Below are 72,089 nucleotides of genomic sequence, written 5' to 3'. Positions count from 1 at the left end.
AAGCGCAAATAAAGGGTTCCATGTTTTAGAAAATTTGTCAAGGGAGACTTTAACAGTAAAGCAAATCTTCTCTACTTTAACAAAATACAGGACATCCCGTAGCCAATGAATATAAGATGGTGTTGGGCATTTCCAATTTGTTAGTATAGCCCGACGTACCAGAAGAGTCATGAAAGCCAGTGATGATTTCAGAAGAGCTGAGAGAGATATTTGAGAAGGTGTAATACCGAATAGAGCAGCAGTAAGTGGATATAGATGAACTGTTTTACCAACTACAACTGACAAGATTTCAAAAACTTTAGTCCAGTAATTTGACAGTTGTGGACAAAGCCAAAAAGTATGTATTTTGCAGTTGGATGTTAGTATCTGTCACATGAAGGTAAAATGTTTGTGTACATTTTAGCCAAACGTGATTTGATGTAATATATTCGATACAGAAATTTGCACTAGATAAGACTGTTTAGTGCAAATCAAAGATTTATGTAACATTTGTGACTAAAGCTCCTCCGATATGACCTCCCCCAAATCTTCTTCCCAGCGGACTCAAAGTGTGTCAGTGGCCTGCGGACGAACTGAGTTCATGTGATTATACGTAATAGAGATGGTGTCTTTGAGAGTAGATACAGTAGGTTGCAGAAATGTATCAAGAGACGAAAGCATTTGGGAAAGTTGGAAACATACTATGAACAAAACGTACCTGTAAGTATTGGAAAAAATGGCTGCAAGGTACATCAAACTTATCAACTAGATGTTGAGAAGCAAAGATGTTATTAATAAACATTGTCCCTGAAAGATTTAACACCCATCCTTGGCCATAAAATAAATGCTGTGTCTAAAAATGAGGGGAGAAAATATGATTGGATGCAAGTAGAAGGATTGCAAGCCAAGGCATCGTCTGAACTGAAGCCAAATCTTCAATGATGATTTTACTATCTTATATCTTGTATAAACAAACACTGGATATTGAATAAGAGAGTGATGCAAGGTCAACAGTGAAGTTGGTTTGCCTCCATAATAAACCAGGCGGCAGAATTTGAAACATCAAACTGAAGTCAGTATCGGAATATTCTAATATTACAAGACAAGTAATAATATTTAAAGTTAGGAAGGGCCATGCCCCCAAGTTGTTTAGATTTTTGCAAATACTGTAAGCGCAAGCGAGGCACTTTCTTGTCCCATAGAAATTCATGAATGAGAGTGCCAAGTTTAAGATTGAGCACAAAATAAAAGAGCCCTGATATGGCAGTTTGTGCGGATTGTGTTGTGAAGTGAGGATTACTTGCTAAAGCACGATCACAACCAAAACCTACTGTGTATAGAAATAGCTGTGCCGGCAGAACACAATCTGAATCCAACTGAAGAAGTGTCAGAAGATAGCGCTTGAAGTTCTACAAAGCCACAGAGCCACGAGTGTGATAGTCGTATCCCTACTCAAAACTATAATTCTAGTTCCTGTTAAGGTGGGCAGACACGTTTTCAATCGTTGTATTCAGCTCCAGCTCAAACTGTGCGCTTGCAGAGTCTGAATGTTCCAGCTCATGATTCATGTTCTCACACTATACGGACCGACACTCTGACACGGTCCGACTGCTCAAACTGTACGTCATACATGACGCGTCGGGGTGTTGTTTCTGGAAATGCAATGTACAAATTAGAAGAGGAAAAAGAACTCTGAAGCATCGCCATTAAAACAGAAGAAGAAGAAGAACCCGGAAGTGGAGAGACACTCTCAAATCTCAGTAAATAAAGCTTTGAAAAATATTAGGCGGCAATGTGGGTAGTACGGTCTGTCAATTCTACAGCGGTCCTACAGTGTTGGCGCATGCGCAGTGTGAAAGTTGGGGTAAGCCGGTCCATAGCACTGCTTCAACTGTGAGATACCCTCAAGAGGAGCGACTGCATTTCAAACATGTTGGATTTTCTTACGACCATACGATTGCTGATCGGGAGCTGGTCGTGAAGTGTTAATCGCTTCTCGTGACACCATGTGTACTAGTACACGATATACGATTTATCCAAGACTCGGCCTGATCCTAAAAAGAGACGCACAAATCAAGAATCGGCTCAAAATGGGCCAAAAATTGCAGTGTATGCCTGCCTTAAGAGGTGCACAGTTGTCAGCTATTCTTGGTACTGCCAAGACATCTTACAAAATGGGTTATTTCTTGCTGAGACATGAGAGAAAAGGAGGTAAAATAAGTCAGACAACCTGGAGAGAATCACATGACATTAATGACTTTGAATAACATACTGTAGAAATATAAAAGTGAAGTGCGTGCTTACAATCATGTGGAACCAAGATTTTCCCAAGTGTGCAGAACTCCAACAGGCGTTAAGAGGATGGCGAGAAAACATAAAGAACAAAACATTCCAGTTTACCCCTCGAGTGAGGAAAAGCTTCCTTATTTGGGCACCGTAGTGGAACAAGCATTTCTCTGAATATTTATAACTGTTTTGACCTCAGTCAGTGTGAGACTTCAGCGTGTTGAGAGTCCCTTAAGAGTGGCTAGCCAGCATCAGTGGAGCGTGCAGTCACAAGGACTGATGAAAATCACTTGGTCAGTCAGCGCAGACGTTTAGAAATCATCACATTCGCAGTGCCGAGAGGGGAAAAAAAAATGCTGACAGCAGCTTACAATGCAAAAGAAACATTGGAATCATCTCTCACTGACAAAAGCGCTTACATCACATCAACGCCATGAATTACTTTTTTTTAAAACAAGGAAAAGTTCCTTGTTTTTTTCTTTTTGAAAGAGTGAAAACGCAGCAAAAAGACTGTCAGCTCTATTTTATTAGTATCAAGCTAAACATTCTGTTTCAGCAGTTGTTGAAGTAACTAAGTTGTGAGTGAGTTTTTGCATTTGAGTGAACTTGCATTAATAAGGTTCCTTGCGATGCTAAGTCCAACGTCTTCATGACGTGTCAGCCTTATCTAGTTTTCCTCAAAAAAAAAAAAAAAATAATAATCAGATTTTAATTTAGTTCTATATTTAAATTTGTAATTTTAGTTTAAATTACAATTTTATATTAGGGCAACAGAATTTGTGTAGAAGTGGGGTGGTGGCCTAATGGATATGGAAGCAGAGTTGTAATCAGAGGGTTGCTAGTTCAAACCCCACTGTCATTGCTCTGGGCCCTTGACCTAACTGCTAATTAGTACTGTAGGTGGCAGAAGAACAGTAAAGAAGGTTAAAATGAAGCAGTATTAAAATATTTGTGTTACAAAAATTATTGAGTTAGACAAACTGAAAAATGTAAGTTGACTTGCCTTCATTTTATGTTTAACTAAAACAAAACACTGATTTGACAACAAATCAATAATTAAGTCCATGACAATTAAAACCATTGTGTTTATGTAATTTATTAACTACATTTTAAAGAACTTAACTGATTTAGGTGATACCAATTGAAACAATTCAGTTAAAGTTTTTTTTTTTTTTAGTGATGGGGTTAACATAACGTTAGAGATGTGTGTTGGCTTCTTTAGACAAATTAAAACCAATGGGTTTAATGTGGTGTTGCGTGTGTGGCTCCTGTACACATGAATGTTATTTAAAATTAAAAATATTTTTTATGCATGTTTAAAACTTAAAATAATTCTTATAGATAAGACAAGCCTCTGATTTACAGTACATTGTCCTATTTGATATGGTCATAAGAACACCAATTATTTTCTTTTATTTTCTAGAAATAACACAATCACTGATTACTGTGTGAAACGGACACTTCTGGACACACAAATCCTTGTTCATGCTCATTAGAAAAGTATATGCGATTAAGAAATGGTTTGATAGTTTCAGTACTAAATGACAGGGCGTATGAATCAGCTATTATAGCTATTTTCCCATCATTGCAGACTGTTGTGTAATGGAGTGTGTAATAGCTATTATTTCCTTCAGTATCCGCGCTCGTCTCCAAAGTATGTTTCTGTCAATTTGCAAAGGAGAGCCTGTCAAAAATCAGATAGGGTGAGTGTCCATTAATATAACACAAGTGTGCGGTCTGCAACTTCCCCGTGAGTAATCTTAAATGAGGTGTTTTAATCAGAGTCAGGCTTTGTACTCTTGACTAAAAAGAAGGAATGAGGTCTCTGAAGATTGCGTTAATTCCCTACCCTTCAGTTCACAGCTGAGACATCAGCTATCAGCAGCCGCTCATAATGGAACTCTCACTGCACTATCTGCAGGCAAACACATGCTGGAATATTAATGCTGTGATCAAACCCACTGAATAACAATGACCAAGGGAAACACTCCTTCACAATTTATTAGAATCTTGGATAAGACATCGGCAACAGGCGACCCGGGAGTCACATGCGGTTTTCGCTTTTATATTTGTGCGGCCCCCAAAGACAAAATTGACCTCATTTATCAACCTTGCTTGAAAACGGCTGCAAATTTGAGTACGCATTTGACGACAGGATTCGTATCTGACCTTTCCCAGCTTTCAAATAATCAGGTGTTGATAAATCTATTAGACTAACTCATTTTGCAATTATATATTACTGGTTCGAGGCCTCGCCCACTTGAGGTCAAACAAGAAAGTAAACTTTTCCAAGGTGAACATCAGCATCCTCACAGCTGAGGTGGAGCAAAACAAGTTGTGCTTTTTGAAAGTGTGAAAACAGAATTTAAAGGAGCTCAGTTAAACTCTCCGTGGAAGAGGATCAGCTACCGAGCAGGTGATGTCTGCCCCCCTGTGTGCGCCGAGAAGAACTTCACAGCGGAGATCCTGGAGTGACACATGGAAATATACCATTCATAAAAGGGTTTTGTTAAAACAAATTAATGAAACCCTAAATGTTTTGCCTTCTTTGTTTATTATGTCTTCAGCCAATTTCACAGAAAATTCATCACATTACTGACTAAATACTGCACCGCATTTTTGAAATTTTAAGGTACAATTTACATTCTAAAGCGATGAATAAGTCCCATTTCCTAGAGCTGTGTGCGTTTTACATACCGTTGAATCCAACCCAGTCTCACTCCCAACTCGTCACATATCGACGTTCTGGAAGGACCATTTAGCGTCAATAATCGACGTACGGGCGTACCCCCTTAGCATTCATTTTCAACGCTGAGGGTCCGTACGCTGCTTTTCACCACAACTTTTCAAAATAAGACTTCTAATCCTAACCCAAACATAAGTTATGGGTAAATTTCTCACAAGAAATAAATAAAAACAATTGTAAAGCCACAATCTATCCTGAAATAAGGCAATTTGTCAAGGGCAAACGGAACGTCCCGAACGTCGATATGTGACGAGTTGGGAGTGAGAATGTGTTGCTGAATCAAAATGCTCCTGCTCGGATGGTAGCTGGGTTTGTCAGTGGGTTTTAAAGTGATCCGTGGAAGGAAAACCAAGAATAATGGTATCACTATTAGCGTGGGCCTTAATAATCTGTTCTGAATATGTGTCTGCTTATGATTAAATGACAGTTTAAGTTTGTTAAATAATTATTTTCAGACTCACATTTGGCTATGCTGTACCACAAATCCACACACCCAGATTAGCGTACATTAGCTCAGATCTGACGTGAGATCTGATTAGCGTCCGCTCAAGTCAAAATCGATAAATGCCAAAGCTTGCGTGAAAATGGTTGTACTGCCGTTGTATCTCAGATCTGAAGGTACAAACGGCTGATTAATGAAGGTGTCACGGTTGAGTGTAGGTGTTGACCCAAATGCAAGGAGAGAGGAGGCAGAATGCAGCATAGCGCTCACGGAACCAATCCATGTTTATTTCTCAAAATTGAATCCAAAATCCAAAAAGGCAGAAAAGAAAGAAATGGTAAATGGACTTGATTTTATATAGCACTTTATCACCACACTGAAGCAGTCTCAAAGCACTTTACATATCAGCTCATTCACCCAATCACTCTCACATTCACACACCAGTGGGACAGGACTGCCATGCAAGGCGCTAGTCGACCACTGGGAGCAACTTAGGGTTCAGTGTCTTGCCCAGGACACTTCGACACATAGTCAGGTACTGGGATCGAACCCCCAACCTCTCGATCAGAAGACGACCCACTACCATGGTCGCCTAAAGAAATCAGGGAACAGGGAACAAAACTCAGCAGGACATGAGGAGGCAATGACAACAATGACCTAGCAGCAGTCATACTGTGTCCAAGCGCTAAATAGTGAGGGAAGCTTGATTGGGAATGGGCCACACCTGGGTGGAAACATGAGGGAGCTAATCAGTCACAAACCAAGCACACAGACATCAGTGGATGTGGAGCCACAAGCAGGAATCCCTTGAACACAGAGACAAGAGTTACACTAGAATACAGAATAAACAAAGACTCAGGAAAAAGTGCTAAACCCAAACCAAACAGAACCTGACAGAAGGAATTGTTGACTTTGAAAACACATAAATTACAAAAAGGTACACAAAAAGAGCAAAAATACACAAGACTCTTAAAAACATACAAAATTACAGATAAATACGGAAAAAGGACCAAATTCATCCAAAAAAAAAAAAAAATGCCAAGATGACTACAAATTTTCTTCATTTTTTGTTTTGTTTTGTGCACCATCTACCAAGACAAATTCCTTGTACTGTCCTTAAAACTGTACTTGGCCATTAAACATTTCTGATTCTGAAATAAATAAAATTACACACACAAACATAAATATGCAAAACTGACTCCAAAAACACTCAAATGGCTCATAACACACAAAAAATATATATACAGAATGACAGAAAAATATGCAAAGTGACTCTACAAACACACAAAACAACAAAAACACCAAACCTTTTCTTCTTTCCGTCATTAATGCTCAGATGGGTAATTATTCTAAATAATGGCACAAATATTGATAATGTGGCCCTTGGATCAATCACATTTTTTGTGGCCCCCGCGTGATAAAATCAATGAATAATGTTTAGATAATCTGTCTATCTATTCCATTTAAAAGCTAAACTGCAGCTGATCAGCAGTGATAATGGCGGATGACTACAAATGTGATGCTGCTTTTTATTGTTCATCTTTCATTAGCAATGAAATAAAAATGAGAAGGAAGATGAGTCTGAAGGTAGTAACAGTGCCTGGCTTGGTTTACGTGTCTACGGTTACTACTGTTTATTCTGTGTTGTAGTGATTGCTCAGTGCAGAAGATAAACAGAGGAGTATTGTTTCCTTTATCTCCATTGGAAATAATAGAAATGCTGCCAAGTTAAATGGGGATTATTCTTGGACAAAATATAACAACCATCTCTTTAATACCTATATATATAATATATTTTTTTTTTGGAGGCTTAGGGTTGTTATTTACTGCAAAGGAAGAATTCATGTCATAGGACAGGGAGTTTGCAGCTTTATCTAATAAACAACAAAATGTACTAGTTTTTATTTGACTTTTTTTCTCCAGTCTTAATGCATGGTTTGTTATTATATATCACAGTGTGTTTCAGTGTGTGGCTTTGTAAATTGTAGAAAATGAGAGGATATGTTGATGTGTAGCTGATATGATGTATTATTATTATTATTATTAGTGCTTTTACAACTACCAGGCCTGCACAGCAGAAGGACATAAAGGAGAGATCACATATGAGCAAGTCAATAAAAAGAAGATTTTTATTATTTTGCATTTGAGTGTCATGTGTCTCTGGGTAACTTCAGCACCATCTTTGAAGGTGTGGGTGTTTCCTTCTCCAAAACCTGTTTTCTTAGAGGCAGGTGATTTTTATTTTACCTGAACCTACGCCCAATAAACCATGCAAACAAATCGCCTTCTGTGGCACCCTCAGAAGATCCATCTTCTACCCCTTATCCGTAGGTGGGTCGCGGGGGCAGCATCTTTAAAAAGGAAGCCCAGACTTCCACGTCCCTCAAGCCAGCTTGTGTAGCCAGGGAATGGATCACCCAGGCTCCCGCCTTGGACTGATGCGGACGGGCCCACTTCATCTTTATGGGGCTGTGCCCGGCCGGGGCCCATGGGAAGAGACCCGGCCATGAGGCACTTGCCTTTGAGTCCCAACCCCAGGTACTCAGAAGTAACAGCTAAATTTGATGGTGTTACTAATTTTAGTTCTGGGTCCCTTTGTACCTTCAGCATCGTCTTTGATGTTTGCTCTCTATCACTATTGAAATTTAGAAGATAACAGATACATTTCAATAATGAAAAAGAGCAAACATCAAAGATGATGCTGAAGGCACACAAGGACCCAGAACTAAAATCAGTAAGACCATCACTAATGCCGGGTGATTTTTACCCGATATAATATATCCAAGTACTGGTCATCATTTTTGTATTGGGTACTGCTGTAATTTGTTATCCATCCATTTTCAGAACCGCTTTTGTCCTATTCAGGGGCGCGGGGTCTGCTGGTGCCTATCTCTGGCTCATACTGGGTGCTAGGCGGGGGTACACCTTGGACAAGGCGCCAGTCCATCACAGGGCAGCACACAGACAGACAACCACTCAACACTCACATTTACTCCTACGGGCAATGTAGAGACTCCAATCAACCTAATGCTGCGTTCACACCGAATGCGTCACAAAATGTTAGTGCGACCAGATTACATACAAAGTCAATGGATAGATGCGTAATCTTTCCTGTGCGGCGGTGCCATCCTATCCACGCATCAAGAGCGTTGGCCATGCGTGCGTGCTCTCGCTTTTTCTCCTGCTTGCTCTCGCTTTTTCGTCATATTCGCAAGAGTTGAAAATATTGAACTCCTGCGACTGTTTCGCATGACGAAAGCCAATCAGAGTCTTTGTTGACGATGACATCAGGCCGTCAACACAGACACCGGTCTGTTCACCCATTTAACCAAGGAGTAGAAGCTGTGTGTGACCACCTGGAGCTGTATGTCACGGCCTTTATAACCGGGACCGGACTAGGAATGATTTAGCGTGGAGGAGAATCAGTGAGGAGGTGGTAGTAGCAGGTAAAAGTTCTCTCTGTAGCACTGAGCTAGGATAGCATTAGCCGCTAATCACACCGGCTTTTTTCCCTGGTGGTTTAGATTTATGAGAGGAGAAAAATGAGCACAGCTCCTCGCTTCAGCAGGCAGTGAAACTCACCGACATATGAAACGAATGGGGAAATTTTTTTGATCCTGCGAAACCTTTCGTGCGACAGACGCATCCGGTGTGAACGTAGCATAACAGTCATGTTTCTGGATTGCGGGAGGAGTACCTGGAGGAAACCCACGTAGCACAGGGAGAACATGCAAACTCCACACATAATGGACCCAAGTGTCCACCCCAGGACTTGAACCCGGGACCTTCTTGCTGTGAGGTAGCTGTGCTTACCACCTGTAATTTGTCACTCACGGTTATGTTTTGGTATTTTTGTTGAGAAGCTCTTTTTATTGTGTATACTTTATCAAGTATAAGACACTTGGCATTAGTGATAGTGTTACTAATTCTAAGGATAGTGTAAGAACTAAAAGTGTATGTGCAATGTGGAAAAAGTAGGATACGTGATACAAATCAAAAATACAAAAAAAGGGGCGACAGGAGAGCGTAAACGTCTGTCTGCATGAGCAGGTCAGCTTTTATGCCCAAAAAAGGCCAATTAGGGCAACCAGCAACACCTGTGTGCAGTTAACAGGCAGGGTTGTAGCAGTGCCGTGAGGTGGTTGGAGGTAACAAAGATGTCTTGGGGGCCACTGGCAGCACTGCTCTCTCCCTAACCTCAGAAAGCACAAAGGGTTTACAGCCATCCTTTTAATTCCACTAATTAATGCCACTTTCCTCACAAATAGAAATTGTTTTAATAATAATAAAAAAAATAATCACTTCATAAATGTAGAAGTCCACCATTGTAAACGCCAGGTTGAGCCTGAAAATGGCTGCGAGGGGAACGCCACAAATTCAGCAAAATGAGTGCTTCCTGTCACCTGATGACATGAATGTCTTAATTACAACATTCTCTAAACGCTGAAGGCCCTGATGGCATTATTACGCCAAATATCCTACACTGCACACCTGCTAATCTCAATTTAAAATGGCTTCTTTATTCGAGACTGCACAAGGAGTAAGAAGCTCAATCTATGATACTGAAAAAACAATAAAAAAAACAACAGTTTTCTGTAATACAATTCTATCTTTATTTCTTTAAAAAATAAACCAGCTTTGTGGATTTCCAGTCATTCCTCGGACGTACAGTATCCCAGCCCAGTGCAGAAATTCAAGTGTAACAGTTGTTCCAGCATTTGATTAACAGCATTCAATAAATCCCCCCAACAATTACAGAATATTAACAGAACAAAAAAAAAAACAGTTTTAGTCCCAAATCATGCAAAAAAAGTAAAAAAAAAAAAATGAATTTGACAGATAGCAGATGAGTTTAAACAGAGACAGGTTTCAAACATGGACAGGTACCATTGGACAAAAAACAGTTCTTAGATACATAATAAAACAACAAATATAAAACATGAAATTAGCTGCTTTTAGAGTATATATACTTTAGATTTCTTAGAAATTAGTATCCATAATCTGTCTAAATATTTAAGGTTTCTGAGTGATCACCTGGTAGCCTAATGCCAAATGTGAAGTAATACTGAACGATTAACCTTAATCGCATCGATAATGAGGTTTTTATTACTGTGATAACCTAACCTCAGATAGATAGTGATAGTGATTTTTTCTTTCATCTCATTTGAGTGACACAGATGTTCGCCAATCAGAAATGCCGAGAACCACCTTCCTAGGCTGCTGGCCAATCAGAGGTGGTTACAGGACACGCTTGTAAGCGCAGCAGCGAGTCTCTGAGTGCGTAGCAATTACACTAGGGCCCTATAAAATCCACGTTAATGGAATCAACCAATGAAAACGGAATCTACTGTTGAACACGGAAATGGACAGAATCGGGTTGAAAAGCCGTCACCGTAAGGAAAAGGACGTTTTTTTATGCGGAAATGTCCTCCCCACTCTCATCCCATCCACTTCAAACACCATCTAAACCAACCAAAACACCTTCCAAACTGGCAAAAACAACACAAATCATCACTGACTCCTAAATCAGAGCCGACCAGTGCCCGCTTAACTTTAACGTGTCTGTAAAGCTCCGTCTGTTCCTCGTGTAGCGCTGCTGCGCTCCGTAAAAACATGAGCAGCTTTAATCAGTTTTACCTGACTAGAGTGTTTGAACAACATCTCATCAGAGCTACAGAAGATATGTGGGAACAGTTGTTCTGTTGTTGTGGAGAACATTGATGCTAAGATTGCAGAGTCTGAAACATTGTAGATCAATGATAACTTCTAATAACTGTAAAATATTCTGACCCCTAGTGGTGAAATAACTGATGCATCCTTGCTATCATTACGGCCTGGAAGATGTCATCAGGATCATTTAAATTAGGCTAATTTAAATTAAGTTGATCAAAACTTAATCAATAACCCTGATCAATTCAGGACCATTGATCCTTGAGGGGAAATTAGGTGACATTGCTGCTCTCATACATCTTTATCTGACATGAATAATTAAAAAGGAGCAGTCAGAATAATCCATGTCAGTAGAACTTATATTTACCTTTTAATTGTATATTACTCATTATTTTAAATTACATTTTATTTTTGACATACATTTTTGATTAATAGTTTTTTTTTTAATTAGCATTTTTTTTGTCTCCCCCCAGTACAACTTATATCTTCATTTTAATTGTATCTTACATACATTTTTTCTTTAAAAAAATGTATTAATATTTATTTTGTTTCCTCACAGGAGTTAAAAAACTAACATTTTCTGAAAAAAATTACTAATATTTCTAAAAAAAAAAAAAAATGATGTGGAAAAGATGGAATTTGGAAAAAAAATAATAAAACGCATATACATTTTAAATGTATAAATAATATTAAAAATCATAAATCGAATTGCAATATCTGAGATTAATTGCAGTTAGATTTTTTGTCAAAATTATGCAGCCCTGATGTGAAGTTTAGCTAATTAGCTAGCTTCTGCTACATGCAGATGACAGCAGTGATTTAAAATGTAATTTTAATATCACATCACTATGATAAAGTGATATCCAAACGTTTAACTCTTTGTAGCATTATTGTGGTGTAGCAGAAGTAGCCTTTAAAGCTAATCAATAGCATTGTTCTTTTGACAATTACTCTGCTAGTATTTAAAACAATGATTATATTGTTTTATTTGTGATGTGGAAATATGATTGTATTTATTTCTTTTGGCGGATTCATATAAAAAGATGATTAGCATTGGTTGTTAGCATTATTATCCACATGTTGTGCCGTTTGTTTCGCTGCAGGCCAGCAAACATTAAGCTGCTCCTGTTGTGATGTAAGACCAGTTCTGGAAGTGTTCCAGGGTTCAATAGGACACCTTTGTGGTCGTTTCTGTTCATAAACTTTGTTAGAAACTTAAAAGTGAGTGTCTTGAAGCTAAGGCCCAAAAGTACAGCTCATTCTGGTCCCAAACGGTTCGTCTGAATCTCATTGATTCAGCTTTATATACAGAAAAAGAACCTCATGTTCTTTAGTGAAAATAGGGTTGTTTTAACATTTCCATGTCCCTGCGAGGCAGGATGTCTTTAAAATGCTTTTGTCTTGTTTACCTGCCACTCACTTGCTAGTGGAGTGGTGTAGAGAAAAACACAGGTATTCCCATGGAGAAGATGTGAAAGCTAAACCTGTTGCTGTTATCGATCCATGCTCTGACTGAGCTGGACCAAAACATGAAAATAAATTCCACCTAAAGGCTTCCATGTCCTACAAAATAAGTGCAAAATCCCTTTTGAAATGTTGACTTCAATCGAGCAACGACTGAATGCTCATAAATACCAATGTAACACAAAGAAATGTCCCTGAATGTGTGAAAATCCACAAACCATAATCCCTATACACCTATCATGTTAATTGTTATTTGTTTTTCATTAATACTTTACAGTATATTTTAGTGTAACGCTGCTTTCTGGACCTTGAATAAAAGTGGAGCAGCTTCAGAAAACATTAGTGTTTATTTTTCTTAGTGGTTTCTCACCATTAAAATCCTAAACTGTTCATTATTTCATTTGCTGTCATTACAGGCAGCATTTACAGCTACTTAAAAGGCTAATTGAACGTTTGACCTTTTGAAAGAACAAGTTTAGATCAACAGGCATAATGAAAAAGCAACTGTAGTGGTTAGAGATGAATACCTAAGCTGTGGCTGGAGCCTCATGTCAGCCACACATTTCGTCTGCTCCTTTACAGGCCAGAGGAGGAGAAAGTGTTCCACACATCAGGTTCTGAAACTCCAGCTTCTCTGGAAAGGCTGGGAGGGTTTCCTCAGGTTGTAGGAACATGAGATGAGGTTTGAGGCGAACGTTTTTCCCCATCTTTACGGCGGCTTTGCTTTCTTCTGTGGGAAAGCGGCTGTGGTAGACGTCAGGGTAAGACTTCTGGAACTGAATAGAAAGACGGCTCTCTTACCACATTGTACAGAGCTTATAATATTTCAAGTTAGGGTGATACACAGTATCAGAATAAATATGAGATATTCTCTTCTTCTTTTTTATGTGTGGCTATTTTACGATGGCTGAGAAGTACTTAACACTTACAAATGCCACAACAAATGTACAATTTTGAAAACAAATTTACATAATTAGCTAAAAAAAATTACAAATAGCAAAACACTTTTACAAATGTTGAAACAAATTTACAATGGCGCATTGTGTAAAGTGTTTACTTATTTGTAAATTTGTTTTGACCTTTAGTAAAAGTGTTGGTTTTGTTCCCCTGAGTCCGAATATGTGTTGGGTTTTCTGACAGAGTCTGAAAGGGGCCCGCTGGAGGCCCCGGGACGTTGGTGTTTTCCTCTGCTAGGGTCAATGGATGGAATTATGACACGCCTTGAACATAGGAGTATTTTATTTTGAAAAAATTACCTCCCCCGTTTCCTTATGATTTCACACAACACATTAACAAATGACCGCAACACTTTTACAAAAGGTCAAAACAAATGAACAAATATGGAAACACTTTACACTTACAATGCACCATTGTGTGCTTTGCTATTTTGTAAAGGTGTTTTGCACTTCTCAGCCACCGTACTATTTTGAGATTCACTAAATGTATTTTTACCTATTTTTTTTCTAACTTTCTAACTAAATCATTGTGAACTTCCTGAAACATGTGACCCACAATAGTAACTTTTGCCCTGATTTTACATTTCTGACACAGGTATAGCTATCAGTGATTTAGCCATTTTTCTCACCCGCTCAAAATGCCTAAATCAGTGCTTCTCAACGTGTGGGGCGCACTCCCGTGGTGGGGGAAGAAGGTATGACAGGTGGGGTGTGACAAACAGGAGGACATTTTCAACTTCAGGCCAATTTTCTTAAATGCCTTTCTTCATTGACAATAAAGATCATTAACACTATACAAAACACAAAGAAAGCAAACAGCCTAAAAATTAAAAGAGCATTAAATTATTAGACTGCATTAGTTATGCGACAAGGAACAAAATGTAACGTGGAACTGAAGTGCAAGAAAAATGATTTACGTCGGCATGTGAAGTGGAGAAGAACAATAAACAAACTTACTGACTTAAAAAATGATTTTCTTCTTAGTTTTCTTGAGCTTTTGTCACAGATGGCAAACAATGTTTCTTTATTTTCTGTATTTTTGACGACTGCACATTTACATTTGTTATTAATGCAGGTGCTTAGTTTAATTTCGTTTTTGATTTATTATAAAACCCCCAAAGCTGGGGCGTCAGTATAATTTGTTCCTCCTTCGGCTCATTCCGCCTAGAATAGATTTTACATAACATAAATTTATTGGATGCTCTGACACATTGGATGGAATGACACAAGCATTTACCTCATCCAATTGACATCCTTGACATTTATTTTATTTTATTTATCCAGGTTAGCCACACCATGTCTTGTTGTCATGCATGTTATTTTGAAATTATGTTCTCTAATAAATTATAATAATAAAAAAGAACCTAGTTTGATCTGTATACATGTCTTTTTATTTTTTTATTGCATGGGAGAGATGCCCCGCCCCCCCAAAAAAGGAAAAAAAGTAACTAAGTAACGTTTACTCTGAGTACATTTGAAGTGAGCTACTTTTTACATTTACTGGAGTAGATTTTTACACCAGTAACTTTACTTTTACTTTAAGGAGATTTTTTCTGTACTCTTTCCACCCCTGGCCTATATGTACCATAAATGTAACAATTTCATAAAATCATACTTTTTTTCTTTGGTGTACATTCAAACTGTGTGATCTTTGAGATTATATCAGCGGATAGAGGCCCAGGGGAAAGTGTTATAAATGTGCTTTTAGGAGCCCATTTTTGAAAATGTGTAGTTTTTTCAGCACGGCAGACGTCATTAACCTTTGCCACCATTGGATTATTACGTCACCTGATTGTCAAAAACAACGTGATCGGCTTTCATAACTCATTTAGGAAGTCTCCTAACAATTTTCTTAAAGAAAAGTGGAAAGGAAAGGAGATAAGAGGGACTATTCGGACGCAGCCTTGGATTGAAAGGATAGAGGGGTATAGTGAGTATTTAGCAATTATTAATTAGTATATCATAGATGCTCTTTGGAGATTTAATAGTATAGATTGGGTGTGTCTTAACTGCTCCAGGAGCCACACCCATAATCAAAGCACTTTTAGAATTTCCACCTAGTGGCAGGTCAACAACAACTAGGGGGTTTAGTTACTCTTTAAGGACTTTAGTTAATGAGGGTGACAATATGGATTATTGTTGATATATCTTTATTTAAAAGCCTATTTTGCATTAAAATAGTAGTTTTATTAGAAACTACTTTCCCTATCTTTCTGCCTCTTGCACAGACTGCACTGGCTCTTTCACGCACACGTTTTGCGAGGACAGCATCCATCGAACGTGCAGCAGAAAAATGCAATCTGCTCAGAATGCCAAAAATACAAGTTCTTACTGAAGGCTGTTGCACGACTAATCTCTTCCAACATGCTCTATAGCAGCTGCAGAAGGTGTAGTGCTGCAACTAAGAGTATAAGGTCAGTCCAGGACACGCTACAGAACTCACACGTCCTGTCCTTCGAGAGGTGTAACATGTTGATGTAATGCAGCTGGACTTTGATCACGAATCGTGTTTCTGGTAAATATTTGTGAAAAAAATCATTTCTTTTAGACAAAATATAAACATAATTAAATTAAATAAGGATACGATTATTGGTTAATATCGTCTTGCCATAATTCAAATGTTAAGAGACTCAACCCTTTGTTGGTAATTTAAATAAACTTGCTACTACAAAACTGCACCATAAAATCTTCTTGACTAAGTTCACCCTCTGTGTTCTTACCTGCTTGAGTCTTTTCCTTTTGTCCTTGATGGGAAGTTCTTTGTCTGCAATCAAACCATCCAGCAGCTCCTCTAAGGGCGTCTGAGTGCCAATAACTTTCTGCTCCTCACACTCCACTCTGCTAATCTGCTTACAGAACGCCGGAGAGGCACTGAAATCTGTATCTGATCCGGCATATTTGATCTGGTGGTGAGAGAGAGAAATACATATATATATATATAAAGTTATACTCATTTACAATTGAGTTATCACTCCTGTAGGAGCAGAATGAATGTAAATGGACTTGGTAAATGGACTTGATTTTATATAACGCTTTATCACCACACTGAAACAGTCTCAAAGCGCTTTACATATCAGCTCATTCACCCATTCGCTCTCACATTCACACACCAGTGGGACAGGACTGCCATGCAAGGTGCTAGTTGACCACTGGGAGCAACTTAGGGTTCAGTGTCTTGCCCAAGGACACTTCGACACATAGTCAGGTACTGGGATCGATCCCCCAACCTCTCGATCAGAAGACGACCCACTACCACCTGAGCCACGGTCGCCCTGAATGTAACTGTATTATTGTTGTGCACGTGCATCTAGTTGTACAAAGTGTAAGGGTCAAACAGTTTTTGACCGCTGAAGTCAACACTGAAAGCTAAACATTGTACATGTAGTACAGAAAGGCTGAACTTAAATGTGTGTACCTGAGTGGACTACTGTCGAGGTGAACTAAACGTGTTGTCACGTGCAAATAAGGCAAACGCTTGGACATCACTGATTTCTACCGACACAACAGACTGCATCAGTTGTTTACAGCGTGTCAAACCAACACACAAAGGAGGCTAACAAACACAAAGTAGCAGTTTTAGATTAGCTACAATAACTCCATTGTAACCAGTGTTCATTTTGACAACAAATTTAGATTTAGTTATAATCTTTTGACTAAAATGCAACTCAGTTTTAGTCAAAATTTAGCCTCTTTGGTTGGGTTTAACTTTGATTCCAGTAGCCATGTGTTTGATTAAGATATTGGCCCTTTAATTGTCCTGTTTCGTTTGTTTATAGTCCCACTCTGTGATGGATGGTTCTTTTATACTGTATGTCTCCAACTCCCCCAGTCTAGGCATTGTGAGTGTTGGGGAGGTAGGTTTCTCCTCCTGTTTCCACCCAGAGGAAGCCCATCCTTCCTGATTAGCCTCCTTATGCACTTAAACTAAATGAAGTTACTGTGTGCCTGTCGCATCATTTGTTTTCAGTCAGTAACTTATTTAGCCTGTTGAGTGAGTTTTGTTTTTTTTTTTTTTCTTCCTTGCTTTGTGCTCGCACATATTTTTTTTTAGAAACGTGTATAAAAATATAACAACATGGTATATTATGCCTGTTTGTTGGGTTCCTTTCTTTTCTTCTTCTATTTTTTTGTCATTTTCATCATCAGTGCTTTTTATACCTTTGCCGTAGTTGGATGAACTATCGGAGTAACCTTACCTATGAGTTTAAGTCAAGACAAAGTTTCATCCAAGTGGTAGAAATTTAGCTTCCATGGAGATTAATTCTATGATCCTGACCATGTAAACAGACAGGCTTAGTTCATCCTTTTCAATATTGATATATGCTGGAGATGTCTTCCTTTTAAAAGGGAGTTCTTAAGAATTTTATATTTTGACAGCGCTTCGAAATGACTATTGTTTTAATTTGCGCTATATAAACAAAGTTGAATTGAATATCACAGAGTTCCTGACGTCAAAAGCACTAAGAACACTTAATGTGGCAACAGTGTTTCTGTAATTAGTAGTTTGGCATTTTGTGGTTTCTGAGTCTTTTTGTGGTCTCTAAGTAACAAAACCTCGGCCTCAGCCAACTAATGGTGGACTCATGAATGTTAGATGTCTCGCAACGTTTGTTTCAGAGTTGTCTAAGCATACCAATTGTCTAAGCATACCAATGTGCCATTGGTATGCTTAGAGTGATTTTGAGTGAGGCGTGTAAAAATGCCGTAAATATCAAATGTTACCATTTGCTTCCATAGACCCCATATGTGCAAACAAACTCCCAATTTCTGATGCCACCACGATATTACTTAACACCTGCTACACCTATGTTAACTTGCACACCTGCTTGCCATCGCACAACCTCGTGTTTTTCAGCAAACAGCTCCATTGGTTAGAAATTACCAATTTAATTATGTGCCTCAGAGAAAAACTCAGCAGGACAATTACCCCCTTGTATAAACCACAAAGAAAAACCTGTGTTTGATTTGCTGTTTAGTGCATTTTTAGAAACTTGATGATTATCAAAGGCACAGCCAAACTAAAATCCAAGCAGAGGTTTGTTTGAATGATTACAGCTCAACTTCAATGTTGAAAAAAAAAAAAAACCCAAACAAGAAAAAAGCCTCCACAAAATGATTGCCTGATTATAGTGTGTAGGAAAAAAAAATCAACAGACACATCTTTCCTTACTTCTTCTCCTGTTTCTGCTGCTTATGTATCCCCCCCATAATCTTTGATCTAACACATTGTCTTTTGAAGAAAACATGCATTTATCCTAAACAGTAACACTTGGCTTGACTAAGCTGCTCCTTCAAGCTTCAATTCAGAGTGTTTTCCTGGATGTCTTAATTCCCATTTTATGAAACACATCCTCACCTCACAATAACCAACCAAAGTAGATTTTAACCTTTGTGCATCAAAACACCTCACATCACAACATGAGCATCTCATCCGGACACAGAAAAACACTTGAATTATCTACAGCTCATCAGAGACACTCACATGAAACAGTATGTCACATACTTGTTCACGCTCTTGTGCGCTCACACCACATAATAGCCCTTATTGTAGACAGTAAACCAATAAAAAGGGAAAACCAAGAATCATGTCAAGTGTCACGGTGACATCATTCAGACTTATGAACACAGCTGAGCCATTTCTATCTAACACCACCTCCTCAGAATTATCCATATTCTTAGCATATTCCATTGTTTTTGTAAGGATCATCAGATACTTATGTCATCATTTTTATTCACCCGCTCTTTTATCTACTATCTATAGTACATCGGACATGTTTTGTGGATGATAAATTATCTACGTAGCTTCATTTCCATGTTGCTGGGCACGTGAATAAGCCTTTTTACAATCTCAGAAATCTCGCTCTTGTTTATTTCTCGCACATGAGGTCAAAGGTCGAGAGGGATAAACTCGCCATGGCTGACGGTGTAGGCAGTGAGTCTGACAGAGATTTAGATTATTTTACCCGTTGAAGCGTCGATTCCTTTTTTGTGGAAACGTGGTATTGATCACCAAGGCAGAAAGACAGAGTTAGCTGCTAAAGCTAATGCTGCACACGAGCTGAAAATTCAGTGCTATTTCACTTATCGACCGGTTTAGTGTCCACAATTTGTAAAATAAATAAAAACAATAGCTTAATCAAAATAATTATGGACCGGGTTAGTGAATGGTATACCTCATAAATTTACCTTTTCAAAGCGAGAACTCTAAAATACTGTCCTTTTTACTCTCGAAATTGTTGCTTGTCCCATCAATAACAATAATAACTATAACTGCAAGCAGTTATGAAAGGGGGCCAAACCTTTCCATGCAACTCGGCCCCCAGGTTTGGCGGAGCCCATGGAAGTGAGTCACGAAGGATGATGGGTTTGGGGCGAGTGTCAGGACACAGGCCAACGTGTCATTTGCAGTGTTGTAATAGTAATGGGCGTGGCCCAGCCCAGGCGATTCAGGAGTGGGCATGGCCAAGGTCAGAAGATGCGACTCTATTTAGGGAACACGTGGATATAAAGTTTATGAAGGTGTGATTTAAAATGTGAAAGTTTGTACCCATTATATTTTTGGTATGGGTGGTCTGTGTACTTTTCTATGTATTGCCTGTAATTTTCACAGCCCTCAACATAATACTTCAGCTGAAATAAATGTTTGTTGTTTATGTTGTAATAAGCCACGTCTGCTTTGACCGATCATGATTAACTCAGAGATATGGCCTGAGGAGCGACCCGAGGTCATACCCACCAAATTTGGTAAAAATTGGTCTTGCCATTTAAGAGATATACATTTCTCATAATTGCAGCGCCCCCTAGTGGCCAAAATAATTAAAATTTTGCTCATACCCTCACAGTCACATGACAACCAAGGATCTCAGATTTGGTGTTGTTAGCATTTATTTTGACCGAGATATGGAACAGTTTGCGTTTTTTATAGCTAAAAATGTACTTAATAATTTACACATATTTTGACTGAACAAAAACATTTACTCAACTTTAGATCAAGTCCAACTCCTCCCCAAGAAGCAGTTTGAAAAAGTAGGTTTTTGATGTGTAGGGACTTATAAAGAGCAACATGCTGGGCGTGGCCTATGTCAGAAGATGCGACTCTATTTAGGGAACACGTGGATATAAAGTTTATGAAGATGTGGTGAAATAACTGATGCCTCTTTGCGTCCATTTGTTTTTGTTTCATCATTATGGTCTAATTTAAATTAAGTTGATCAAAACTTAATCAATAAACCTGCTCTATAAGACATATAAATATTTAAAAATTAGCAGTCAGAATAATCCATGTCAGTACAACTTATACTGTATATACCTTTTAATTGTATCATACTCATTATTTGAAATTGAATTTTTTTTGTTTAATTAATTTATTAAAAATAAAACACAATTAGGAAAAAAAAGTACCTCCTTTGTGTGGGGGGGGATCATTTCTAAAGCATTTTATCGGCTTGATCTAGGTGCATTCAGAGCCAATAAGCAACAGAGGATGTAAAAAGATCAATAACGACTGGTGTAACAGTCAGTTTTCCAAGTTCTAATTAAACGATACAAATGTTAACACCTACACATTCCTCGCTTTGCGACCAGCCCCTCATACTGAGGAGGATATATAGTTCTCTACAGCTGGAAACTCACATCAATAAACACCTCAACTAACCACTGACAAGAGAAAACTCAATCCTCTCAATTGTTGTAAGTCTTACAGCAATAAACATCCACACAGTGCATGTTTGTATAGTGGAACTCCACATGAGCATTCATCTATACTTCACTGACTGTGCATGTAGAGTAGACAGAGGGGAAAACAAGCAGTCGAAGGCAGACTCTTCTTATCATTTCCTGTTGTTAATCTAGAGCAAGAACATAATCAGAGCAGCTTCCTAAGGGTCTGTCTTTGCTCACAGATTCCCACCCACAGTTAATGTATGCCTTTCTAATGCCTGCAGCTGGAGTCTCATGATCTCATGCATTAAAACCATATTTATGTTACAAGTGGGAACAATGATTTAGGAAACAAGACGGTTAAAATAAAAACAAACACACATAAAATAATTCTTGTTGAGAAGAAGAGGCTATAAATGTTTTTTCAAGCAGGCAGAAAAGTTTCTCGTAGCAAAAGTTGCAAGGACATTATCTTTCACAGCAGATTTACACTTGGATTCTGCTTTTTATTAAACAGACACAATGAATGCACATCAGTTGGAATTGTATTGCTTTTCTGTCAATTATACTGACATCTTTTCATCTCGTTATGCCGCTTTATTACAGCTCACGTTGTGAGTTACTATTTATAGTCTAAGTTAAATAAACCATCCAACGTGATCCAGAACTTACAAAGATGACATTAAATAGAAATATAAACATAAATGAGCGAGTATAGCTGGATGTGGACTTTCTCTGTCATCCCATAAACTGTAAAAAGAATGGACAGGACAAGCTCCCCAGTGGATGAAAATGAGTTGTTCTGCAGTACACTGTTATAAGCCGTAGAACTTCCAGTGGGAAAGATACTGTGTAAGTCATCAGGGCAGTACGTTAAATGGGCGGGGAGTGTTACCAGGGCTCCTCCCGCCGGACCCTACTGCACAGACTCTGGTTTAAAATTATGTCAATTTTGCAAGATGGCAACGCCCCTAAGTGCCGTATTTTGGCTTCGAGAACGTTGAATGGGAGCAGCTACGGTGCATGCCCACTGGTCCATCCAAGAACTATTTGATCACATCATCAGCCTTTTCCAGTCAACACCGCCATGTTTCAACTTTTTGTGGAGCAAGACGAGAGTTCACAGATTAAGTCGAAGAGAGAGCTAAGACGGACAGAAAGTCCTTGAGTTTTATTAATTCCTTTCATGGCTGTAGCATGCGTGAAGCACCGCCAAACAAAGTCAATCACAGACAAAAGGTGTGTGTTACTGTTATTGTCACTACTCTGCCTCGTCTCTGTACCTACAGTTACAGCGTTTGTGTGTGTGTTTCATTAACACCAAACAATAAGCGACATGCTGTGAAGGTTGACAGATGAGCAGACATGGCGTTATGTTTAAGGTCTACAGCTCCATACACTTTTATACTTTGTTTGCATGTTAAATGCTTATATTAAAGAATACACACAATTTGAAACTATTGTTTTCATGTGTGTGTCCAACAATACACACATGGTTAGGTAGGTGAGTAATCATCCTGAAAATAATAGCATTTTGAAATGCTCAAAAAAAATAAAACTGTGTTTACTGTTACCGAAAGATAAACAAGGGCTTTTTAATGCTCCTCTGAAACGCCCACGGCATAGGTCCTGACGTAGTAGCATATATCAGGCTTCAGGATAAACAAATAATCAGGGGGCCAAGCCCGCAGGGGCCTTGTATGTGCGATACGCGGTTCCCAGAACCAGTGGTGCTGGGAAACCTATTGTTTTTGTTCTGACTTTAATTATAGTTTGGCCTATTTTTTATTTTTCTCTCTGTAAAAGTGGTGCTGCAGGGGGGTGGTGCAATGTGAACCGCAAAAGCTGCAATTTGAAAGGTCACGTTATCTGGTCAGATTACCTGAAAGAGAAAGGACGGAGACAAGTCAACGCTCTTTAACCTGTTACGCAGTTACACAGCGGATCAGTAAAAAATCTACTAAAAATGGAATAGGGTAGCACCGGATCCTCAGACGCCAAGAAGCGTGTCTCGTAAGGCAGCCCATGTAATAATTTCTTTTGCACTCTAAACTGTTCACATATTGTTTGTTAAAAAGTCGTCAAAAAAAGATACTGATGTTTTCTCTAATAGGATGAATAATCGTGATATCATGCAACTCTAGTGACTCATGCCCGAGGTAGAGTCAGAATTGGAGCTGCTGGAAGTGGCGCTGATGTCCGAACTAATGGGTGGAGTAAGGGACTGTCCCCTGCTTCTGTGTCCGCAGATAGAGACACGGATTCGCAGCACAGGATACAACTATTAGGATACGCTGCAACAGGGACACTCACCCTGCTGAAGATCTTTGCCTGAACCAATGGCCTTTTTAAACAGGCTTGGGCGCTACGTGGTAAATGAACGGTGAGTTGATGCACTTCAATTAGCGCGAGAAGCCTGAGCAGAATGCCTGGTCAATGGAAAAACTACCTGCTGTCTGTCATTTTTATCATTTTCATTGCTTTCCTCATGTCAACAGATAGGAAGATTGCACCCCCAACCCTGCCTCACATTGCTGTATTTCTAGCCTGCAGTGTATACTACTGCTGTCTTTCAGTGAGTGAATCTTCCCTCCAAAGAGACACATTGAACCCCTTTGTTTACTAGGGATGTCCCGATACAACTTTTTCAATTCCGATACGATACCAATATTGCAGCCTTGAGTATTGGCCGATACCTGTATTGATTCGATACGCTATTAGCTAAAATCATATATACTTTTATTACTTATTTTGTAGTGTGGAATGTTAGAAAAGGCTTGATCAAGTGATGTTACTCAAACAGAGAACAATAGTCAGCAACATGAGAAAAACTAACCCATTTATTATTAACCAATTGGATAGATAAGTTTTAACCTTCAACAAAAAGTAAAGTTACTGTTAATGATTGGACTCTCCAAAGAAAACAACCACCATTTATGTCCTTGCAAACAATTAAATGGGTTTTACAACCATGCGGTCAATTAATTATGCACTTTACAAATTTCAGGTGATAAATTACATCTAAATTGGATTATTCATTCACCCCAAGGTGTCACGGTGCCAGCCTCCATCATTGTTTTTCCTGTCGGTTTTCCTCAAGTTTAGGTGTCTGACCGACAGTTGATCTTGTGTGGATGAGAGCCTGATCACTGAGCTGTATGTATGTACATCCTAGTCTTCTCTGTGTGCTTCCCCCATCTGTAGACACCTGTCTCCCTGTTGATTTATTTCTCCTTGTGCATGTCTTCACGTCTGTTTTTCTCAGCTGAAAGTCCATCTGCCTGTACTTCTCCTGCTTTATTTTGATATTAAAGTGTAACTGTAGTGAAAAAGTATATAACAGGAAATTTGATTAATGTATTACCAATAAACAAATGAGTGCACCTTTTTTTTTTTAAAAAAAAAAAAAAAAAGCTCATTAAAATTACTTTTTAGAACAATTTTATACTTGCGGTCATAAACTATGGACAGCCGCCATTTTGGACAGGATATGACACACTTTCGTTGATCAGCATGACCTGTTGCTTTATAGAAACAGTGCATTGTGGAAGGTAGAGGCATAACAGGCCTGTTTACATGTACAAACATGTAGTTCTTCTGTTGGGTCTCAGCATGTGTAACCTCACCCTCAGTGATAGTGCAGCAACCAGGTTGTATGTTAGGAGAGGATTAAATATTGCCTTTCTCAGCAACGGACAGAGCTGTTGTTACCAGCAGAAACGAGACACAGCTGAGCAGTTAGGTGTTGGAAGTGCAAAAATAAGGCAACCAACTGCGATGAAAGCTGAGTGTAAGGATATCTGTTCATTGACAGGATGATGCTCAACGACGCCCTAACAAACAGGCACGTTTTTCTGACAGAATTCATGGTTTAGCCTCAAAGAAATGACAGGAAACAATTTGGTGGGGATGAAGTTAGTGCCATAACAGCCGCCCATAATATCCCCTATAAGCAGAAAAGTAGTAGTGCTCTGAACAAGTAAGTTTACAAGCAGCATTGAGACTTTCTGTGAAGACATTAAGTCGGAGCCACGTCTGATTTCAGAGGTAATTTTGGCTTTGTGCCCATTAGTTTAGCTGCAGATCCCTCTGAAGTGGTTCTCATGGAAACGTTTTAAGTGTGTATCCCGTACCAATATTATGGCTTACTCTGACTTAGTGTAGTTATTTGGCTTAGGGACGCAAAATAAATGTTCCTGCTGTGTTTTTCTCTCATTGTTATAGCAACTATTAGCTTTACACTCCGCCATTGTTCAAAAACTATAGACCAATGGAACACTGTTGCCGAGCAACAGCTAACAGCAATCAACAAAATTGCATCATATCTTGACCAAAATGGCGAATCTCCATAGTTTATGCCCCAAGGTAAAAAATCTTCCTAAAAGTCCTTTTAATGTGTTTTTTTTTAATAAAACATTTAGTTCATTAGTAATACATTAAACACATTTTTTGTTATATACATAAATTTCACTACATGTACCACTTAAAGCACACATAGGCACCTGGCAGCCTGGGGGCCACATGCGGCCCTCGGTCTAATTTTGTGCGGCCCCTGAAACAAAATTGTAATTCATGAAGTTGGAAATTATATGAAGAACAACCTCATACACAAAACAACAAAAACACAAAACGTAAAAAAAACAAAAAAACAATACATACAAATATTTATAACACACACAAAATGACAGACTCACTAAACAACCACGTGAACACACAAAATGACTACAAAAACAACAACATACACAGAGGACTTCAAAGACACAAAATTACAGACAAATGCACAAAATGACAACAAAAACTGAAAATACATAGCAAAAACAAACACGATGACTTGGAAAAACACATAAAAAGACAACAAAAATTTGCCATATTGACGAGAAAATTCCCAAAATAAACTTAAATTCGCACGAAATGTGTGTTTTCAAGCTCCTATTAATGCTCATCTTGTTCATTCTTCTAAAAACTGACATGAATGTTGATAATGTGGCCCTCGAATCAGAGGATCACATTTTTGTGACGCCCGCTGTAATCGAATTTGCCCATCTCTGATTTAAAGTCTGCTCCACTTCAAACACTGTCTTATCTGTTGTGACCCGTCGTGACACACAATTCTAACACTAACTAACTGACGGACTGATTGAAGATCGCCATGAACTGTTAACTAATTTGAGACAAATTCGGCTTTAAACCTAAATAAAAAGACTGATGAACAATTTAACAGTGATAAGCATGTTCTATCAATTAATCCACTTTATCCCATTTGGGAAGTGTATTAAGTGGCTTTCTCCACTATAAAGCTACAATAAAGCTTAGTGAGGATGAAGTGTGGAAGGCAGCAGATGTGGCAGGAAATTGGCATGACGTAAAATGAAGTAATGGCGCCCTCAAAGCATTTACTGCAGACTGTGGCTGCCAAATAAAGTGTTGAATATTACTCTATTAGCCATGATGAGTGTGCAGACCTGCGCACGCTTCAGGTGGGACATGTGCTCTTCAACCTGGCGCCTCAGCTTGTTTGGTACTTGAAAGATTGTGCTGTGGTGCTCCATCATGAAAGTCACCAGTTTGGTGGCAAGCAGCTCATCCAGATCCATCTCATCTGGAGATCCGAGGACGCAGTGCGAGAACATTTGCACCATCTGTAGTGAGAGAGAGAGAAGGACAGAGGGAGGACGACAGTGTTATTACACTTCAGGAAACAGATAAATGGCTGAAGGTGCACAGAGAACAAAACACTCCTATAAACCTTTCAAAGTAAGAGTTCCTTTGTGATCCCTGCTTGATAGCTTTAGAAAGTTATGATGGCCGTAATATTATAACAGCCTCTCATAAGAGAAGGACAGAGCAGCTGGACTGTCATATTCAATCAGCGTCTTCATTGAGGCTTTAAGTAATGCTGAAGTTTCAGGAACCTTATTACAAAAGAGCTTAGGTAACTTCAAGGTTAAATATTACTTTTTTGTTTTGTTCCTTCTATGATTTTTCTGGCAGCTTGTGATCTACAACTAGAAGTATTTGTTTAAAAAGAAGTCATTTAAAGACAATGAATACCCTCTGATTGATGCTGACAGTGCAATGAAGCATTAATACCGACAGCAGATGGTCTTTGTATTGCAGTGATTGTTTACAATCCCATTTAGATTTGTTAAACACTCTACGAATAGAGCACAGCCACTGTGTACCACGTACTGATCATTGATTTAGAGCAGGGATTGGACACCTATCGATTGCTCCTCCCTTGTGGCTCAGTGACCAATCTGACTGTCAAGTCATTTAATGCTATTGGAGACAAAATATGCACATTTACTGTGAAATCTCAGCACCAAAAGCACTCAATATAAGATCTTTGTAAGCAGAGTTCCTACAGCTTTGGTCAAATTTAATTCAAGGATTGTTAAGACTTTTTATTGCCATTTGAAATTACATTTAAGACCAACCTCACAGTTAACATAATTAAAGAGAGTTAGGGTTTTTTTTTTCTTTTCTAGTGTCTAGTGCAGACATGTAACTGGCGGCTTCCAAAGTAAACACACAAAATGACACAAAATACTGGTCATTTCAAGAGAGCAAAATGAAAAAATGTGAATAAAAGCAGGAGAAACAATAACGGAGGCTGTCTGTGTGAAAGCTGAAAAAACTGCATATGAATTCACAAAAAGATGGCACAATATAAAAAAGAGTTCATAAGAAATGCTTCAATACTTTTTAATGAATTCATTAAAAAATGTTGACTCGAGCAAAAGAGATTACTCCTCTCATTGCCTGCAGCCATAGTCACAATCACATTGTGTTTGCTAAATTGATGTTTTTTGTATTTCATCCTCCATTATATAGCACCATATGTGATCTGCTAGGTTCACATTTTCATCTGAGGCAAACTGAATGGATTCAGGGTTCTTGCCAGCGCTGTTGGGGTCCCCTGAGCTATGATTTTGATACCTGTTCTTTTTTCCTTTTTTAATCGGTACCGTCATAATAATTGTTGCACACTTGTACACAAAAGGGACTTTCAGGCTTGCACGGGTTGTTTTAACTCTCTTTTTAATCTTTCACAGTCCCGTACCCCTTCAGACATTTAACCTGAAGCCATGTAACCCCTACTCCTGCACACTTAAACATAATGTAATGTTATATACATTTGTTTGAATTTTACCTATCATGTTGAGGAAAAATATATGATAACAAGAAGACATAGTCATCAACATCGACCGGCAGAATGCTTGTCATTATAACTCACAACCTTTTCCTAAATGTCCTAAATCTAAGAACTTAGATGTATACACAAGTAAATATTATCACATCAGAATATCAAATGATTAACTAGCTTAAGCGGACGAACGGAGCTCAAACCTTTATCCCCCTTTCCACTTTATAGCGGGGGATAACAATAATAACTAGAACTGCAAGCAGTTATGAAAGGGGGCCAAGCCTTCCCACACGACTCAGCCCCAGGTTTTGCGGAGCCCATGGAATTACGTCACAAAGGATGATGGACTTGGGGCATTTGCTATGAACACGTGGATATAAAATTTATGAAGGTGTGATTTAAAATGTGAAAGTAACAGGCCAAAATGCGTTTGCATCCATTATAGCGCCACCTAGTGAAGCACTTTTGGTATGGGTGGTCTGTGTGCTCTTATATATGTATATTTCACAGCCCTCAACATAATACTTCAGCTGAAATAAATGTTTGTTGTTTATGTTGTAATAAGCCACACCCGCTATGGCCAATCGTGATTAACTTCAAGATATGGCCACAGGAGCGACCCAGGGTCATACCCACCAAATTTGGTAAAAATTGGTCTTGACATTTAAGAGATATAAATGTCCCATATTTGCAGTGCCCCCTAATGGCCTACATTATTCAAATTTGGCTTATACCCCCACAGTCACATGCCAACCAAGGATCTCAGATTTGGTGCTGTTAGCATGCAAACAGTTTGCGTTTTTCATAGCTAGCAAGAAAACTTTATTCGTTAATAATTTGCGCATATTTTATCGAAACAAAATTCTTTTATCAACTTCAGATCAGGTCCAACAGAAGACTATGTACCAAGTGTCACGCTGATTGGACAAAACCCCAAGGAGGAGATAGAAAAAGTAGGTTTTTGATGTGTAATGACTTACAAAGAGCAATATGCCCTGGGAGTGGGCGTGGCCTATGTCAGATAATGCGACTCTATTTAGGCAACATGTGGATATAAAGTTCATGAAGATGTGATTCAAAATGCAAAAGTTACAGGCCAAAATGTGTTTGGACCCATTATAGCGCCACCTCGTGGCGCACTTATTGGTATGGGTGGTCTGTGTGCTCTTCTATATCTACCCTGTAAATTTCACAGCCCTCAACATAATAATTCAGCTGAAATAAATGTTTGTTTATTTATATTTTATTTTGTAATAAGCCACGCCTACTTTGACCAATCGCAATTAACTCAAATATATGACCTCAGGAGCAAAATAAGGTCGTACCCACCAAATTTGGTAAAAGTCAGTAATGCCATTTAAGAGATATACATTTCCCATATTTGCAGCGCCCCCTAGTGGCCTAACTTATTTAAATTTGGCGCATACCCCCACAGTCACATGCCAATCAAGGATCTCAGATTTGGTGTTGTTAATATTTATGTTGACTGAGATATGCAACAGTTGGCGTTTTTATAGCTGACTAGAAAACTTTGCACCTTAATAATTTGCGCAAATTTTGACCGAACAAAATTCTTTCCTCAACTTCAGATCAGGTCCAACTGAAGACTCTACGTGACAAGTTTCACGCTGATTGGACAAAACCCCAAGGAGGAGTTAGAAAAGTAGGTTTTGCAGTTTTTGCAATTTTACACCACAAAACTCTCAGCGGAAATGGGCGTGGCTTAGCTCAGCTGATTTAGTGCTATTCAGGGAATCTGTGGATATGAGATTTTTGAATGTGCGACATACGGTGTGGGAGTTATACGCCAAAACACCTTCACCTTTGTTATAACGCCACCTGCTGGCGGACATATGTGAGTTTTGAACTCCATCAAGCCACACATCGGATTTGGTAATTCTATCTTAAACAGTTTCTGAGAAAAGCTGTCCCCTTTAACTTAGATGGAAGGATGCACAGACAGAGCACAAACCTATCTCTCCCTTTCACTTTGTGGCTGAGGGATATTAATCAGTGAGGACAGAATAAAACATCTTATTTAGAATGATCACTCGATTTATTTAATTAGCCCACTGGCCTTTTCAGTGGTAAAAAAATCTCTTTTTTTTTTATCACCCTGAAAGTGTGAAATACATCTCACTTCAACTTTAAAGAGAAGTGTGAGGTTCTGAATTTGAGAGTCTGAGACTTTCTCCATGCAGACTTTTTCCCTTTTTGTTTTCATGTTTGTCAAAGCTGACGATCCACTTTCACACCAGAACGTGGTGGCAGATTTTGCGCTTTTGTAACCAGATTGTTTCTGTCACCACTAAAGTGTAGTCTTACAGAGACCAATGTGTAATTTATGGCGATGCATGAAGGCTCCTGACTGCTGCTCTATTTACAGTATATTCTTGTTTCCAATTTCTTATTTTTATTGAAGTACCCCCTATGTCATTTTGCATACCCCTGGGGGTATCATTACCCCACTTTGAGAACCTAGAGTCTAAACAAATACATTTCATTTGTTATATAAATCAAACACCTTTTGTTTAACATGTCAGCATTTCTTGGCAATGACAATTGACAGGAAGTTGGTGAGGAAACTATGTCACAATAAATGAATCTTCTTCCAACCCAAGCCAAAGCTACTAATAATGATTTAATTCTCCAAAATAGTTGAAAGGTTAGATAAATCCGTAAAATTAGGACAGGTGCTCAGTCGTCTGAAATTATGACCAAGCAGATGATACAGAACTTAATAGAGCCTAAATTTATGGGACACTGTTCATTTTGTTTTTCTTATGTATCAATCTCATGAAAAAACATCCATCAATCACTGGAAATCAAAGGCCACCTGAGCATCAGTTTTAGTGACTAGAGTGTAGGTATAGTCACCAGCGTGCGGGTAGCAATGGTGTCGTTCAGAGGGGGCAAATGGACGTTTTGGCAGACGCGAGCCATTAGGCGCAGCAGCAGCTGGAGGCGTCTTCTGTTGGGTGGGGGCAGCAGCAGACAGCTGACTTGGAGAGCCTCTGTGGCCATGTCCTGCACCTGCAGCAAACCTGAGATACAGAAGGAAGCAGCTCATCGAAGATGGAAGTAAAACATATGAGTTCACCAGCTGTAACACAGCAGGTATAAAAGGGCGGGTCAACATTAGCGTTGCACTCACTGAGAATGTTTACAAACACGTCATACAGGTGGAAAGTGAGCAGCGGTTCTTTCAGTCTCTGGAAATAGTCAGCAACTGTTTTCAAAACATCTCTCTCAAAGCCTGGGTACGCGGGCTGTTTGCTGTCATTCCCGTTTGGCCCTGAGGAATAAACATACACATGGTGGCTCTTTGGACTCTTTGGATGCAAATGCTAAAACAACTGGATTAATGCAGTTACACAAATATGTTTTCCCAGTGGTTTACAAAATTTTCAGTCCCGTACCCCTTCATACATTTAACCTGAAGCCATGTACTCTTTACTCCTGCATAGGGCTGGGCGATATATCAAGATTCAAGGTATATCAAGTTTTCTATTTTGGGACTACAGAAAAATATAATATTGCCTATATGGATATACATATATTTTCTATAGCTTATTTTGTATTCAAATACTTGTTTTAGGAGTAGCTGCTTTTGCTACTTCTCAGAACTGCATTAAAAGCACAGTTAGATGGATTTGTGTCCTCACCCAGATCTGGAGTTGTCACGATATGAAAATGAGTAACCACAACACTATACCAGACAAAGTATCACGGTTAATATCGCGATACTGAAGCCTTTTTTTTTTATTATCAATATCCTTATGAACAACAATGTATTTGTACAAGTTAGAAATACTTAATAACTTATCGTGTTGTTTGGTGCATGATAATAGCACATGAACAAAAGCATACAAGCAATGAAAAAAATGAATAAATGAAGAAAATAATCAATTTATGTTTAACTAATGTAAATAATCAACTTAGGATAATAAATCCATTGTCTTTAAAAATATATCTATTTGACAGTAATGCTTCTTCTCTAACATAATAAAGGATAAAACACAATAAACAGGAAGTGATTCCCTATGAAAACTATATTTCTTGCACAGTGGATCTCCTATTTACCGTCTCTGCCTCGCTTAAAGCCAAAATAGTTCCAAATGCGACTCTTGGAGTTTGTTTTTTTGAGCAAAATTAGTGATGCCACTGACGACGACGCTCGGGCTCAGTGTTTCTACCATGTCTTGTCTCGTGTTTGTGACTGTAAGCCGTGCACGTGTCCAGGTGAGACAAAACTTTAACTTGTTGTTTGTTTTCCAGCGAGTTTCTGTCGAAGCGGAGCTGTCTTCATGGAGTTCGTTCTTGCCGGCAGAAACACACAAACAGCCAATCGGCTCACAGATGGGCGGACCCAGCGTGCAGAAACAGGCTATCGTACCTTTGGAGGTCACCAGTTCTCCAGCAGCTGTGGAGTTCGGTTGCAGTAGTTGCCATGTTGGTTCGTTTTCAAGAGAGTAGCAGCATGGAGTGAGCTTAGACTGTGCAGTGAGGAGCAGGGAGGAGAGTAGAGGCAGCCACTATGGAGCAGAAACTGGCTCCGGTAGTATCGTAATCCACGGTAGTAACGTTGTGTAAAAATTCTAGTATAGTAGGAACCGTTACAATTTGGCACCTTGGGGTACTGTGGGTATCGTGCAACTACACCCAGATCTACCACTAAACAAGCCACACAACAGAACTCACTCACACGTGCTGTCCCTTATAGGAGAAAAAGTCAAAAGTGACATATATTCTGCAACTGTTGGTTAATAAATGTGCCTCTGTGGCATTTTTCATCAGCAAATTTAACCCTTGAATTGTAGTGATGTGTCGTCTCGAACGAAACGGCTCTACGAGCCGGCTCTTTGACGTGAACTACGGGAGCTTTTTTTTTATTTCGTTCTCTTCAAGCCGCATTTGATTGGTCAGTATGTGTGTGACGTCTCTGTCTGCGGCGCTCCGTGTGCTGAGCAGAGAGGGGGGAGGGGCAGAGATACACACACTACACACCACAAGAGAGAAAGAAACAGAGCAAGGACCGAAACGCAAACAGAAGGAAAGATAAAAAAGTTGAGAAAATGAGTACAAACAGGATACGCAGCGACACCTTGACACAATTCAATTACTTTGACCAAACTAAGGCAGAACGTCGAGTCTGCAAGATGAAAATCTCATATAGAGCAGGCACTACAAACAACTTGCACAGGCACATGAGAACTGTTCATCCATTGCGATAGGAAGAAAAAAGACAAGCAAGTGAACTTGATATTAATGAAGGTGCCAGTGTGCCTACTGCCACTGTTGCTGCTACTGCAGTATTTACAGCATCGTTACAGATAGAAGAAATAGGATCAACCCCTCAAAGCTGAGGCCCTAGGTTTTCCTGAATGCCAATCTTAACTAAAGAAGGATGCTCGATGCTTGGTTTTTTTCTATTACCGGTAGTTTTATACATATTTTGTTGTGTGATTCTGTAAGTTCCTGCATGTTTAAATTAGTTTATACTAAAAAAAGCTAATAGTTTAAAGTAGTTAAGTTATTTGTAAATAGTTAAATGTTTGTTTTTGCTATCATTGTTGAGTATATGAATAAAGGTGGATTTATATAATAAACATTTGATATAGTGCTTGTTTTTTTACATTAGTAATTCATATTGCGCATAATTTTAGAATATTTTTGGTGACAAATTAATTTAAGCACCATAAAATCTGAAGGGCCACTTGGGAAAGAGCCGACTTCATTTGAATAAAAATGATTTATATCGTATATCGCCAATTTGAGAAAAAATATCAAGATATTTTGGTCTTTATTGCCCAGCCCTACTTCTGCACACTTAAAAAACATAATAATGTAATGTCGGTGACACTTTACTTGACGTTTTCTACATAAGGCTGACATAACGCTGTCATTATCTTTCTTTCATTTTGGAAAAATAAATCTACCAAACATTTGTTGATTGAACATATATCAGTAATACAACATATTCAACACCCTGAAACTGTGAAATACAACGAGCAACAACTTTAATGAGAAGAGTGAAGTTGTGAGGATGAACAAAACACTTTAATGTTTGGCTGAAGAGACTTTCTTTCTCTGCGCAAAGTCTTGTTCTATAATGTGTTTTTCAAAGCTGAAAATCCAATTTCACACAAGTACGTGGTACCAAAGGGCATCAGCCACATTTGTCTAGCGCAAAACAATGTAGCTCTCACCATATTTGTGGTTTTTTGATGAGATTATTTTTATTTTAGAGGGTATTCTTATAGAGGCCAATATGTAATTTGTGGTCATGCATGGAGGCTCCTGACTACTAGCCTATTTCTTTATCATGGTTTCCAATGTTGTCACACTGTTTTTAATTTTTATTCACGTACCACTATGGCAATTTTCCTTCCCCTTCATTCCCCAAATCAAAAATAACAAATAAATCGTGAGGATATTTTGTTTTTACTGATTTAAAACCAAAACGTAAATACATAAAAATCAAAAACCAAACAAGCAGCGTTTTTCTGTTCTAAAATAAATATTTGCTCTGTTTGCGTGATATTTGGATAGTACTGGCTTCATGTTTTAAGCTCACCACACAGAGTGGACCCACAGACGGGGGCGAACTTTTACTCCTGGACAAAAAAGGAGCAAAGCATAACAAGTCACTTGGTTGATGAACTGGTGAATTGAAACATTATTAATACATACATAAATCAAAACAAAAATAGATTTTACAAAAAGCATACACATGGTATGTGATTAAAGGAACCAGAGGAGGTGTAATGAGTCAATTGGTGCTCCTCGTTTCTTGTGATCAACATCCATCTGCCGTTGGTGGCTAGCGGTATTATAACGTGCAAAATAATTATTTTCACTCCCGTCAAAAAAGCTGTAATTGTTTTTGCAAAAGTGGAAAATCGTAGAAGTTCCAACATTTATTGTTCCTCACACCAGCTTCACACTCAATAGTCAGTCACTCGTTTATTTGTCCTGTTCGCTCTGACAGAATGTGACATGCTAAAGCTAATTTCCTTATAAATATTTAAATATCTCACAAACACAATAAGATTTCACCATTATTATTAACAGAAAAACACTGCTCTTCTGGTTTTTGTGGTTTCTGTATATCTGTTTTGGTTAAGTCAGTAAAACAAAATAACCACACCGTTTATTTGTTATTTTGATTTGGTTTTCAAACAGAATAACCAAAGAATGAAGGGTACAAGGATTGTGGGGGTACCCGTACCCCACTTTGGAAACTTAGGTGTTATTCAATCGTTTGATCACACAGAGGCTATTCCAAAACACATGCTGTTATTTCACTTATATTAAATGCACACTCACAATTGGCCAGGCATTTCATTGCTGATACCACCCAATAGGGCATGTCCTCTGAAAGCACACAGAACAAGGTGGTACATTTCATTACGTGGCACAGAGATGCATCGAGTTTGGCTCTGAATGAGAAAAAATGCTAATTACCTGCTTTGTTTTCCAGTACAACAATGCCTGTTTTATTAACAATGAACACATTGTGCACAATGTGCTTGCCGTTCACGTGCACAGGGTTTAAAACCCCTTCCAGTGTCTCCAGGCCCAGTGCACTCTGCAAACTAAAACCAAAAGGAATTGAATGACAAAATGTTATAAACAAAGCTTTAAATAGATGTTGATGTAAAAAAAGAAGAAAGAAACTTACTGCGCGATGGTCATTGATTTCCAGACTTGATCCACTTGTTTTGATGTCACCTCCTTCCTGCGTATCAGCTTGCATTCGTGCACATCACCGATTGCTACACTGTGCCTTTTGTTCCATAAATCAGAAGTCTGATCGATTAAAAAGAGAATATGTATAAAAATTACAAATACAAAGAACACAAACAGGCCGAACCATGTCTCTTACAATTACGTTTTCAATTACTCATGTTCAATTCCAATTCAGTTACGATTACTGTGATCAAGATTTTTTACAAATAAAAATTATTTTTTATCCTCTGAAAGCCAATTACAATTATGTTCTCAATTACTATTACAAATAATCACATTTACTGAACCTAAAGTAAATAGAAGTTGTGTTATCATCTCTTATGATAACAGGTCCTAAATCAGCTGTAAAATACATTAAAAACACATATCTATCAATGAAGATATAGGTTTTTAATATTTTAGGTATCTTTTTTGTGTCACCCTTGATTGAATTTTTTTTAAATGTTAAAATGTGGGAAATTTTAATAATGGCTATGGTAACTGCTGTATGTGTAGAACTGTACATAAAACTGTTACATGGTTCCCCAGTTTTGTGTTAAATTATAATTGACAATTGTTGTAGATTTGTAGAGAAGCGTAAGCGGCGGGCGAAATCGCCTACTACTCTTAAACATGTTCATAAATGATTCCTTACCCCTTTAGCACCAAAATAATATCTGTAATATTACGTGAATATCTGTAAAAGTTACGTTTTTCAATTAGCTCTGCCTGCTAGCGCATAGCATCTCTTCTTCGCTACTAGAATAGCTGCATACCAACCGACCACTGGGTTACCAGCGCCCTATGCTGGTCGAAACAAATATCGGATGTAAATACAGTACACTGACTGTTTTTTTTTTTTTTTTTAAGTCCAATTGTTTACTGTAGAGCCAGAATTTAAATTAATAGGCTTCTTCCTTTGTATTATTCCTTTATTTATTTCATTCAGGATTTATTTTTAGTTAAATTGCATTGTTTTGAATAGTTTATCAAGGGACTATTTTGACAATGAAAGATAAAGGAAAATAGTACTGTACTTTCTAGTTTTTTTCTGAAAAAAATACAGGAATATTTTTCAGTCATCATTTGTCTACAGTCTCATTTTGTACAATAAATCGTGAGAGAATTGTATCGTGAATCAAATTGTATCGGGAGTTGAGTGAATCATTACATCCCAAGCTTTGAGTGACCAAAATAAGGTGCTATATAAATCCAATGCATTACTATTATTATTAATATTCACCCTTGGATTCAAATGGAGAAACATGAATACTCCTTGAAGAGCCATGTTTCATTCTTATAAGTTGTAGTGTTTTATACAATGCTCTGCCAATACAAAATGAACACTGACAGGTGTACTGAATAGCAGATTATATTGTAGAAGAAAGCATGAAGGTTTTGAAGCAAGAAAAAGGGCCTGGCATAAGATTAGAGCAGGAGTGACAAGGAGAAACAGAAGATGGATTGAAAGCAAGGTGAGAACAGACAGGTTAAAGAAGAATGCCTTTAAAATTGACGCTCTTGTTTGTTTTCATACGGCAGTGGTCAATATCAAATGTCAACACTCAGTGATGAATATTGCGAGGGTAGGCTTACCCATTCCCAGAAGGCAACATAATACATTTATGGGAAAAAACACAAAAACCGACTTGACCTCTACAAGTCATGGAAGTCTTCTGCAAATTATATGATAATGTATAATTTCCTGGAAGTAAAGGAGAGACGTGCAGTGTTGCCATATTTAGCTACTTGTCATACTCCTCTAGCCATTCTCTATCACACATAGCAACTAGCGAAAGATGTAGCAACTTTTTCTGGTGTTATTGGAGACTTTTGCGGATGAAACCAAGGTTGGGGTCATGTACATTTTTCAATTACAATTACATCTTCAATTATTCATGTTCAATTACAACTCAATTATGATTACGATGACTTTATCCAATTACAATTAAAATTACAATTATTATTTTTCCCATGAAATTCAATTACGATTATGTTCTCAATAACTAAAGTTCAAATCACAATTACTGAGCCTGAAATAAAAACCCCATAAAACATTTTTATGCCTTATGGTAGCCTGATCTGAAAAAAAAAAATATTTCCAACATTATTCCATTTGTATGCCTTACTATAGCCTCATCTAAAAAAAAAAATCCAAAATGTTTCTATTTTCATGCCTTGGCACTACAGTTTTTTATAGAATTTTCATGGCAATTACAAACATGAAGTAAATTATCTGAACACAATTACAAATTAACTATTACAACAGCAACAGATTTTTTAAAATAAAATAACAATTATATATAAAGCTGCAAGCAGCGATGAACGGCCCTCGCAACCACACGCATAACAATCTGACATTCTTTTTATCCCAACATCACACATTTAAATGCTATGTTTCACCGCAAAACGTTTGATTACATGAGTTAAATGTAAATATCCCGTTCACGTAAATTCCCTGAAGCATATATAAAGTAAAATAATAACAGTAGTTGACTTTATTAACCATATTTAGCATGTTTGGTACAATGTTGGATATGTTTAGTAGCCAGTAATGTCATCGAAAGAGGGTAAGATGATGAAATGGAAAGGAAACAGAAAAGTGTGACCCTGAAACTGAATTTGTGAAATTTTGAAGTGGGAAATCAGAGGCTTTACCTTCCTTAATCTAACCTGTGCTAGACTGCATAGTTAGATTTTTTTCCCCATTATTTAATGTACAGTAAAATTTTTGAAAACTAGCATGATTTTGAATTAGGGCTAGGCAAAAAAAAACTATTTACTCAACTTATCAAATTTGTAGATAATTCAATAAATTATATGACAATATATCTGATCTCTGCAGTCATTTTTGGGTGCATTGAAAAAAAATCGTGCAGCTCTAGTTTGAATATAGCAACATCCAAGTGCTACACTTGTACCCGCCCCCTCCCTTCTGTGCTCCCTCTAAAACCACGCCCCTCACTCACATGCACAAGCGCCGGTGCTCCAGAAGCAGACCTCAGCTCATTGCTTGTATTGTGTAGAAACTACGTCATCTCAAATCTCATTCAGTGGTAACTAAACACTAAACTTCATCATTATATACGTTAAAAAACGTGACTAAAAACCCAGTTTTAACTCTGTCACTGGTGACGCGCTTTTAGTGTGGGCTAGTGCACGCGAGGGGTCGAGAACAAGCAGGGAGACATGATTGGTTAATAAAAAACGAACCGTCTTTTTTCATTGGTCGACGTTTTTACAGGTTTATAGCTGCTACAGATGACGAAAAGGCCTCCTTTTCTTTCTTTCTTTTTTTAAACACAGTCAGGCCTGGTCTCACCATGACAGCAGACGTTTGGGGTGCAAAGTTCTCCTGCTGTGGCACCTCTTCATAGTCGTCCCAGCGGATCAGTCTGGGCAAATCACTGCTGTCTCTTAGCACTGGCCTCACTGGGAAAGACTTGAGGGGCGATTTGGAGGGAAACCTAGAAAAACAGACAGCAGCATTGGTCTCAGCTCAGCAGGTTAACAGCTGGGAATAAAACTACAGTAGCTCATGATAAAGTAACACCTGTATAAATGCCCATTATCTTCAAAGTCTTCTGTCCCGTGGCGTCCTTTGATGTCCTCAATGACGTGGGCTTTGAGGAATTTCCTGAGCAGCTGCAGGGTTTGGTAACGAGTCACCTCGGGCCCAAAGTTGTGGTTGCGCCTCAGTAGATGGTGGAGGTAATCCACAGCCTCAGATCCAGTGAAGCTGCAGTCGTAGCAGCGAAAGTGCACCCAGTGTCTTCTCAGTGGCATTCCCCCACAGAACAGCTTAATGGTTTCATTCCACTGCAAAACACAGACACAAAACTGCCCTTATTTATCAAACCAACCGAGCGTATGACCATTTCCACGCAAGCTTCAGCATGTAGTAATTTGGAAGTGAGCGGAAGCTACGATCAGATCTCACATCAGGCTTGTGTACGCAAATCTGAGCGTGTGAATTTGTGGAGCAGCACAGCAAAATCTTTTCATAGTTTTCATTCCGTGGTCCGTCTCAACCTCATTGCTTAGAGCAAGGGTTCTCAAACTGTTTTGGCTCAAGTACCCACCTTCTCTTATTTCTGAATCCTATCCTTTGTCCGACTACAACGTTTGCTTAGAAAACCATTTCAAGCGACTATAAAACATAATGACGGAATGAACAAGTGATAACACACATCTTAAAGCTGAGGAACTCAATTTATTTTCTTTAATTATTTTTTTTTTTTTATTATTATTAGCATCATATAGTATATCGTAAAAGTAATAATTTCTTAAAAAAAAAAAAAAAAAAACGCGTGCTGTCTGTGCCTTATAATTAGGTATTTTAGTTAATAAAACCCCGGAAGACTAAATCTTGGCGGTCACCCCCTCCAGCTCCAATCACAGGATTTAGAGAAAGGAGGGGTGAACAGAGCCCACGAAGGAACCTCCTCATTGGCTGCCGTGATATATAGTAAAGTTCTACTGCATTTTAGCTGAACTAGATTTATATTTCACAAAGTGAAATAACATAATTCAAATTGTTTAAGACTGTTTTAATTTAAAAAAAAAAAAAAAAAGATAATAACTAAAATATTTCAAAACATCTATTTACATTTTTCAGAAATTACAATGTACTGTGTATGTGCTGCATTATCTCTGCGTATCATGTATGTATATAATGTTTTCATCATGTCTTGTATGTTGCAAAAAAAAAAAAAAACAATAGATATTTAGCACCAGTGAATCGATAACTTATCGCGAGACGAAACCTTGCGATATATCGTCATATTGATATTTTGGCACACCCCTATTACAAAAACAACAACAGTGGGAGCATGATCCATTACACACATGCACACACTCAGTCTGATACAAGCTAAAAACCAGAGGAGAATATCAATAATGTGGGATCACATCAGTATGAAGGGAGATGAAAGACCTGGGGCAAAAAAAAAAAAACTAGTTAAAGATTATATGTTTTTTAAAAATTACATTAGGCCATAATCACGTCAAGAGACTCATTAAATGACAAAAAGCAAAGTTAATTTAAAAAAAAAAAAAAAAGTGCAGAAGAATCTGAACTATATCATAATGAAGATTTTAGCCTGGAGACAATTCCTCGCTCAAAATATGCAGTGAGAACATTGGTCATTTTCTGTGGTCACGGAACACAGACAACAAAATATGGAACTCACTTTTGGAAACTGCAATCTTCTTGTTATTAATATCAATTTTTAAATTGTTTATACTTAAACAAAATAAAACCAAAATTGCACATGCATGTTTTGGGAAAATATCACGCATTGACACGCAATTTGTCAATTCGTGAATGAGTGAAATGTCAATTCTTGCGCGGAATCTTATATGACACAATATAACGAACTTCAAGTTCTTAAGTGAAAATAGCTACTTGACACTGACATGTTTTGGAACAATATCACATTGCGATTATTTTTTTGTCATAAAACCGGTGGTCTTTCTAGTGTCGAGCCGTAGCCAACGCCTGGACACCAAATCTCACATGATCTCGATGAGTGCTTGTTTCGGCGCATTTCTGCTGTGTATAAATGTGAAAATTAATGACCAAAGTTAACTAGTAACCATTCTAAACATGTCTGGCACAATTTCGACTACAGGAACAGCCTGGAATGACATCGAATTAGAGAAAGCTGATGAAACGGAAATGAAACAGAAATGTGTTAAGTTGGTGGTGCACACCGTGCAGAGCTTCCGTAAACAGCATTCCGCTCCAGAGAATAATAAGTTGTTGACAACATACAGGGGCCGTTTTCGTCCGTGGAACACGTTTTTTTTGGGGCCTTCTTGGCTAAATTGAGGGACAAATGGCCCGTGGCCCTCGCTAATTTCCAACATGGGAATTTAACGTTTATATCGTGGGATAACATATTCTTACCGGTGAGTTTTTGACAATAAATCATAAACGATAAAATATTGCACATTCCTGGGGTGTGTGTGAGTGATTGACCGATTTATCGGCCGGCAGATTTTTGTGTGTTTTACATGTATCGGCATAGGATGATGCGCGCTGCTGCGTTCGCCAATCCGCTTTATATACAGAGCGGCTGCTCCATGTTGGTGGAGACAGAGGCTGCGAGTGCAGAGCCCCTCCTCTCACTAGCAGAGCGTGAAGGAAGCTCTTCAACCCCAACGGCAAGTTTTAAACTTTCAAAGCATCTTTAACTGTTTAACTTAGCTGACGTTGGTCCGTGTTGTTGTCTTGTCACAGTTGTATTTAACGAGGAGCTGGCTGGAGTTTTGGCGTGTGTGTGTGTTTCTCTCTCCCTCCCTCTCTGCTTCTCACTCAGTGGGATACAAACATTACAGCGATATGAGATATGAGAGCGCTGAGGAGAGTTCTTTAAACTTTGAGAAGCAGTTTACAAATATTTATTCCTGTTAATGTTGATGCAATTTAGAACAGAAATGTGAACATTTTGTTGCATAATGGCATTCTGACATCACGTTATTTTCCTCTGCTAATTTATGTTCTGGGTTTGTGTTGGAATGGATTATTATTCATGGTTTCTTTTGGTGTTTAATACTATAATTATAACTCAATAATCCTGTTAATAAAATAAATCTTCAGTCAGGCCAACTTTTGTCAAAGCTATTTTTAGGAACAGGACGAACAGTTCTCTTTCATAATATTTCATGAGATGTCCAACAATATTTTTTACTTGTTCTACATCACCTGTTTTTATTATTTGTTAAATATTTTTTACTTGGTGTCATTCTACCTCACCTTTGTTAATTTCAATAAATGTTCCTTCTTTTTTTAAATTGAGACTGGTACCATTTGTTATCATCTTTGTGTAATTGCTGTGATGTACATTGAGGGAGCAAAAGTAGTATCGGCTCCAAATATCAACTCAAGAAAACTAGCAGTCCGCATTGGTCATCGGCTAAGGCTGATAGAAAAAAAAAATCGGTATCGGCATCAGCCCTAAAAAATCCATATCGGTTGATCCCTAGTGTGTATGTGTGGATATCTTCTACCTCTGTTGATTAAAGGAGCTCCTCAACAAAACTAACTAATTAAATTTCAGGTACATAAATGCAAAGGCTAAATTGTAATGATGACTTTCAGAAGGACCTGCGAACTTCACAGGTTCATATAAACTTAATGATGACCTAATCTCACTTTTATGTTGTGTTTTAGTATCTGGATATTGCTCACATCTGGGTCACACTGTCAAACTGTCCTGGATAAGTACATGAAACTCAAGTCTTTTGAAAGCAAGTGCAATACATTAAATAAACTGTGTAGTAAAAAACCGAACACAACTGTTTCAAACATATGTAATACTTCAAATACAAAATATATGTAAGCATTCAAACAAATAAAAGTTTACGTGTTGATGTTAGCAGTACATTGAATTAAGTTATGGTGTTATTTTGCCCTTTGAAGATTTGAACTCCTTTAAAATAATAATAATAATATAATAAATGAGAAATTGGGATTAAAAAAGGCTGTTTGCTTAGTTAATTTATGGATTTATCACAACAGTCAAAACAAACACAAAAAGAACCAATAGCTGCTATTCAACTTGCTATTCTTTGAAATTTAATTGAATTTAATATTCATTTTCACTTTTTTTTTTGTTTCAATACAGTATCACAAACAGCTGCAACACATCATTATTGAGGGGATATTTTCCTAAATCTGCATTGTCTCATTATAAAGATATCTCTAATATAAATATAAACTGCAAAACAGACATAGCTTATAAATATAAAAAGAACAATAGGTGAATATAACAAAAATATTTTTCAAGCATGCCAAGTAAAACTAAAATTAAATCTAAGAATGCACATGACACATATGTCTGTTTACAGACTGATTAATATTTATTTGCAGCATTATCTTTTCTTTTGGTTAAATTTAAGACATCAGACAATCTGCAACTGGTGGTCTGGGAAACACATGTGGCCCTTGGTCTAATTTTGTGTGGCCCCCAAAACAAATCCACCAAAAATTGTATATCAAGAAGTTATAAGGAATATTATGAAGCCCAATATACAATATACACTAAATAATCCCCAGAACACTCTAAATGTGAAGCACACAAAGTCACAACAACAAAAACACACACACAAAAATCCAAAAAGACACAAAAAATGACTGATGAAACACATAAAATGGCAAAAGATACAAAGAAAAAAAAAACAGCCACTTAAACAGACAAAACAACTACAAAAACACACAAAATCATCCTCAAAACATGAAGAAAAATACAGAAAATGGACAAAGGAACAAAGTGAAAATAAAAATTTAAAAAATGAACATACAAAAAACCAACAACAATCCACAACACGATAACAAAAACAACCATGACACTGTAATGACAAAAAACACAAAATGGCCAAAAACAAACAAACTGACAAAGACAAAAGCTTTTAAAACACAAATATATTATGTGACTGACACCAAAACACACAAAAGGACAGAAAAACATACAAAAGGCCAACAAATTATAACAAAAATTCACAAGATCCATTAAAAAATGTCAGAAAAGCATATATGAATCAAACAAATACACACAAAACCATTTCTTTTTTCCTGTATTAATGCTCACATTGGTCATAATTCTAAATGTTAATATTTGTGGCCCTTGTTTCCCATCTCTGAACTACACCCATCTACATCCAACTTCATTGATATATAAAAATGCTATATATATATATATATATATATATATATATATATATATATATATATACACAGCAATACAAATATACCATGGTGTAACACTGTGTTATAGAGGGTATGTTAGCTCACACTGATTTCTACAACACATGGTGTGTTTTAAACGTGTTTAAACAGCTTGAAATTGATTCACACGCACAAACAAGTAATAACTTCATATACAGTAGTTATACGCTTATGAAGATTCAACAATACTTTATAAAAGCACACATAAACTTTATCTTACATATGTATGCGTTACCAATTACTAGTAGGAATAGGTGCTTTGACCACTTGTTTATTATTATTACTACTACTACTACTACTACTACTACTACTACTACTACTACTACTACTACTACTACTACTACTGCTGCTGCTGCTAAGTTAAGATATGAAAAAAAACATCTTACCAGTTTTGTCGCCCTATAAGGTCCGGGTCCGATAACTTTACCGTTCATTTTTTATTATTTTTTTTATCAAAGCCGCCCTAGACATTAGAAGCCATTGCTTTCCACTGATGTGAAAGTTTCAGTTTATCAGTCAAATCACGGCAGATGAACGCAGACGTTGTGACAAACTTTGAATCGTGTGACGTCACACTCGTTCAGTGACGAGATTGGACAGCAGCACAGCACGTGACTAGAAATCAGCGAATAATACCAATACTAATTAAACCTACAATACCCAGCCGGATGCAGCCATAGTTGGAGTTTACGTTTAACTTTCATTAAAATAAATAAATAAATAAATAAATAAATAAATAAATAAATAGATAGAAAAACATTTTTATTTTATTTTTTATTTTTTTGGCAAGATTGTGCAATTTATTTTCTATTTTATCTGACAGAAGAACATATCCTTGTGTACATTTTTGTGTATTAAACAAGTGTGTAATGTGATATTTAAATATGAATATAATAAACTTCGAAAGAAGCGTGGTGGAATCAGGAGAATGTGTATAGATTTAAATATTTTCTTATACCATCGAAAAAGTGCAGCTGAAAAAATAGCTAAATGTAGAGATTTTCAAAGCCTTTTTAAAAGGGCACTATTTGTGGTTTGCAAGTGGAGTGTGAGACAATGCTGACTACATTGAACAAATAAGTATTGTTGCATAAAACATACACAATTAAAATAGTTTGGCATGTACAGATGTCCATCTGTTTCATTCTTTCTTTGAAAATTCTAATTTTTAAAAACATTTTTAACACCAGTAAAATAATTCATTTTAATGAATAACCATTCCAATTGCAGATGTCAATATTAAGCAACAGTGGAGATTTTCAAAGTCCAGAATGTAATATTCAACAAAACAACCTAAGGTAATAATAGCCCCTAACTACAATAAACTGCCCAACAATGACAACAATGCTAATGCACATCAAACATATTTAATGGTTTAGATGAGTTAAACAGTTAACCACTGTCTCAGGATCACATGGGACAGAATTTAAACTTGTAATTTTTTTTTATGTTGATTGCACTTTCACACACTATATGGTTTCATCTAAATTCTCTATCATTTTGTCACAATAACACTCCAAACTCAAGAAGCAAATAATACAAAAAAAAAAAAAAAAGGCTCACCTATTCAGCTTCCATCAATATTCTGGACCTGCTTTATTTGGAGCAGGATGCTTGTGTATTTTGATGGCTGATGTTGTGTGAAAGGCAGGGTACACTATTATATGGCCCAATAAAATGCTAATGCATGGAAACAATCACCTGCACTCAAAGCACTAGAGCAGAAGGATGAAAGCATGTGTGTGTGAATATTGAACTGCTGAAAATATCCTCACCTCAGATGTGTTTAAAGAGATGTGAATTAAAAACTTGAAAGAATAAAGCAATGCAGAAACATCCAAGAAATGTGTCAGGATTGTGATTTTTAAACAAATACCATATGGATGCAGTGTTTTTTCAGATTATAGGCAAAGGTTGGATAGAATGAAAGGCACTGACGTCTCGGTAAGCATGTAAAGCAAAGGTCATGATAAACCAGCTGACTAACTCCTCTGACATATTAACATTAACCTAATCTAAAGGTGCTGGCATTTTGGCCTGAGAAACATATAGACCTAAAGAGAATTGTGACATATACAGTCAAAATCAACCTCCTTCCATGTGACAAATCTCCTTACCTTCTATTACAACTTGTATTGGACTTCCAAGCAAAAGGTTAGGATAATATCAAATAGGTAAATCCTTTCCACCCTGAAGGCTGACATATGGCGCATTAATTAGAGAAGTAGTTCCCTTCTGGTCTGGCTTTACGACACAGCCTCATATATCAAAAGCATTTAAAGCCGAAACCAAATAAAACTAGAGCACTCAGAGGGCCAGGTTCACAAAGATCTGAAATAAAGGGTGGTATTACAGTTGCTTCCTGAAATACTTTAGTAACACTGTTTCCTCACCTGCTGCGTGGAATTCACTAAGATTGCAGCAATCATTTGTGCACGAGCAGAACTGGTGCAGACCACCCCTATTTAAATGAGCAGTTAGTTTTGTTTAATGTGGAGGCATCAGTGCGCACAAGCACACGACATTTGATGAAGTTAAATTTGAGGCAGATTGACTTCTCTGTCTGCTGCACAAACATTTAATAATGTAGAAAACTAAATAAACATTTTTTTTTTGTTTATTTATTTTTTAAACAACAACTTTAAAACCTAATGATATTTTCCCCCCTCAATATAATGTGGGTGCTTCATCTGGTCCAGTAACTTTACCCTGATCAGTACATGCGAAAAAGGCAGATTAGGACAGAAACCGTCCAACTGATCTACCAGTGATCTGAGTTAATACAGCTACAGTCTGTAAATCAGTCTGCAATCTTTGAAGAAGGAACTACTGGCCATAATCCAGCACAGGTCTCAGCAGCACTGTCAGGCACACTCTCATATATCACTATCAGTGATGATGCGTAAATTACGCACCTCAGTGGAGCAGTGTGTCCGAAGTGATATCAATCCATGGTCATATCCATATATCCATCTCTGTGCACAGCAAACCTCTTTTTCTCTCTCTCGCTCTCTCTCTCTCTCTCTCTCTCTCACACACACACGCGCACACACGCACACAAACACACAAACACACACGCACGCACACACACACACACACACACACACACACACACACACACACACACACACACACACACACACACACACACACACACACACACACACACACACACACACACACACACACACACACACACACACACGCACACACACACACACGCACTGGAGCCTTTTTTTCCATCTCCGCTGTGTTTTCCGTCCACATTTACGGCAGCAATGATCTCTGTGTGTGTGTTTGCACCTTCTTCTCAATTGTGGTATTTTCTGGTATGGAAAATACCAGAAAGTACCGGACGGACACCAGTGATAAGGCGTGGGTAACAAAATATTCAAATTCTTACAAATTATTTAATGAAAAGGTGGTGAGATGATCATTACTTAGGCTTCCAATAGGAATACCTTCACACTTAATGTGATTAGTCCTCTTCATTGTCTACATAAGATATGGCCACATGCGGCCCTCAGTCTGATCCTGTGTGACCCCCAAAGCAAATGCAGACAATTATAGATTATTATTGGGGGACTGTGGCTAAGGTGGTAGAAGTCCTCCTCTGATCGAGAGGCTGGGGGTTTGATCCCAGTGTTGAAGTGTCCTTAGGCAAGACATTGAACTCTAAGTTGCTCCCATTGGTTGACTAGTACCTTGCATAGCAGCTCAGTGTGTGAATGTGAGGGTGAATCTGTGAATGAGCTGATATTGTAAAGTGCTTTGAGACTACTTTAGTGTAGAGATAAAGCGCTATATAGTAAATCTAGTCCATTTCCAAACAACAACACAAATTCACAAAATGGGACAAAAACACATACAAAATGACAACAAGAATTTACAAAAATGACTCCAAAAAACACAAAATGAGAGGAAAATTAACAACACGACTCCACACACCCAATGATAACACACCTTTGTTTTTATCTGTATTTTGCTGGTTTGTCTGCATACTACCCTGCAGTGTGCCTCTTGTTTGCATATTGTCCTTGTCATATTTTTTTTCAGTTTATTTATTATTTTGTATTTGATGTTTGTTGAGTTTTTACAGCATTAGCTCTACTTAAGTTAAAGCTGCCCCTGTAATTGTAACACCTGTTGCTTTATTTCATTATTGGATCAAGCAGGATAATTATTTGAAAAATAATAATTATAAAGATATAGATTTACTTTCCAGGCTTTTATTTCAAAAAATGGAAAAAGCTTTGTGTTTTCTCATAAAAGTGCAAAAACTGACAAACAAATGTAAGTGTGTAAATGTTTATGCCATTGTTTCTTTTTACCGGGACTTTTATTTTGCAATACTTTTTTGGTTTTGGGAAGTGAGGTTTGTTTGAGTTATGTGTGAGCTTGTGAGTGAACTTCCACCACCTTTTGCTGGAGATGAAAAGTGGGGGTTCAGTTGCTGGGCCCATCAGTATGAAGCAGCTGTGAGAGCCTTAGTAGGAGATGAATGTGTTTATAACCATGAGCTGGCTAAAATTTAGCCAACACATCTTTCCAAGGCTGTTTTTCTCCTTGCCTATAGCCTCCCTGCCTTTATTTAGGCTGATTACTTTGCTGTGAAGGAGGTCTTTGGACAAAACCTTTTCTGAATCATTTCAGAGTCAATCTGGCTCTCAAGGCTCAGAGCCCCAAGTGAAAGTTTGGAGGTGTATGCATCTGAAATCAGCAAATTGGTGGAAGAAGCATATACAGGAAATTGGGATGCAGCTCATAGGAGGAGAAGTTTCTCAGATTTATGGCCCGCTTCGATCCTACTCTGAGAGCCAAGTGTCATGAGCAGGGGCCAACTGATTTGGAAGATGCTTTGATTATTGATGGCCCTTGTGAAATGGCTTGAGGATCAGAGCTTTGACCTCACAGGGGCCGTTTTAGACACTGCAGCTGACCGAACACAACAGTCTGTATCACACTTTGGGAGGCCTGTGTGGCAACCAGGTCATTCAGTGATATTGTGACTTGTAAGAGTTAACTTGATAAAAAATAAAATGAGAGAGACTTTTGATTGTGCCTCATTGCTGTTGACTAGGCTTTGGCTAAAACATGAGACTATTTATTTCATTGTAATTTTTTTTTGTAGGTAGAGAGGTCTGTAAAGTATTTCACAATGGTTATCTCAAATCAACTTCATTTGTCACATACACAACCATACAGAGTACAATGTGCAGTGAAATGTATTGTGTGTCACTCCTCTGGGTACTTACACACAGGAACACCAGTATAAAAACCTAAGAAGTAAATACAGAAAAAAAGGAATATAAGATACATTCAATTGTGCTATGCCAAATGGGGAAGAGAAATAATAAGAATCAGTGTTTGTTGAGGATGTGAATGGCCTGAGGAAAGAAGCTCCTCCTCATCCTCTTGGTTTTAAGCCTTCAGGCAGTGGTAGCGTCTCCCTGTGGAAAGTAATGAAAACAGTTTATCACTGGAGTGAGTTTGCTCCTTTAGGATTTTGGTGGCCCTTATTCTGCAGCGTTTTATGTACTGTATATGTCCTGTAGGTTGCAGGAGAGTGGTTCTGAAGATGTGCTCTGCTGAACGCACCAGCCTCCTTATAGCCAGTAAGTCCAGTAAGGTTGGTGCTGCTCCCCATCCATGTAACAAGACTCCCTGAAAGGATACTCTATACTGTACAGGAGTAAAAGTTCTTGAGTATCCCTACTAGGAGTTGGAAGTCTAAGGTAGAGACACTGACAGGCCTTCTTTACCTGAACATCAATGTGTGAGGACCATGACAGATATTCTAAGATGTTGACCTCAAGGTATCTGAAGTTGTTTACCCCTTCCACCAGTGTCTCGATGATGGTAAGCTGTGTGTAGCTCCTCTGCTGCTTCTGGCTGAAGTCCACAATTAATTATTTAGTTTTGCTGATGTTCAGCTGGAGGTTTTTGAGCTGGCACCAGTCCTTGAGCTGCCAGATCTTCTTCATGTACGTCCTCTCGTCATAGTTGGAGATGAGACCCATGACAGCTGTGTCATCAGCAAACTTGGCAATGATGTTGTCATCAGATGGACATGTGGCCAAACAGTCGTGAGTACAACAGGGGGCTGAGCATACACCCTAGAGGGGCTCCGGTGTTGAGGATGAGGGGGGATGAAGTGTGGCGGGAATTATGGTGTTGAACGCTGAGGAATAGTCCACAAACAGTATTCTCACATACAGTAGTTCCTCCTCCCAGAGTCCAGATGGGCGAGAGCCGTGTGGAGCAGAAGAGCAATGGGGTCATCTGTTGAACTATTGGGATGGTATGCAAACTACAGGGGATCCATATCTACTGTATTTTGCAATATGGGAAGTGAGGTGTGTTGGAGTTATGTCTGAGCTTGTCTTTGTGTTATTCTGTATATTTATGACCTGCACTTACTGACGCAGCGAGACCACAACATCACGTGTTTCAGCTCCAATATTCACCCTGTAAGACATCAACCATCCCTCTAGGTTGTGAAGTTGCTGGAAGCTGCAGTGGACATTCAATTACTATAACAGCACTCGTAGACTCAAGAATATTGCATCACACACAGTAAAGTGCTGTCACTATGTTGTAAAAAAAAAAACAATCCCCAGGCATTTTTATGTTTTAATAAAAGAAAGCCACATGAAAAGTGTTCATATCCAGCTAAAAGGAGACACTGATGATAAGTACTTTGTGCTTATTAACATAAATCAACCACAGCATATTGAAATACAGTATTTATGCAGCAATGGCATGGACTGCGCTGTACCTTTTGTAAAATGGATGTAAATAAATGAAGGGTTACATTCAAAAGTGTGTTTAGATATCAAATGAGTGCTAGCCTGGGGTTGTCAAAATGTGCTCTTTGTCATTGCACTGTAATGACATATGCTACAGCAAATATAGAAAAAAGAAATAAAGACCATCTATACATGTATAAAGACGGAAAGAAGCATTTAATGAGAGTGACATGCATTGAGGTTTGTAGCTGGGGAGTTACTGTTGCAAAAAGTATTGGAGCTTAAACGAATGCACATAACAGTGCCTCCCACTGGCAGGCAGAGGTACTGCCGACCTGGTTTCCTCTTACTCTCTACGTGATCTTAAAAGCTGCAGTATGTAAAATTCTGAGGCTTATATATGTGGCAAGATGAAGATCGTAGAGTAATCAATTTTTGCAACTCCACCTGGGGAATTTCACTCCAGGAAGTAATTACTAATTTTATCAGGTAGGCTAAAGCCTACACAGGTTCCAAACCACGGTGCAAGAGACAGTGTTTGGAGTACAAATATTCTTTATTAACAATAAAAAAAAATCCCACATATGTTATCTATACTTAATGTTAGATACAGGGCCAAGAGAGGCAAATGAACAGTGCTGGGTTACTTCGGCGGCCCGAAACCAAGACGGAAGGAGGAAGCTATGCAATGACCCGTGACACTGCACACACACAAACTGAAATGTGATAGAACCACCATCAGGAATTGGGTCACTGACCCGGAGTCCACAGCTCCTGTCCACAGGGAAACGGGAACAATAAAATGGCCACACCGTATACTGGTTATTCAACACACTCACACCAAACAATATAGAAAATAACAAAATACAATATAACCAAAAGCAATCAGTGAACTACAAAATAGATCAATCTCAATTAATCAATAAACAAATAACATAATTAAATCTCAAATACAAAAGAAATACATAATAAATCAAACTCAATGAATGACTACACAAATTAATAATCACCTGAATCAATAAACAAATAACATAAATAATTAAACCTCCAACAGAATATTAAAATGCAAACAAAATAAATACAAAAAACTCAAAAGAGCATTGGCGGCAAATAATACTAAAACAGCTGCATCGACGCAGCAGCGGTGTTCTCACAGCAGAACCAGGGAACATTAAAATCAAAGAAGCAATAGAGCCAAAACAGCAGCTCCCTCCAGACAGCCGTGGCGGTGAATTAGCCTCTGACTGGACCTCACTGTTACAGGGTCACAGCAGGCCAGGTAGCGGAATTACTCCACGGCTTCGCTCGGTCCAAACTGTTTCACAGATCATTATGTATTAGCCAGAAGGCCAACAATAAAAAAGGAGGGAGAACGGACAATACCAACTCACCACAAGGATGCACAAACCCACCCAAAAGGACCTCTAGCGGGGCAGCCCAGTCCTCAGAGCAACAATAATCCTGCAACAAAGAATGAACTATATAAGTGGTTCCCAAACTTTTTGTGCCCAACGCACACCAAAGGACAAGAAAAAATCTGATGGCACACCTATTGTGCAAAACAGCCAATATAACACCTGTTATCACTCATGTCATGTACAATATCATGGGCAACAGTAAAAGAAAGTGCTCCATTTTCCTTCTCACTGTTTCTCTCTTTTAATGTTGTCCTACAGCCTTTGTCACAGTTTTATTCTTTCCAGTGACAAGAAAGGTGAAAAACCTTTGAACACAAAACACAATGCAAATAAGTTCATCATTTTTCATCAAACAAGGTAAATACAAATAAACACAATTTCAGGTAAGTACATTCAATTTGGTAAAAGCACATTTTAAACTTTTTTATTAAATCAATGCAGGCAAGTAATCTGTAAAATTAGGCATTAACTAAACAGAAAACAACCGTAGGTCTACTTTTATAACCTGTATCCTTTTTTCTGTTTATGTTACAATTTCAATTGAATAATTTCTCAACAGAAATGCTTTTATATTATACTATTTTCATACTTTAATCACATATTTTCACTCTGAATTTAATTAAAGAGAAATTTGCTTTATTTTAGCCCTTAAATACATAAACAAGGTTTTAAGCCAATTTTAAACTATTTTCCTCTTTTCATATAAACAACTTAATTAACCCAGGAAATTAATTGAGTAAATGAATTATACAATGAGTTCACATTTTAACAGTCCAGTCCTTATGAACTCACCGGTGGCCCTTATGCGTATTGTGCAGGGCACGTTTCAGCTGTTCTCAGCTCCGTTGTGCACAGCCAAAAGACGTTCATAGGGTGACTTTCTCATCATTGTTGAGAGGTGCCGCAGAGAATCATGTCCATTTCCTTTTGGGCCTTTATCAGGTGTAGTTTGTGCTCATTAACTTTAACAGCGCAGGCTCTGTCTGACTCCACCCAGCTGCCCTGTGACTTATATACAAAATATTAAAGATCTTCTGTTGTATACGTGGTCTGCTAACTGCTGGAGAGGTAAAGTTTAACGAACATTGTTGCAACCTAATGGGGAAAAAACGAGTTTTCGGCAGGGATTCGAATGAGCAATCATTGTATCAAGAGGCAAGTTTGTTTAGGGTTGAGCTATACATGAGCGCAACCCTTTTTTTAAGATTGACTCATGCAAAAGAGAGTACCGGCACTTCTTTTGAGCCACTTAGAGCACTGCACAAACCACTCCTTTTTTTTCAACGAGTATAAGATCGAGGTTTTTTTAGAAAAATGGTAAGAAAGTAAATAGTCAGGCAAGAAAAATAAAAAATATATACGTAGTAAATGCAATGTTTGTTGTTTAAAAGATAAATGATTTTTCAGTTAGAAAGTGTTTCAGAAAGAATCAATACAAAAATAAGAGTAGGACATAAAACGTTTAAAAGCAAACTAGCAAGTTTACACTACATGGCTCTGTGAAGTATGCTGTACTGTGGAAAATATAAAGAAAGAAGATGGTGGAAGAGAAGAAACCCAACAACATAGTGTTTAAGGTTTATTTTCCCAAACTCACCTGTTTTCTGGAGTTTTAGTCCTCTGAAAAGTCACTTTCATGACGCTTCTTCAAAACTGGCTGTTTTGGAGCCTTCATGCAAATGCATGAGTGGGCGTGTCTGTAGACGCTGACTTAATGCCTCATTTTTGATCAGTGATCACCATAGTGATTTTCTTTTGCTATCCACACATGCTTGTTATTGCTTTCAGCCAAAAAACTGCACAGTGAAACACATGGCTATTTAAACAACTATTGTGATTGTGAGTCAAATGCTGCTCCACGGTGTGTGTTTATCATGGCAGCAGCAGAGTCAGTCAGCTGTTTCATCTGTTTCAAACACTCACCAGGGCTGCTACGTCGCTTTCTTGTCATTCTCCCCTCTACTGACCACAGGAACAGTCCATTTAGGACGATACTTCATAGTTTTGTCCAACCGCTGCGTTGCATTGGGTCACAAACACGTCAGATCATGTCAAAGGTGATACTAGGTGATGTAACGGCTACTAAAAGTCGAACTGATTGTGAGCACTTCAGATTACCTTTATACTTAATTATATGTATACTGAACGTAAACATATTACCTGTGGAAAAAGGGACTAGTGGTTAAGGGAGCAGGCTTGTAATCGTAGGCTCATTGGTTCTAATTTCCCTGGTCCATCACTGTGGGATCTTGATCAGTCCCTAACCCTAACTGCTCCCCTTGTGCTACACCGCGGCTGCCCACTGCTCCTCACGGAGGGGTTAAATGCAGAGAACAAAAATTTGTTTATGTAGCTTTACAGATGACAATGTATAATGTATATTCTATATTAAACCGCATTGTTTGTTTTACCTCTAAGGCAGTTTGAGAGGGAGGAGCTCTCATTCTTATAGGTTAGGAGGAGTCAGGATTGTCTGGATCCAAACTGAAGTAGGCGAAGCTCATTCGGGCCAGTGATTTTGTGTGCACTGTGTCAAGGTCACATCTTATTTTACCCATAAAGCTAAGCTTGAGGTCATGGATAGGCCACCTTGTTCATTCTATCTGGAAAATTGAACATAACAGGCCAGTTCTGCAATTTCATCAGCTTTTTATGTGAAAAACAACCCTGAAACCTTATTATTTATGAAAATAAAGTACAAAAACCATAAACTGGTCTTAATACATTTACCAAAATGTGTACATTAAATTTATTTTCAGTACTAGACTGTTTCAGTCATTTCTATTGAAGAGCCAAGTTGAGTATTTTTAAACTATGGAGCCCTAAATGTCAATTTTTTTTGTCTATTTGTTAATTAAAAAAAAAAAAAAAAAAAAAACTCAAGAACTGCAGGGAGTTTGATGTGGATCTTTTTGTGGAGGAAGTTCAACTATTGAACTGCCTAAAAACTTTCTAAAAACATTGTGAAAAAGTCTTACCAAACTGGAAAAACAAAGGGTCTATGCTTCGTACTGATGTCCATGCACCTTGATATACTTTCTGGGTTACATTGTTTACAAAACTAAAAACTAAAATAAATCACTAGGAATAAATTCAAATCACACAGGATGTAATTGTTTTAATTTCTTATAATAAATGCAGCACAATTTAATAAAAATAGTAGGGCTGTCATTTTAACGCATTAATTGCGATTAATTAATTACATGAAAAAATAACACGCTAAAAAATAACGCTGTTAATTGCTTTTTTTTTTAGCACTACAAACAGTGCAGAACCTCTCATTTCAAGAGTTCCCGGTATACCTACAATACTGATGCACAGGCGACCATACAAGACGGAAGACAGCCGAGCTTCTCAGCTGTGTTTTGGCTTAAACAAAAACACTGGATGGAAAACACAAGCCTAGTTGTGTGCAAATTGAGCAAGAAGGAGTTTGCTGACAACCGCAGCTTTGCAGCCCCCACTACCACCTCAATGCTAAACATGTAGCAGCTAGCTACTCAGAGAGTGCTAAATGCAACATGGTTTGTGCATGCCGTGTTGCCAAAACTGTACAAGATGACAGGGTTCAGAGCCAAAATGAATATGTCCTGATGTTTTATTTTATTTTTATTTTCTATTATTTGGAGATTGACATAAGTACACATCAATATTCACCGTGAAGGTCAAAACTAAAGGTGCAGCAGCCGTTGGAGTTTCAAATCTATATATATATCAAATCCTTTGTGTGCTGTCCCTTTGGATATACTCATGGTCCCCAGGCTGTTTGGTAGTGCTTTCCTGCCCCCTCCGTGTACATGTGGGTGGGCCCTGGGGCTGGGGACCTGCATGTTTCTCTGCCGCTCTTTCCTCTTGTTCTTTGTCTCCCTGTCCTGTCCTATACATCCCCCCATTAGCTCTTGCGCCTGCTCTCCTGGTGGGTTGGGTGGTGGGGGGCTCCTGTGGGCTCAGGGCGTTGGGGTGGCTCTGAGGGTAGCTATTGCTCGGGGGCGACTCCCGTGTTCTGGATCGCTAGGTAGCAGGGTGTTGCTGTGGGTTGCTCTGTAGGTTGTAATATTTTTTTACATAGAACTGTAACATGGTTCCCCCGACAGCAACAGATGTTTCAAATTACAACTATAATTATACCATAATTGTAATTAATGATCAATTACGCAAAAACAATTGTAATTGACCCCAACCCTGGTGAAAGATCCCAGGGCAGGCCACTATTTCACTCATCAGTGAAATAATACGGCCACAAGGAGCAGAATTCCTAAGGTGCAGCTTTTGATTATTTGCCCTCCAGACATTATAGCCTGCTTCCTGACCAAACTCTAGTTAATTTAACTTGTTGATAATAAGTGGTGAAACTTAAATCTCATCTCTAATTAATGTTTTCAATATTGTCTGTAAGGAAATAATTCACGCCCTGAGTTATTAGGAGCTTAGGAAATTCTTTATATGAATTTTTGTTCTTTCTGAAATGGAAAGTGGCACCAACGGATTTATCATCATAATTCATGAAAAGCTCCTTAAACCCACTATACTACTACACAGTACAGTGTTGCTACATAAAGCCTTTTATTGCATCCCACAAGATCCTTGGATACAACATTGAAACTGATAAATCCTTTGAAGTTGGTTGAAAATGGAACAAAATAAGCTTCTTCTTTTTATAGACTTAAGTATTAAAGTGTCAACTCTTTACTCATTTTATTAAATCATTCATAGTGGTACAACAGAGGACTCCTCAATGATCTGATAAGGCTGTTTGGAGTAAAACTGTTTGATGAACCCAACAAAAAAGATGAGGGGAAACAAAAATGTAATCTATTCAGGAAAAGGATTTCTGTCTACCAGAAAAATCTGTTTAATCCTTAACAGAAGGAGCGGTTGTTGTTCACCAAAAATCTTTATGCATCAAATTACTGACGCAGGTTCTCAAAGCTTTAGTGGTCAGGCTTTGCTCTCCTGTCAATGTTGCGTTTAACTCATCCATTTTATAAATGTTATTGCCTTTCTTTAAGCCACAATTTGTCTCTTACATTCTGTTGAGCTTTTGCTATAAATATCCAATCAATACATTTGGAATAATTAAACAATACCAGAGAAAAAAGGTCACAAATTGTTTTTAAATGAATTATTGGCACGTTAAATGCATTGTACCACTGGTAGTGAATTAGAATCCAGCTAATACTAGGTAAAGTATTGAGGTTAATTGAACTTTAAAGGATAATGTGTCCAAAATGTCAACACTACACAGCTTTGACTTTTGGCTGTTTTCACAAATAAGCATTTAAAGGTGATTTATTTAAGAAAAAAAGAAAGAAATAAAAAGAAAAGACTGTATGGTGGGTCCAAAACACACGGATTCACACAATCATTTCACCCATGGTTGTGATATCTCCTTACCAAGATCCACTGTACCCAGCCATGTGCCATTGTCCTTATTTTAACTTGTGTGTCTTTGTGTATTTGACGGGGTTTGTACAGGGTGGGTGTATTTCTAACTATGTAAAAGCACATTGAGTGATTGATTGATTGCAGTGACGTGCCGTCAGGGTAGGCAAGGTAGGCAGTGCCTACCCAAGGGTGAAATGATATTTTGATTATTTGTTTTAATTATAATATAATTATAAATTATTTATTTTTCCATTTCCAATAGCCTACAGTACCTATAAGTTTGAAAGTGTCTGCATTTTGTGCATTTCATAGCCCAAATTACAAAACAGCGCTATTTCCTGGAAATGTTGCACAGTCTCACTCCACTGTAAAGCAGGAGGAGGACACGCCCCCTCTCAAAGGCACGTTGCTGCTTTGCCTCTGTTTCCGTTAGCGTGTTTTTATGGGTTTGCGCATGTGCAGTCAGTTCCCCAAGATGACAACCATTTACGTCCAAAGGCAGCTCTCTACGCTGCTATGCTAAATGCTATACGTACGTTCACATTGCATTAGTGAATTGATCCCATGTGACCGCTGCCGCTACGTTCTCTCTTACTCTAGCAAGTGGGCAGGATAACACTACAGGCAGGATGACAGAGCTAGAGACGATAGAGAAACTTTTTTTTGAGGAAAAACAACAGCTTTTAAAAGATGGGAGACCAACACCTGAGCTACCAGACCTTCAGGAAAGGTAAGGTCAGAAAATTATTTGTACTTTCCACAGTGAATGGAGCAAAAGGAAGGATTGACTTTGTGGATGCTCCTCACTGAGGCTGTTCTCAGTTGTTGTTGTTGTCAAGAATAATACAAATGAAGAAGAAGCCTATTAATTTAAATTCTGGCTCTACAGTAAACAATGCAAAACTGCATAATAGTTCCATTTATTTTTAAAGGTGCAACTGAAAATGTATTTTGTGCCTTAACAATTGGACTTGAAAAAAAAAAAAAAAACAGTCAGTGTACTATATTTACTGTACATTAGATATTTGTTTCGACCAGCAGAGCGCGCTGGTAACCCAGTGGTCAGTTGGCATGCAGCTATTCTACAAGTGAAAAAGAGATGCTACGCGCTAGCAGACAGAGCAAATAGAAAAACGTGACTTTTACAGATATTCTTTCAGTGCTAAAGGGGTAAGGAATCATTTATGAACATGTTTAAGAGTAGTAGGCAATTACACCCGCCGCCTACGCTTTTGGACGGATAATATCTCTTCGACATGACGAGTGCTGTTGTTTGTATCAAGCATTTTCTTCCACGCTACTTGCTTACAATGAGCTGACCAATTGTGGCAAGGTCAGGTCCAACTTCACTCTCTAGGTTACCAGTTTCTAATTATAAACAAATGCATGGCTGGATAGATTACTGGAAATGTGTCCTGCAGTTTTGATGCGCACAATACACAGCAGTACCAGTAACATGCAAGTGGGGTTGCCAGGTTGGGGTCCTTCTAGGGGCCAGGGGGCCCTAAGCAGCCGCTTAGTTTACGTATAGGCTGGGCCGGCCATGCCTGGCGCCGACGTTCACATCACATGAGAAGGATCAATAGATAGCACCATTTTTTCAAGTATCAATAGGAACTGTGACACAAATGAATCGATTTTTAACTGCCATATGATTAATCTTATATCCCTTCTTCACACTCATTTCTTGCCACATTTTTGCCACTTTTGGACCATTTTTGGCCACCTGTTTCCATGTCGGCCCCTACTCGCTTGTGAAAAAACCCCTATAAACGTAGCGGTCCACCCCTGCTCTTGTGCCTCACTTACTTGGTGTACTTTTTTTTTTAACAGAGAACCTTTCCTGTTGCAACTTGATGTCTCACTCTGCTTTCACTCTGCACCTTCAGAGTCTCTTACAAATGATCATGTGATGCTGACTCAAACTTTAACCTGCCATTAGTTTACAATCATTAATCTCTTTAAAATGTTCTCCTCAACTCTCTATTCAGAGCTGTCTATTCCGGTCTTTAATCAAAGCCCATCCTCATCTGTCCTGCATTCCTCTCCTTGAAACTCCACCTGAGAGACAAATGTGCATCTCCACCATAACTGTCTACTCCTCTAAAGCACTCTGAACAAGTTAGTCCTTCAGGACAATCTAAACCCCATTTATCTAACTGTCTGCTACATATAGAACAGCTTGTTGTGAGCCTTTGTACCTTTCCAGCTGGTTTCATACAAACAGTAAGCCTACTGTCCTTGGTTCTCTCCATCACCTCAGGCACTCTTTATTTACTGTTCATTGCACCAACGTTAAGTGTCCCAATATTCTTCCACCTCATAATTCTGTGTCCTCTTCTCCTGCTGTCTCTATAAAGGCTGCAGCGTGTACCTTAACATGGAATAATCTGCTAATGTTGAACCCAATATAGTGAATTCTGCTATTTTTTCCATATCTTCGACTTTAACATCATATTAAGGGTCCAATAATAAAAGACAACCTTCTGTGAAATAAGTTAACCTCCTTTCTTTGGACATGATACATTTGAGTAGGTATTGTTCTGTTTCTGAAATTAAAGAGGGGAATAATTATAATCTTGACAAATAACTCCTATAATTTCCACTTAGGGTTTTACTATTATTAGAAACAATGTAGGTGGTGTACCCAAGACCTACAGTTGTATTTGCCATTCTTTTGATTCAATTTTAAGAAGAAATGTATAATCAGAAAATCTCTTTATACCTTTAACACCACATAAAAAACCTCTAAATATATGGATATAATTTATATATCTTATTTTATATAAGTCATAGAAAACAGAGCAAATCCCCACCCCAACAACATGGGGCCAATATTGTGACAAATACAATCTGTATGTCTGTACCCTGATCCGCCTGTGTGTGTTTCAATGTGTAAAAATATTTGTGTGTGTAATACAATCTGTGTGTCTGTACCCTGATCCGTGTGTGTGTGTGTGTGTTTCCGTGTGTGTAGAATTGCAATGTGTAAAAATAGTTGTGTGCGCGTAATCCAATCTGTGTCTGTACCTTGAGCTGTGTGTGTGTAATCCAATCCGTGTGTCTGTATTAGCATCCGTATGCGTGTGTCATCGAACCGGGACATTCTATTGGCTGTCTCTGTGCACGGGACTTTTGGGACACATTTGGCGAATGTGATCTGTAACTTTTTAACACTTGTATTTCAAGCAATACCGCTAAAAGCCAGCAGTTGACGCTGGTACCAAGTGACAGACCAATTGGAAGCCAACTTCATACAACGCTTATAGGCTATACATTATATAGCTACGTTAAATAATTTAACTTATAAATAAGACACACATTCAAAAGATGTTCTTTGCCAACCAAACCACCTCTAAAAACGCAGAAAAAGAGGATGTGGCGACTACCGCCAAGAAACATCAGAAGAAGAAGAGGAACAGGGAAATTGATGCGCAAACACAAGCTATAAGTACATGCTACAATTTAAGCAACAATACCACGTTATTTGTCTTAGCAAAGAGTGTGTCTAATAAAACTGATCGGTTACGAGGCGCCATAACATCTCTATGGATACTAGATGATGACAGAGATTGTCCTGTCCTCATAACAGGTCGGCTGTGTTGACGACAGCATCACGTTCATGTGAAAAATAATGCCGATGGGTAAACATTAAATGTATGAATACATGAATATTTTATTTTATATATAAATTCCCTAGGTTAAAAATGTTTGAAGAGATTTCTGTATATTATAGTGGTTTCCTTAAAAGACCTTTCACAAGGTAGACAGAAACATTTCAGTTTATTTTTTTACATTATAAATTATTTTACATGTGAACAGACATTTTTTCCTCATCCATCAATAATAATTTGAGGCACAACTCTAAAATACACCAAAAGGTGAAATTAAAAATGTGAAAAGAGCAAAACAAAATCAGAAATAAATGAATAAAAAAGGTTCATATTGGACAAGTTTTAAATGAGCTCATGGGTAGATGGTAGGGATGTGAATTTTCTCGTGATTTGATTCGATTCCGATTCTTAGGGTCAAGATTCGATTCAAAATCGATTCTCGTTTTAACCGATTCTCGATTCAAAAATTGATACAATGCATAATGTGCTAACTTAAGACAAAGGGTAACATTTATTCATGCTAAACAAATAAAAACACACACACACACTCCTTGTGATGTCTATGTAATACTTTGTAAGTTGGGGTCGCTGTTGTTGTTTGTGGGGATCGTGTCATAAATTGTAAAGGTCTGAGTGAGTTTGTGTGTTTTGACCTAACACTGTTGCCGTAGTAGTCGGAAGTCGCCATCTTGAAAGCCCATGGCCTACTAATCTCTACTAAGTTCTTGTATTTTCAGCTTGAAAAAACATGCTTGTGAGTAAGTGTATTAAGTGTACTGTTTGATAACACTCCTAAGACTGTGTTTGTGAACGTTAAGCATAAACGGTGGGTTACATAAATCAACGCCGATCACTGTAAATGTTAGCATGAGCATATACATGGGTTTTCCTATAGACGTTAGCATGAAGCTAGCACCCTCTTTGTATAGTGGTATTTTCTATTTATGAGAACACTAATATGTATTTGTGTGTTCAGTTTACAGTGTTTCCTGAGTAAAGACTCTAAGCGGATCTTCTGAATAACAAAAATCGATTTTTGAAGTTTATTAATCTTGTCAGAATTCATTGTGGATGATTAGAATTGCGATTCTTATGTGAATCGATTTTTTCCCCCACCCCTAGTACATGGGGCAATAACGTTTGGGAAACACTGTTCTATGTCAAAATGTTTCTGTTTTTGAGGATTGTGTTAATGGGCCTATGGGTGTCCCTTATTTTCTTTTTTGAAAGGTTGCAACCCTAGGCATATTCCATCAAAGACAGAAGAGAATAAAACATATGACATCCCCATAATTTTTGCATTTCATAAATGCTTCCAAAATTGTTGAACAAATTTGCTGTAAATAATTTTCAGCTCTGCCTAAAATCAATACAATTGTAACTACATGTTACGATTAAACATATAATTGACTGTTGTGTGTATAATGCAGTTGAACCAGTTGACTAGAGATAGCTACTAGTATTATGGTATGTGGCTGGCTGATCTTTAGATTTGTCTATTGTTCAGATGCGGTAGACCTGCATTTCACAAAGTTTGAATTGGCAAGAAACTCCTTTCTGATTTTCACCATTTTCAACTGCATTCAGAGGAATGTGTTCTTTATATTAAACTTGTCAGACTTCCACGAAACTGAAAAACTTGAACAAACATGACTAACATCAATTATTGGTTACAATGGTTATATAATAATAGTTAAACCTCCAATACATTTAGGTACAGCCCAAGAACTCTGTTTGCTCTCACTCTATAAACAATTTCATAATAATAATAACAACACATTATTTATAAAGCGCTTTTCCAGACGCTCAAAGACACTTTACAGACAAGGTAAGAGAAACATAAAAATAGAGATGGTTATTCCTTATAAGCAGAGTGAAACAGGTCATGTTTATTTTATTTCTAAAGCGTTGAAAAAAGCGCCGTACACAATAAAAAAATACAATTTAAAAACAACATAATATATAATTAAAAACAGACCCTTATCACATTTAAAACAAGTGCCACAGAACTATGTGTCAAATGCCTTTCTAAACAGGTGTGTCTTCAGCTTTGCTTTGAACCGGGGCAGGTCTTTGATGGCATGTAACGCAAGCGGCAACGAGGTCCAGAGTTTTGTACCTGCCACAGCAAAAGCACGATCACCCCACTGTTTGTAACGTGACCTAAGCACCCCGAGCAGGTGGTGTTAGGCAGAACGTAGGGCTCTGCTCGGCTGGTGAGGGGTCAAAGTCTCAGATAAATACGCAGGTACAAGGCCATGGATCGAACTGAAAACAAAACGCAAAAATTTGTACTGGATTCTGAAAAGGACCGAGAGCCAATACAGGGAGTAAAGGACAAGTATGACATGGTCATGTTTGTGAGAGTTGGTGCTGAGCAACTGAGGAAAGGCTTCACTTTTGCGAGAAGGCGAAGCTGGAAAAAGCTTGCCTTAACTACAAAGTTAATTTGCTTGTGAAAGTTCAGGTTTGTATCCAAATTTACGCCAAGGTTTCCGATGACAGTGAGGGGGACGAGAGACTGAAGACCAGGAACAGTATTGAGTGGGTTTTGAGTGGTGCCGAAAATAAAGAGTTCCGGTTTGCCATCATTTAAACATAAAAAGTTCTGTGAGAGCCAAAGTTTAATGTCATCCAGACACCTGTGGATGGACTGAGGTGTGTCTGGGGAGTTTGGCGTAACTGGGAGGTAGATTTGTAGATCATATGCATACATGTGAAAGGACATGCTAGAGATGATTGAATCCAGGGGCAACATGTGAAGTGAAAATAAAACCGGACCTAAAATGGAACCCTGTGGTACACCAGAGGACAGAGAGGCTGTGGAGGAGGAAGAAAAGTCATTGATAACTACAGAAAAAGACCTGTTCGTTAGGTAAGACTTGAACCTCTGCAGCACAGGTCCCTGAAGGCCCACCTGCAGGAGCTTCAAACTAAAATGCATTCTCTTTTTTTTGACAGGGAATGCTTCGCCGTACTATCCTTGAAAGGCTTCAGTCTCGTCTTTTACACATTTTAAACCATATGCCATTGGATTTGGATCACATGGAGTTTGTGTGCACTCAAGAACTAATGTTCTGCAGTGCTGTTGCTACCATTGTCGAACTGTCAATGTGCATCATGAACACACTATCTGACCTTTGTAGACTCCTTAGGAATGAAAGGCGTGACCAGGATTCAGAAGTTAACCTTCAACTTGAAAGAGGTGTGGCTGAAACAGGATGACCAAAGCTTGATATTAGCTCAGAGAGCCTGCAGTTTTTGTTGGAAACCCCCTTAACTTTCACAACCATCGCAACGTTGTTCGGAGTATCAAGGAAAACTATTCACAGAAGACTGTCTGAAAACAACATGTAAGTGACAGCAATGTTATTACGACTGGTTCCTCCTGGCCTCTCAGCCTGCCCTTCCTCCCTTTCACCTGCTCTGTATCCTATTACAAATACTGTGTGATTAATTAATCTTTTTTTTTAACCGCACCTAAAAATTGCTGAGAAATGCCCTCAACTTTAGGTATTTAAAATTTTATTTAAATTATATTATTGTGGCAGATCAAAACACTGATATATAACAAAGGGGCTTTATGAAGTTATTTCGTTTGTTTTTAACAGACTAGAACAGATCCAACTAAGTAAAATAAAACACTATATGTAGTGCTATAAATTAGCACAGCAAAAGCTGCAAAGCTGCAGTGATAAGGCAAACTCTTTATTGCACTATTTGCACACAGCGAGGCTTTAGTTTTCCATACGGTGTTTTCAAAAGCCTAAATTCTTGTACTACAGACTGTGCATCAGTATTATGGGTATACCAGGAACTCTTAAAATAACAAATGTTCTGCACTGTTTGGAGTGTTAAAAATAAGCAATTAATGGCGTTATTTTAATTTTACTTCATTATGTATTACATTTTTTTTAGTTCTGTATTCATATTCTCATTTATTTCACCCATTTTCCCATTCATTTTATATTCTTTTTTCCCCCTTTCACGACAGATACTCCATTGCTATCTTTGGTGGAATATATGGTTATTAGAAGAAGGTGAGTGTGTACATTCATGGATGAAAGCCTGTAATCCTGATGGACCTGCAGTATGTATTTTTTTATGTCATATCAATAACAGATATTCTGAGTTTTCAATATCGGGGTCCCAATACAACTTTTTCACTTTCGATGTGATACCGACATTGTGTCTTTGACTATTGGCCACTTTTTTAGCCCTTAAATGCATTTTGTTTGATATTTAGAGTGTTTAGAAGTACAGAAAAGTTCAAATTAGTCTCTTCAGGTGCTCCGTTGATATCTTTATATTCTGTTTTGCTCATATTTTTCAATCTGTTTTGATTTTTCTATTCTCTATTACGTTTTTTGAACAATAATGTCACAGTATTTGCAGCGGAACTGCCAAATTAGGACATTGACTCCATGCCCAACACTTCGAGCAATCCGCCATTTTAATTTCTCGCTTTTATTTTGTAGTCCAAGCTCAAGGATGCTGAAGTTACGAGAGGATAAGTCAAAATGTTTGGTTGTTGGATGTAGTAACCCACACGCTTCATTACACCGTCTCCCAGCATCAGAACCTTTTCAAAGTGCCTGGTTGAGTTTTATTTTTTATGGAAATGTACCCACATCTGTGGGTAAGGTCATTTTTGTGTGCGCGAAGCACTTCAAGGATGACTGCTTCAGAAACCTCCACCAGTATAAAGAAGGATTTGCCGAAAGACTTTGTCGGATTGAGGGTTCAATTCCTTCTATCTTTGGAGACGATGAACAGAGCACTTTGGTAAGCTGTAAATAACGGTAAAAAGTGTGATGATAAGACGTCCCTGTCATTGTTTTGTTAGCATTAGCAGTTGCACCGTCTTCATATGTTAGCGCTGTGTGCTCGTTTTAGATCCTTGATGATATGGCCTATGTGATTTAATTTAAGTCTAAAGTTTTCATTAGTCATTTCATTTTGCCGTTTTTGTCTCTGAAAAGACTGTATTAAAATGCATTTTGTGACTTTAGCTTGGCGCTAGCGTTAGCTCGGTGCTTGTGTTAGCTCACTTGATAGGGTTCTGCAGGTTCATCATCTTCATTTTCATCTCACTCCGCCGGGTCAGACTCTGGCTCGAACATGTGAGGCTGGATGGACAAGTCGTCTGTTGTTGACATTTTGTAAATAACGTGTGAATAAACATTTTCTGCGCCGCTACATAATCGTATCTCTTCTATCAAACTACAAAAATGGCCGAACAGGCTGGAGTTGAACCGAGTGTCACCTCTGCAACCTGGAGAGGGGGCGGGGTATAAAGTGTCTCATTTGCATTTAAAGAGACAGCACCAAAACGAGTTGCTCTCAGAAGCACATCAGAAAAGGGTAGAAAAGGGGCCTGTGGAGCTATAATAATGAGGAATTCAGACCCAAGCACTGCAGTTCCGCTTTATATAGACCACAACTGTATGATTTATATGTAAAAAGGAAGGATTTAAGAGCATGAAATGTCTCTTTTAACTAAATAATTCACAATAAAACGTCAGTACTAGTACATCATTACAAAACACATAATAGGTTAAACTGTAGAATTATAACCTTTGATATTTTTAAATTGGTCTCGAGACCGGTCTCGAGAACAAATTTTAAAGGTCTTGGTCTTGTCTCGGACTCTGAAGCATTTTGACTCGGTCTTGTCTCGGACACGGGATTTTCCGTCAAGACCGTTCGAGACCAGCACTAATTCCTGCTATTTTTAAACTTTTTTATAATGTGATAATAACACGGAGAAGAACGGGATAAAACAATCCTTTATTCATTATTTAATCCACCCCGTATAATGACCACAACCTTCCTTAATGTGACTGAGTGACGTGTGTGACACACTCATACGTGTGTGACACACTCATACGTGTGTGACACACTCATACGTGTGTGGTTATGGTGTCAGTTTGGACCGCGGAGCGCAAGGGAGATATAAACTTATCACCGGTAAAAATCCCAGTAAAACTCCAGAAAACAATCACCATGAGCGCGTCATCGCCGCAGAGTTGCACTAGCCCAGAATGACTTAAATAACTGTAAAGAGGTCTTATATTAGTCTATTTTCTTTTTAAAGTGGTGTTTTTTTTTGTGTCTTTAGACTCCAATTACATTTATGTATATAATATTGTAACGGACTGGGTCCTGTGTTTGTGTGTTCTGCTTGTTGTGTGTTCAATGATTCACTGGTGTTGAGATGTCCGATGGCTTTGAATGCACCATCGTTGCGTGCAGCTTTTCCTACCAATGTGTATCTTTGTTTACGGGAGTTCTGTGTGGTGATTGGCTGGGAGGCTGGGGTGAGGAGGGGTGTGAGACAGTACCTCCGTCCTGTTGTTGTTTTTTGGTTTGGCGTCGACTACGGCCCACAGTAGTCGGGTTTCTACTTCTTCATTAAAGTTCACAAAACTTGGATTACGGCTGGAGGCTCGTCATTACATTGGTGTCAGAAGTGACGGACTGACTCGCCGACAGTTTCACTGCTCTACTCGTCATCCAGGTGACCGCTGGGTCCGCTTCTGTGTGTGTTAATGGCTGCTGGGGAGGACGGAATGCTGCCGTGGATGAAGCGTGAGTTCAAACGGGAGGAGGAAGCTGGTGATATGAGCCTAACCGGAGCCGCAGCTCCCGCCATTTCTGACCACAAAGGGCGGGGGAGAGGAATGACTTTAGAGTTGGCTGCTCAGGCGGCCCCTGGCTTCCCCTACCGGCCGATGAGCGCTAACATACCCAACCCCACGGTGCCCCGTCCTCTGGAGACACATGGTCACAGTGAATTACGGGGTTTTGCTCCACCATCAATAAAGACACCCAGGTATGATGGACGTGCTGACTGGGATGCTTTCCACGCACAATTTGAACTGTTAGCAGAAGCTTCCAGGTGGTGCAGAGAGGAGAAAGCTCTTCAGCTGTCTATGTGTCTGTCGGGGGATGCTCTTTCAAGCTTGCTACTGCTCTGCCCTGCGGATAGGAGAGACTATGATGCATTAGTAGGGGCACTGAGGAGGCGGTTTGGACGTCATTCTGCTGATAGCCTGCTGCGTACTGAGCTGTATAACCGCCGTCGCCGGCCCAATGAGCCACTGAGAGAACTTGCTAATGACATCGAGGGTCTGGTCCACCGGATCTACGCACGCATGCCATCTGACACTCAGGGTGAACTGGCCAGAGACCACTTCCTACAAGCCCTACTGCCTGCCGAGCTGCGTGTCCAGACATTATTGGCTCATCCCAGATCAATTCAGGAAGCACTGGAGTTGGCTTCAGAGAGAGAGATGCTCTATGCTGACCCCTGTAGGAATACATCATCCGAACAACCCAGAGTGAGAGCAGCGGACGTGTCAGAGGGGGCACAGAAGGAACCAGACTGGGTGAGAGAATTAACTCAACTGGTACGATCGGCCATTTTGAAAGACGACCCACAACCCAGACCCCGCAGGCTGCTTTGTTGGGGATGCGGGTAACCTGGTCACCTGCTGCGACGCTGCCCACACGTCACAACAAAGCAGGGAAACGGTACGGGGTCTGCATGACCGGGACAATGCAGGGCCCTTATTCGTCGTCCCGGTGGTCGCAAGACGGAGGGGATGGCCAGCCTGTGCAAGTGGTGACTCTGGGGAAAACCTGGGTGAAAGACTGTTGGTACGTCTCCATGATGGTGGGAAATAACCACTGTTCGGCATTGGTGGATACAGGCTCCTCTGCAACTTTGATGAGGCCAGACATCCTCGATGACAGTGTTTCCGTGCTCCCAACCTTGTGTAGACTCCAAACAGTTACAGGTGAGAAGGCTCCTATGCTGGGAGAAGCATCAGTGACACTAAGCATTGGATGTAAAGGGCTCCATTGCCAGATCTGGGTGGCTGCTCTAGACGACTGTATTTTGGGTGTGGATGTACTTGGAGCTCTGGACTGTGTAATAGACACCAAGAGGGGGACCCTCACATTTCTTGATGGTGAAGTCATCCAGATGTTTAGGCGGAAACCGCAGACAAACCAACCAGAGGGCCTTCCTGTGACTCATGCCAGGATGCTCCTTGGGACTGATGCAATTTCTGTGACGTCCTCACCTCCTCCCCCACCCCCTGCTTGGCCAGTGGCGTGTGACATAGACTATGACCCAGGGGGCGCCACTTCGCAGACTGACCCTGATGCTCGGATGCTGGCTGTGAAGGGCATATGGGAGAGAAATTGTGATGGACTGTCTGACATTGAGCAGGACCTGTTTCTTAGGCTTCTTGTGGACTTTAAAGACTGTTTCTCGTTGTCAGAGGATGATGTTGGTCACACGGATTTAATTCAACATGACATCGATACAGGAGATGCCCCACCAATTCGGATGAGACCTCGTCGGCTTCCTTTGGCGAAGCAGACTGCTGCAGATAAAGCACTGGGGGAAATGCAGAGGGCGGGAATAATCGAACCTTCGAACAGCCCCTGGGCTTCTCCTGTTGTGATGGTCCCAAAGAAACAAAAAGGGGAATGGCGGTTCTGTGTGGATTTCAGGCCGCTCAACAATGTGACCAGAAAAGATCCCTATCCTCTGCCCCGCATTGACGAGGCCCTGGATACTGTATCTGGCTCTTCTTGGTTCTGCTCATTGGACCTCCGCAGTGGATACTGGCAGGTCCCGCTTGCCCCCCAAAGCAGACCAAAGACAGCGTTCATCACAAACGGGGGCCTCTGGCAATTTAAGGTCCTGCCATTTGGGCTGTGTAATGCGCCTGCTACGTTTGAAAGACTGATGGACAGAGTGCTGGCGGATTTCCCAAAGAGTGAGTGTGTGGTGTATTTAGATGACATCTTGGTACATGGAACATCATTTAAGGCTACGCTGGACGCACTTAGAAGGGTGCTTGGGAGAATAGCTCAGGCAGGTTTGAAGTTACACCCCCTAAAATGTTGCTTTATGAGACATGAAATCTCATTTCTTGGTCACAAGCTTGGTGAGGGGGGGCTGGGCACCTTAGATGAGAAAGTAAAGACAGTGAAAGAGTGGCCCACTCCGGTTTCTGTGTCAGAATTAAAGAGTTTCTTGGGACTGGCATCTTACTACAGGAGATTTGTAAAAGGATTTTCCTGCATAGCAGCCCCACTGTTTCGCCTACTACAGAAAGGAGAGGTTTTTGAGTGGACAGAGGAGTGTGAGACAGCGTTCACTAAGCTGCAGAATTCTTTAGTAGAGGCCCCTATCCTTGTTCCCCCGGATGCCAACTTACCATTTATTGTAGACACGGATGCCAGCGGGGTGGGGTCAGGCGCAGTGTTAACCCAGGTGACCCAGAGTGGAGAGAAGGTAGTAGCTTACTACAGTAGAACATTTAACAAAGCAGAGCGCCGCTACTGTGTCACAAGACGAGAGTTACTGGCTGTTGTTTCTGCCGTTAGACACTTCAAGTATTACCTTGGGGGGCTCCATTTCACAGTCAGGACTGATCACTCAGCATTACAGTGGCTAATGAACTTCAAAGAACCAGAGGGTCAGTTAGCGCGATGGATTGAGGAACTGCAAGCTTATGACTTCACTGTAGTCCATAGACCAGGGGTGTACCATGGTAATGCAGATGCGCTTTCTCGCCGGCCTTGTTTTACAGACAACTGCAACTACTGTGAGAAAAGGGAGATGTGGGAGGCGGACGAGTCACGAGGTGGTGTTAGATGTTTGGCTACTAACCTGAGAGATCAGCCAGACTCCGGGGATTTAGTTGAAGTGAGCACCGCAGAGTGGTTAGATGAACAGAGGCAGGATGCAGAAATCTCACCAGTGGTCACGTGGGTTAGCACACAGCAGAAACCACAGTGGGATGACATAGCCATGCATTCACGCGCAACAAAGGGACTCTGGTCCATGTTTGAAACTCTGCGTCTCTGTGATGGGATTCTCCAAAGGGGTTGGAAAGAACCAGCGACAGGCGAGATCCAGTGGCAGGTTGTGGTACCACATTCTCTACGGGATGCTGTCCTGAGGGCGATGCACGGAGCGCCTGGATCAGGACATTTCGGTGTCACAAAAACACTTCGCCGCCTGCGTCAGGGGTTCTACTGGGGGCAGCAGAGGAGAGATGTGGAGGATTTCTGTCGCCTCTGTGACA

General features: G+C 38.9%; 2 protein-coding genes across 2 annotated transcripts in view; both read right to left on the bottom strand.

The window, feature by feature from the left end:
- LOC114477890 (DEP domain-containing protein 1B-like) overlaps positions 1-7,961 on the bottom strand; it is a 32,439-nt gene extending 24,478 nt beyond the window's left edge. The window contains 2 exon segments of the mRNA XM_028470558.1: positions 7,516-7,520; positions 7,772-7,961. Coding sequence (XP_028326359.1) covers positions 7,516-7,520; positions 7,772-7,961 — 195 coding nt within the window.
- Positions 7,962-13,197: 5,236 nt separating this feature from the next.
- On the bottom strand, positions 13,198-45,341 carry LOC114477889 (DEP domain-containing protein 1B-like). Its single transcript, XM_028470557.1, is given in 12 exon segments — positions 13,198-13,257; positions 13,259-13,363; positions 16,264-16,446; positions 26,665-26,841; positions 31,227-31,393; positions 31,504-31,644; positions 35,679-35,726; positions 35,817-35,947; positions 36,034-36,161; positions 39,403-39,547; positions 39,634-39,899; positions 45,198-45,341. Coding segments are annotated over 12 exon segments (1,599 nt in total). The 5' UTR covers positions 45,246-45,341.
- Positions 45,342-72,089: the final 26,748 nt, after the last annotated feature.

This window comes from Gouania willdenowi, chromosome 16 (genome assembly GCF_900634775.1).
Source record: "Gouania willdenowi chromosome 16, fGouWil2.1, whole genome shotgun sequence".
NCBI classification, from domain to species: domain Eukaryota; kingdom Metazoa; phylum Chordata; class Actinopteri; order Blenniiformes; family Gobiesocidae; genus Gouania; species Gouania willdenowi.
Note: the sequence above shows the minus strand (reverse complement) of the source record. Positions and strands in the feature narration are given on the sequence as shown.